General features: G+C 35.5%; 1 protein-coding gene and 1 pseudogene across 1 annotated transcript; both read left to right on the plus strand.

The window, feature by feature from the left end:
• The first annotated feature begins 25,347 nt into the window (after positions 1 to 25,347).
• LOC100728673 (melanoma-associated antigen B10-like) lies at positions 25,348 to 26,364 on the plus strand. The gene has a single exon (XM_003464742.1). It carries the CDS (start codon positions 25,348 to 25,350, stop codon positions 26,362 to 26,364), a length of 1,017 nt encoding a protein of 338 aa, XP_003464790.1.
• An 18,466-nt stretch (positions 26,365 to 44,830) lies between these two features.
• On the plus strand, positions 44,831 to 45,860 carry LOC100729233 (melanoma-associated antigen B10-like; annotated as a pseudogene).
• Positions 45,861 to 72,089: the final 26,229 nt, after the last annotated feature.

Here is a 72,089-nt window from a genome sequence, read left to right on the forward strand (position 1 = left end):
AAAAATATCACACAAAATTTACTGAATGGTATATGGCAAATATAGAACCTCCATCTTAAAAAACTTAAGTAAAAATGCCAGAAGAGAAAAATATTATCAGAAAAGTAACAAGGTCATGAGAAAATAGAGACCCAATATCTTAAAGACCGAAAACTTGAGAAGTGAACACAGCACTCACAGTACTTACCGCTACCTTTTCCCCGAGTAAGGGGGATTGTATCCAGAGCTTCCAACGTGCTGTGTTTGCCAACAACACCCTCAGTCCCATTTTTAATCTTTATTTTGGGACAACATCTTGGTAAATTGCACAAGATGGCCTGAAATTTGTGATTCTCCTGAAATTTGTGATTCTCAGTCTCCCAGAAGGCTAGGTTTACTGCGTCATCACTATGCCAGGTAATTTGACAGTTGCTGTGAGACCAAGCAATGCTTGTGATTGTCTATAGGGACAGGAGATCAAAGTATGAATTCTAGGTCTTGCTAGAATGGAGAATAGTATTGTAAACAAATCTCATTTAAGATAGTTCCTAGGACCTGAATTCAGAGATTAATTGTGCAACACAATGAAATCAACCCTAGCATGGAAAGAAGACAAGTTTTAAATACTTGACCCTTAGAAAATCTCAATTCTCAAAGTTAGATTATGGTAATCACATAATACTAGTGCCTTCACACACCTGGCAGTAGGGGAAAATGATACTCTCTGGAAGACATTAGCACAAATACATAAAATAGGTATTAGATTTCACAATAAAATTTCTTAAAAAGCATGCAAAACTGATCAGTTCGCAATCAAAAAATAAGAGAGCACATGAAGAAATAAAATAACTGAAATAGATACACACTGAAATAGATACAATGAACACATACATACTAGAAATCAGCTATGTTAATCATGACCAAAAGGTAACTACTAAAGAAAATTCAACAAGAAATAGGAAATTATAAAAAGTAATCTTAAAATTTTTAAAAGATCAATTAGAAACTCTAAAATGGAAAAATAAAAAGAATAAAATTAAGAACAGAGAATGACTTTTACATTAGATTTATCACTGTTGTAAATGATTTGAAAGATGGATCAGAAGAAACTACACAAATGAGTCAGAAGGTGAAAATATGCAAAAGTTTATGGGACCGAAAATGCTACAAAAATTTCTAAAATGAATTTATTGGAATGCAGACAAAGAAAAGGGAAATCATATTTTAAAAAGCTAAAAACTTTCCAAACTTAATGAAACACATCAGTTAAACACATTCAATGATTTCCAGCAAGTCTCATGAAAGATAAGTGAAATAAAATCAAGCACAGGCACATCAAAGTATAACTGTGGAAAATCAAAGCAAAAAATAAAAAAAAAAACTTAAAAAGATGCAATATCAATGATGAAACCAAGAAGATGATAGAATTATAACTTTAATGTGCTAAAATAAAATGGTACCAACAGAGCATGACATTCCACAGAAATATCCTTCATCAGTGCACACGAAATAAAGACAAGAGCTGACAGAAAATCATGATATCAATTATCTTCTACTCCATAATAAATACCAGAATTGTTCTTAAAGTTAAATACATAACCTAAATATAAAATCTGAGGTGTAGAAAATAATGAAGTGTGAAAAAACTATAAATGTGGTCAATTTTAAATATAGACTATTTAAAGCGTTTAAATCAATAGCGACTGATATTGTTTAAAACATAAAGAATTAAAGCTCATGTAAATAAGACTATGTAAGCTCAAAACAGAGGTAAATGTAGTTTAAACATACCACATTTCCAAATTTTCTGAGAAGCTAAAATATTCAATAGACAATACCTTATTATTTATAAAATCAAATATATTATCTTATTCTAAAAAGATTTGAATGTTCCAAGTAAATAAAATAAATTCAGATTTGATGTTAAAATCAATGGCATGCTATTTACAAGATAATTAAAAGGGAAGAGGCTACAGAAATGTTTAAAATGGTATGAGAGAAATAATACTATATAAACACTAATCAAAATATAGAAAATATACAAGTTACACATAAAAATAAATTTTAAACCAGAAAAGCATTTTTTGCAGTACTGATGACTGCCTTCTCAATGAAATACATACCCAACATTGTTTTAATTTTTTATTGTGACATAGGGTCTTGCTAAGTCACTAAATTACGCAGCCTGGGATCAAAATTGTGATCCTCCTGACTCAGCCTCCCAGAGCCCTGGCATTACAGGCATTAGTCACCACTACCAGGTTTAAAAAAAAAATAAAGCAGTTTTAAATACATGGATTATTTCTAAATGATCAAAAGCCTAATTTTCTACAAAAACATAACTGTTTTAAATCATTATTCCTCAATTACTTTGGATTATACATACACAGGCAAAAAATGAAAAAAAAAATCTTAATGGCAAGTGTATATATATATATTACAGTGAGACTTTTTTTTTTATCAGTACCAGAGATCAAACTCACAATAGCCTGCTTGCAAGGCAGGTGCTTATGCCGCTGAGCTAAATTCCTAGCCCCTACAGTGAGACATTTAATAAACCTTTCTAAATGGACAGATTAAAAAAATAAAGCACAAAATAAAGATTTCAATAGTGTGAACAAATGTGATATAAAGACAAACTGCAGAAAATTTTGTCCCACAAAGAACATTTTTTTTTAGTGAAAAAAAGGAGCATTTTAAAATAAGCTATTATAGATGTTCCCCATTGTGCTCAGGTCTAGAGGACTGCTGCACTCACCTGGCTTGGCCCACTGCCCTCGGTTAACCTCCACATTTCTTTGTCCAAGTACTGTTATTGATGTTTGGCTCCCACTCTCCCTCCCAGAGTCTTGAACTGCAGTGGACTGGCAGTGCTGGTTTGACAGGGGACTTGGTGTTCACTCACTCAGACAGAGGAACTCATCAAGTTCTGGTCACTATGTACCCCACAATCAGACATACATCAACCACACAGTAGGGCCCAAGGAGACACACTGCTGACAGTTGTGACTATTGGGATTGAATAACCAGATATTGACCCAGAAGATGAAAATAACAAAATGAAAAACCAAAATGCAATCTCAAACATCTAGTCCAATAGGAACAAAACAGGTAACAGTGAAACAGAGGCCTTTAAAAGTCATACACCAGAAATCTATGAAAAAATAGCAAATGAAATAAAGAAACAAATCCATGAGGCTACAGAGGAAATTAAATTAAAAAATATTTATCACACAAAGACAGAAATAATAACCTTAGTAAACGAGTTGCTCAGCATAGCTAGAGAAAAAATAGATTAAAAAAACAGGAGCATGGGAAATTGATTGAAATCTTGAATGAAAAATGTAGAAAACAAACTAAATCTATGAAAAAATTCAAAGAGATAGTCAAGAAACAAAAAATTGTATTGAAAGCTGGAAAAACCATTTAAATGAGGCTGAGGACAGAATTTCAGACACTGAGGACAGTATCATAGATAGCGATCATGAAAGGGGAGAACTCAAAAAAAAAACAACAAAACAGCATGAAATGACAATCCAGCAGCTTCAAGATGATGCCAAGAGAAACAATATAAGACTGATAGTCATCAGTGAAGATGCATGAGTCAATGCAAATGACATAGGTGAATTATTCACAGAGATAAAAGCAGAAAATTTCCCAAACATGGGGAAAAATTTGATATACAAATAAGTGAGGCATACAGAATGCTAAATAGTCACAACCAACATAAATCTACACCTAGACATATAATAATTAAGATCCCAGACATACAGAATAGAAACAGAATACAAAAGCTGTTAGAGGAAAGACACAACTCACCTATCAAGGAAAGCCTATTAGAATCATGACAGACTTTTCAGCATAAACCTTCAAGTCAAGATGAGCTTGGAATGAAGTATTTCAAACCCTAAAAGAAAATAACTTTCAACCCAGACTGATATACCCAGTAAAACTGTCTTTCAACTTTAATGGAGAAACAAGATACTTCCATGACAAGAACAACTGAAGAAATTCATGCCCCCCAAAACAACCCTAGAATGAGTACTGAAAGACATGCTAGATAGAGATACAAATGAGCACAATATCCAGAACAACAACACAAAGGAACCACCTGGATGGACAAGAAATTAAACAAGAGAGAAAAGCAGGAAACCAACAACAGGAACACAACATGGCAAAGTCAAGCCAGTACATATTAGTGATATCCATAAATGTAAATAGGCTCAATTCCCCTATCAAAAGAAACAGGATGACAGAATGGATCAAAAAACAGAATCACACAATATGCTATATATAAGGAACACATCTGACCCAGAAGGAAACTCATAGATTAAAAGTCAAATGATGGAAACACAGTATTCCATGCAACAGGAATCCAGAATAAAGCAGGGTTAGCTATTCTGTTTGCAGACAAATTGAACTTGAAAACTAAAATGATTAAAGAGATGAAGAAAGCCACTGCATACTTGTAAGTGGGAAGCTACAAGAGGAAGAACTAACAATTAAAATATATATGCATCAGATACAGGATCACTCAATTATATAAGACAAATACTAATGGACATGAAAAAACAAATACACAAGAAGACAATTGTAATAGGTGACCTAAACACTCTACTGTCACAAAGTAGATCAACCAGACAAGAAGTCAACAAAGAAATAACAGAACTGAATCATGCCCATGAACAAATGGACTTATTGCATGTTTAAAGAGTGTTTCACCCAACCACATCAGAATATACATTCTTCTCACATGGGACATTCTCCAAAATAGACCACATATTTACTCATAAAACATTCTTAAGTAAATTCAAAGGGAACGCAATTATCACATGCATAATATTTAACCATAGCACACTAAAATTGGAAATTAATAGTAAAAGCAACTTAAAAACCTGCATAAATACATAAAAATTAAATAATACCATCTGAACAAACAGTGGGTTACAGATAAAATTAAAGAAATAAAATAATATCTACAATACAATGAAAATGCAGATACAACATATCACAACACATGGGACACAATGAAAGCAGTCCTAAGAGAGAAATACGTAACAATAAATAGTCACACCAAGAAATGGAATGAGCACAAACAAATATCATAATGCTACATCTCAAGCTTCTAGAAAAGGAAAAACAAGTCAAACCCAAAGCTCACAGAAGAGGGGAAATTGTAAAGATTAGAGCAGAAATTAATACAATTGAAACTAAAAAAACAATATAAAGAATTAATGAATTCAAGAGCTGGCTTTTTGAGAGAATAAGCAACATTGATAAACCTCTAGCCAACCTTATCAAGAAAAAAAAAAAGAAAATACATTTAATCCACACAATAAACACTGAAAAGAGGGAAGATACTATAGATCACATGGATATTCAAAAGATCATGAATACCTAATTTGAAAATCTCTACTCACATAGTGTGGAAAACACAGAGGAAATGGACAGATTTCTAGAAATACAGGAACTAGCAAAGTTCAATCAAGAAGATATAAAAATTTTGAATAACCCAATATCAGCTAGTGAAATAGGAAATATGATTAAAAACTTACCAACAAAGAAAAGCCCAGATTCTGATGTATTCATGGCTGAATGCTATAAGAAATTTAGAGAACAATTAGCACCAATACTCCTTAAACTCTTCAATGAAATTGAAAGAGAAGCAGTCCTCCCTAAATCATTCTTGGAGGCATATATCACTCTGATACCAAAACCAGAGAAAAACTCAAACAAAAAGGACAACTATAGGCCAATCTCACTAATGAACATTGATGCAAAGATTAGCAATAAAATATTGGCAAACAGAATGCAGAAAATCATCAAGAAGATTATACACCACGACCAAGTGGGATTTATTCCAGGAATGCAGGGATGGTTTTTAACATGCACAAATCAGTAAATATACCACATCAACAGAGCCAAAAACAAAAATCACACGATCATCTCAATAGATGCAGAAAAAGCTTTTGATAAAGTTCAACACCCGTTCATGATAAAATCCCTACAAAACTCACAATAGATGATATGTACCCCAATCTCATAAAGGCCATTTAAGACAAACAAACAACCAACATTATGCTAAATGGATAAAAACCGAAAGCTTTCACTCTACAATCAGGAACAAGGATGTCTACTATCACCACTCCTATTCAATATAGTCCTAGAAATATTCGCCAGAGCAATCAGACAAGAGGGAGAAATAAAGGAATAAAAATAGGAAAAGAAGAATTTAAATTAAATCATTATTTGCAGATAACATGATTCTCTACATAGAAGGCTCCAAAAACTCCATTAAAAGACTACTAGTCATAATAAATAAATTCAGGAGTGTAGTAGATACAAAGTCAACACACTCCAAATCCAATAGCATTCCTGTACACAAACAAAAAACTCACTGAGAGAGAAACTATGGAAATATCACCTTTCACAACAGCATCTAAAAAAATGAAATATTAGGAATCAACCAAATAATGGAAAAGACCTATATGCTGAAAATTTTACTACTCTAAAGATGGAGACTGAAGAGGATATTAGAAAATGGAAGTATATTCCTTGCTCTTAGTTAAGCAGAACAAACACTGTGAAAAAAGTCATACTCCTAAAACTATTATATGGATTCAATGCAATCCCAATCAAAATACCATTAACATATTTTATGAATCTAAAGAAAATATTCCTAAAATTCATTTGGAAGCAGAGGATACCTGGAATAGCAAAGTCAATCCTGGATACCAAAGGCAAGACAGGAGACATCTCAATTCCTGACTTGAAACTATACTACAAAGCCACAGTAATAAAATTAACATGGTACTGGCAAAGAAATAGACCTGAGAAACAATGGAACAGATAAGAAGATGTAAGCACTACTACAAACACACTCAGCCACCTGATATTTGAAAAGGGGGCTAAACATGTTCACTGGAGAAAAGATAGCCTCTTTAAGAAAAGGCATTGGAAAAATTGGCTTTCCACATGTTGAAGACTGAAAATAGACCCATGCCTCTCACCATAAACCAAACCAAAGTCAAAATGGATCAAGAATCTAAATGTTAAAACAGAAACACTAAATCTACTAGAGGACAAGGTAGGTAGAAATCTTAGAGACATAGGGGTAGGCAGAGAATTCATGAATAAAACGCAAACCATACCGGTAATACCTCGAAGAATCAACATATGTAATCTCATATTAAGAAAAAGTTTTTGCACGTCAAAAAAAATCACCAACAAAGTGAAAGAAAACCCACAGAATGGGAAATAGTTTTAGCCAACAGTCCCTCAAGCAAAGGACTTATATCCAGAACATATAAAGAATTGAAAAATTTCAAGCCCCTCAAATTCAAAGACTGTCTCCAAAAATGGGCATCAGAGATAAACACAAATATCTCAGATGAATATATAAGAATGACAAATAAATACATGAAGATATGTTCACCATCACTGCTCATTCAAAAAATGCAAATTAAAACAGCATTGAGATTTCATCTCACCCCAGAAAGAATGCCCGCCATCAAGAAATCAACTGGTAACAAATATTGGCAAGGTTGTGGGGGAAAAAGGAACACTGCTCCACTGTTGGTGGGAGTGCAGACTGGTGTAATCACTGTAGAAATCAGTATGGAGATTTCTCAGACTAGGATTGGAAGTTCCATTTAATCCAGCTATTCCCCTCCTGGGTATTTCTCAAAAAATACTGAAAAGTCATGTCACAGTGATATATGTGCACCCATGTTCATAGCAGCACAATTTGTTATAGCTAAATCTTGGAAACAGTCAAACTGCCCATCAACCACAGAATGGATGAAAAGGGTTGGTATTTTTATACAATGGAATACTACTCAGCTACAAAAGAGGATGATCATGAGGCCTTTGTAGGTAAATGGAAACAACTTGAGACTATCCTCATTAGTGAAATAAACAAAACTTACATTAGTAAGTATCACATATTCTCTCTACTGAAAAAAATACTAAAAACTGACAGAGTAATAAGATCCAAAAAGTATAATAGATATTATAAAAGTGAAAGGGAAGGAAAGTGCTCTAAAGGATATAACAGTATGTATAAGTGTGGAAGATAGATGACTATGTTACTATATTTCTGTTAAATCATTGAACAGAATGATTTGCCCTGTCAATGTTTGAGTGCCTAGTCACTTTTTATGTTTTGATTTTGTAACTTTAACAACTAATTTTAAGATGACAATATGTAATGTATCAACTAGTGATTTTATGATGTTAATTTTTTGAATTCTGTATTATTTTTTTCTTTCAATTTTTTCTTTTATTTCTTTCTTTAAATAAAAACTTAGTCTATATTCATTTCCTTACAAAATAATTCTAATAACAATAGTAATTATTCCATATTGAAAAAGATAATAAAATAAAATAAATGATTATATTCTTAGCACAATATAAGTTAAAGAACAATTTCAAATATCTTTAAATTGTTAGTTACAGTGATTAACCATAATATAACTAAATGGAAATGGAAATGATAAATAACAAACTCTCCCTCAATTGGGATATTAATAAATATACTTTAAATAAACCATAGGAGAAAAGGAAAACTATTTCACTAACAGAAATTAGAATACATTTTAAATGAAATAAATACAACATAACATTCACAGAATAATAATCAGTATGTTATACTATATTGGTTCTGGTTTTGGTAAAAGGAAAATAAAAGATAGATGATACGAAACAAAGAGATAGATCTTTTGCAAATGGGAGGGTGAATGAGTGATGAAGGAGGAAATGATGTAAAGAAAGGGGAATTATAAAAACCTAAGGTGCGTTAGTGTACATACACCAGCTCCTCACACTGAGGGCAGTGACTATATGCATCGCAAATATAAAAAATTAAAAATTTAAAAGTAAAAACATATGGTGGCATGACTGCAACACTCTTCTCAGTACTGCCTATTGTGATCATTTTTTGGACAGGGATGATTTTTACTTAAATGTTTTTAGTTTGTGCAAAATCATCAAACTGTACTTCTGACTTTTTCATATTTCTGCTTTTATCTACAAGATACACTCATAATAAGTTTATAAGCACACACATTCGCATTCTAAGCAAGCAACAATCACTAAATCCTCACTGTGTGAATTAGAAAAATTCTGGGAAAATTCATCCTGCCATCCACCTGTTTATGATTTTTACCTGTAAAAAGTATTATAGATTTAAAAATTTAAAAAGGCATGGGAAGAATACTAAATAATATGTATGAGACTGAACAACTTTTATAATTTTAAATACCAAAATCATATAAAATTATAAATGATATATTTAACTACAAAATTTAAATTTAGTATATAAAGCAAATTAAAGAATAAAATATAGATTGGAAAGTATTTAAACAATGTTACCAAAAATTTAAAACAGTGTGAATAAACTCTAATACATCGGTATATGTGATCTCTTGGTAGAAGATTCTAAATGAGCTTTACTTTGATATAAATTCCTTATTTTTTAAAATATGCATCAGAATACAAATATCTGAGTATATAGTTAATATTATATTTAAGTATAATAGTTACATATGTTAATAAATCTCATTTCAATCCTTCTTCTAAAGTACTGTATTCTCATTTTTAGTGCCAGATGACTTCTATTTTACTAACAGGCCTAATGATGGCATTTTAGTTCGCCAATTCCCATCATCCAAACTAGCCGAACTGGGTCATTCTGGTTTCTATATATAACGATGTTCATACTTTGCCTTCTTTTTTTTTTTTTACTAAAAATACCTTTTCTCATAGTGAACATAAAATCAAGTCTATTCTATAAAAACATTCTGAATTGGTAAAACTCAATAATTTTCATCATATACTATTAAAATTATTTAAAAATGATGTTCATTCTTGGAAAATTGTCTTTTCAGTAGATTTTGTGTTGCAAATGAGCCCAACACAGCTGAAAATAGTTAATGTTTCTTAAATATTAGTAACACAGAGGAATAATAGTATTAATATCCTATAGTCTGTTTTAATCTTGTGAACTTTTTGTTTGCTATTGTCATTGACTAAAGTACTGTTATTACTGTGATTGCCATATTTATTCACTCTGTCATTCAAATACTAAGCCTTGGGATCTCATTATCTGTGTTGATATTAACTTAATTCTTTTTAGAATTTTCTTTTAATTGACTTTTATATTATATCTATATTGATTGCCACTGCTATATTCCATGAGCAAATAACAGGTATGTATCCTAAGTATGGTAAATATCCATACCAGCATTTGTATTCTTTTCATTGTAACCCTTGACACATAATTTCCTTTATATTCATTATGTTCAACAGTTGTGAACGAGGAAATCACTGCCACTCTGAAATTCCTTAATCTGGAGTTCTAAATCTCTCAAATTTTTAAAAACTTGTTCTGGAAGTGTGTAAGCAATAAAACCACATATATCATGAGTCTAAGCTAGGAATTAACGCATCAAATGAAGCATGAAAGCTATAGAGAATAAGAATTAGAATGTCTACAATATTTTGCTTACAGAGCTACCTCTGCAACGGTATTTTTTCTTTATTATTAGTTATTAATGTCACCATAACATTCAACTGACATTAGGAAGTTATAAATGGTGGAGTAACATGTCAGTGAACAAAATTCTATCAAGTTATTGACCAAAACATACAAATGTACAAGACTGGATTCTAACCTAGGGATCTTACCTCTCCATTTTGGATTCCACCTTCTCTTCACGCATCTGAAATCTAGTTCTCTACTTGATGATGAATGAAAGGTAGGCCATTCAGGTTTTGTCTTTCACTGGGCTATATACCTAGATGTTTAAAAACAAAAACAAAACAAAATTAATGAGAAAGTTAAATATCAGAATTATTGATCTAATAAATATTTAAGTATAAAGCTTATGCAAAGAATAAGAGGTATGGCCAGAAATATTCTAGACATTCTAAATAAATTTAAGGGACTCAATGATTTCCTGGTGGCATGCCTAACTCATTGTTTCTAAGAGGACCCTATTCAAACATTAATGACATACTATGTACATTTTTAGACATTTATGAATATTTAGAGGAAGAATTGATACGATTTGGACTTTTATGGGAGGTTTTAATACAACTATATTTGGTTTTGAAACACATCTTCAACACATTCTGATAAGTGATATAGTAGGCAGAAGATTTACCTTAGTTTTGTATATGTGATTTGAAGACTATAGATATTGCAAAGATTATAAAAGCAAATAAGGTACAAGTCTTATACACTAGGGATGGAGTGCAAGGGGGTATGTTGATTTGCCTCTTCCACAAATTATCTCTTCTAATTAATTTTTTTCTAAATGCAATGCTTTCAACATATTCATAGTTTTGGGACTAGAAATGAAAACCAGCTGGCCTATCACATTCACACCATTATTTAAATAATATCTTCAATTAGCAAATAAATATTGTGTATGTCCACATCATATCCTATCTTTTGTCATTTCCAAAATTTTAATTATTAATCAATGAGTTGCTAACATATTTCCAAACAACAAGCTGTTTAGAAATGTAAGTACTTAGAGGATAAAAGGACAGATTAACTATTAATGTAATGTGGTTGCAGTAGTTGACACCCTACTTAGCATGACCATTATGTACTACAGCCTACAAAATTATTCTTCATGCTCCCACAGCAGAGCTTAAGTGCCATATGGCCATGCTTGTTTTTCATCAAATAATTTTTACATAAACAGCTGGTGAACTGTTTTTATTGTAACAGTGCACATATTTTTTCAGGCAGTTAGGAAGGATTGATGCAACTAGTCACTGCCTGTTTTTATGTCAATGTTAAGCAGAAATCTGAATTCATATTTTTAAGTGTGAATTTTTTTATTCATGTGCTTATCGTCAGTTTTAAGGAAGTATTTTTTCACTTAGTGAAGTAATTATTGTTATATCTATAAATTTGTAATAAGAAACAAAACTAATCATAAGGAATATTCAATTCAATGTGGAATATACAATGCTTTTTAGACTCATGAAATTTTAGATGCAGAGCTGATGTTTTGGGAATATTTTACAGGCAGTTTTAACAAGACTATATTTGGTTTTGAAATATAGCTTCAACACATTCTGGTAAGTGACATAATAATAATATGAAGATTTTTGGTATTTTTGTGTGCATCTGTAATCTGAATTGTTCTGAAGACTGTTTGCTCCAAAAAGCACACCCTCAACCTCCTAGACAAGGTATCTCATCCAGTGGGTTGAACAATACAAATGCAAGCATTTTCTATGTAATCTAAGGTAATTGTGATCACTCATCAGGATTTTCTTTGGGAGGGGGGTAAGGATATTATTAAAGTACTAGAATGTTAAATTGTAAACTTTTAAATCTTCAGTTTTATAATTGACGCTTCAAAAGTCTTCCTGTAACCAAAAACATTCCTATTAGAACATTACTGAGCATTTATGTATTAGCATATCCCATTCACTCATTTTTCCAGGGATATTAGAGGCTGTAAATGTGTTTCATTAGAGCAGAGAATGATTGCTTATAACTGTGCCACTGAAAAGGTTAGGGCCTCATATAATTAATATGGGTCCACTAGAAATAAAAGACAACTTTAAAAAATAAAAAGCAGGGCTAGGGATATAGCTCAGCCGCATAGAGGAAACTCATCTGGAATAGAATTTACAATGATGGGCAAATTTCTAAGTAACTTCTCACTCAAACATATAATACTTGAAATTAGTTTGCTCTTGTGGACTTTAATTGATGTTGTTTATTTTCTTCTAAATATCATATGCATATGAATCTTAAGAAAATTGGATTAAATGGGACAATCACTTGTGTAAAGGTGTCCTCCCAATTAAATCCATTTATGTTAACTAATCAAAAGTTTAGGTTTAACTAGGTGAAACAGGCATGTGACCTTAATGATTAAATAGAACATGTCTCACTAGTGTGAGTATCTAAGCAAGTAAATAAGATCCAAAATGTACAATGACTATTGTGAGTTGGGAAGAAATTGTCCAAAAGCAAAGATAAACTGATGGGGAAAATGAGAGAGAAAGGAAGCCAAAAGAAAAAAAAAATAGACACGCACACACACGCACACACACACACACACACACACACACACACACACACAAGGTAGTTAAGTTAGTTATACAGTTAGTTTCTCTAATTTCATTGAAAAGTTTGTGTTAACACTGCTTGGGCAATATGCCTATAATTTGTACTCTGAGTAACTACTATGCAGATAAAAGTATGCAAAGTATTAATTATTGTCACTCTATTAGCCTGTTTTGAAACGTTGTTCTTGAATTTTTATTTTTTCTCTTTAAAACTGAAAATAAATAAATAGAACAAAATAGGAGAGAACAGAACAGAACAGAATAGACTGTGTAACTGTTAGGGGACAATTTTCTATTGGTAAGGTGTATTTCTGTACCTTTCACAAGTGAGACACTGGTTACCAATCATTCTTTTCAAAGACATTTGTGACAGAAAAGCCAAAAGATAAATATAACATCTCCAAAGCAGCAGGAAGTCATGCTTACCATTACACAAAATTTAGGCTTCCTAAGCTCGAGGTTCTTCTCTTACAACATAGCCCACCGCATGGGTTGGCATCATTCCACTCTTCACACCAGCCTGTGGGAACTAAGGCTTGTAGAGTCACTGCAGGAAAATGCTAATATTCTGTATACTACTATTGCTATGAGTAATACAAAATTTTTGTCACTTACCCAAGAGCTTTATGCCTTCATAAATCTGACACAGGCTAATTTCGTATCTTGACAGAAAGGTAAAAGCTGAGACCCTACAGTTCTTGTTAGCAATAACTTATCTCTGTTTTTTTTCTTAATCTCAAAAATATAATAGCCTTTAGAAGGTATAAATTTTAATTTTCATTTTAATCTTATTTTGTTTTTATTAGGGTATGTTTGTCTAGTACACTAATTAAGCTCATCTTGGGGAAGTAAGGCATATCACAGCTTAGTAATTTTTAATTTCCATTCCTTCCACTGCCTTCCATCTACCCCATATCCAAATCCCCATCCCATTCCCCCAACATCAACCTACCTGTTTCCTATCATCTATCTTTATTTTTCTCTTTAAATTATTTATATTTTCAGTTCCCCATGTAAGACAAGCTATGTAATATTTATCCTTTTGCATTTATTTCACTAGCATCACAATCTCAATATTCATCCATTTTCCTACAAATAACTCAAACTTATCCTTCTTTATGACTGAATAGTACTCCAATGTGTGTATAGACACTATCTTTATGCATTCACTAGTTAATGGGCCTTTAAGCGAACTCCAAGATTTATCTATTATGATCTGTGCTGTTATAAATATGAAAGGCCAAGTATAGTGTCACATACCTGTAATTCCAGCACTCAGGAGGCTGAGGCAGGAGGATTACTGTGAGTTCAAGGCCAGCCTGAGTTACAAAGTGAGTTCAACGCCAGCCTGAACTGCATAGTAAAACTTTGTCTCAAAAACATAAAATAAAACATTGATAGGAATAGAAGCTTATTTTGTTTTATAATAACACTTAATATTACTAGTTTGAAATTCTTCAAATAAATTAACTACCTCAAAATACAGGATAGGAAGTAAAGTAAGAAATATATATTTGAGCAACTATTTTCAAGATGATAATATGTAATCTACTAACAGGTGATTTCTTACTGTTATTTTTTTTTTGTTTTGTTTTGTTTTGTTTTGTAGTTCTGTATTACGTGTACCCTTACACCGCTTTGTTTTGTTTTGTGTTTTTCTCTTTTTCCTCTTAAATAAAAAAAAAGAAATATACTTTTGATATGTTATTTATCAAAGTTGCTTTACTAAAATTTCATCTATTTGTATAGATACATTTTAATAAAACATCAAGTTCACTGAGGTTAATGATGATAAAAGCAAAATTCATGCTGTTGAAATATTATTTTCTGTTTATTTTAAATGTGTCAGAACTGTCAAAACATATGAATATACATTACACATAATACATAAAAGTACACTTCATTAAATTATGTGAATATAATTTATATGTTAAATTATACATAAATGTAAATATAATTTCTGTTTGATATGTAAACATAAAGTTAAGTAGCAAACTGCATTACTCTAAAATCCTTTACTTATAAGAATTTATGACTACGTATTTTTTTTTCCTGTTTTAGATGTGCAGACTGAATCCAGGGCCTCACATTTGCTGGGCAAGCACTCTGTCACTGAGCTACACTCCTAGCATTCTTCTTTCTTTTATGTTTATATAGGATAAATGATTAGGAAAAGAAAAAATAAATTCTATTCATAATTTGCATAATATAATCTAATATACACATATATAATCAAAACCACATGGGAGAAGCATAAGTATTTACTGAAAAATTGCATGACTTTTGGTCAAAGGTTCCTGACCTGCTTTCTTCTCCAGGATTTTTTAAAAATGTTATGTGCTGCACAATTTCAAACATGTATTCCTTCAGGGAAAAGGACACACACTTTTACATTCCTAAGTGATGCAACAAATAATGTCATAAAATCCTGCGTCCACGTGGGCAGCAGTGTTACTGATTCCAACCTTGTAGTTATCTATGCTAGTGCAATGCTTGCTAGGGTGAAATCAACAGTATTAATTTTCTGAGCCCAGAATTGGTCAGCATACTGACAGTGGTAGGATTAAGGCTCTGAGTAACATAAATTATTTTTATTTTTACCACCAAAGCACAAGACTAGCCTAAATAATAAGTACATGTTTCAGTCAATTATTTTTGCACATTTGCACTTGATGTCTTTACTAGGATTTTGAAAGATAATTTAGAGTATACATTTCATTCTCTGAGAAACTTCTGGAGTTCAATAATTAATACTCACACAGGTCCTAGAAACAGTGTCAGCATCATTCTGTCCAAGTCTGGATCCTAAAACAGAGAAAAGTAAACAATATATGTTGTAGTCAGGGGTTGTACACAGAGAACAATTCAGATTAAGACATGGAGTTTATAATATTTTTATAATGATCACCAGAAGTTAACACAGGAGAATGCAGGAAATCTATCCGCAACACCAACGACATAGATTATTTAGTCAAGAGTCTAAACCCCAGGGCAATGTCCCACATGAGTCCAGATAAAAACCCAGAGCTCAGGACGCCTCCACGAGTACCACTGGAAGTCCAGAGCCCACAAGGAGGACTCACGTCAGTCTCTTTTACGGATTCGTGCCGGGAAGACCCAAGGGTCAGTGATGGAAGCCAGAAAGTCTATGCCAGCAGGATGAAGGAGCTGTGCTAGTGGGATGAGGGTTCTACGCTGGAGCCGAGAAGTCACACTCACAAAAAAGAGCGGGGCTGTCCCGAAAGGCACCACAGCTGTCCTTAGCGACACGGAGGCCCCGAGCTCCTCCGATGACAAGCACAGTCGGGTGCCTGCCAGGAAGCAGTGTGAAGGGTTCATTAGACCAGGCAGCACATGTCTTCCCCTCCGGAGCCAGGAAGCAATGCTTGATGTGAAGACCAAAGCCTCTCCAGGAGAATCAACAGCTCAGACAGCAACTCGTAGGAGAACCAACAATGCCTCCGTAATGCCTCAATCCCTCTCAACACCTCCCTTCTTCTCCACCTATTTATCCTGGCAACCCTCCTCAGGGGGAGCATCTTCTCTCAATGCATGCTGATGTAATCCAGCTGGCCTTAAATTGACCACTAGTTATCGAACCATAACAATATAAAACAGGCTTTGGGATATTTATCGCAATATTATGAGTTAAGTGGTGTTTGAAATCTGTGCTTCCTATTCTACTGTTCCTTTGCTCCGACACAGAAACTCAAGAAAAGGGCAATGGCAACATTTGTACGAATTATCTAGGTAGCATACTTAAAAGTGCTTATAAGTAAAAAGTTACAATGAAAAAGTTGATAGTATGATGACGGAAATATTTATTTTCTCTTTAAAACTAACTCCATATGCCCAAAATCTCAAGTAATCACAAGTGCAGCCATTGTTACTAAGTATGAAAACCAGATTAATAATTAGCTAAGGTTTAAAAAATACTTTATAAAATTATGTGTGAATATAATTTCTATGTTAAATTATATGTAATACAGACCTATAAACATACTTTCTATTTGAGATATAAATGTAAAGTTTGGAGTAGTGAACCACATTACTCTACACTCCTTTGCTAATTACTCATAAGAATATAATACTTCTTTCTATATTTTTTCCAGAGCCATGCATGGAGCTTATACCTATAATTCCAGCATTCTGGGAGGCTGAGGCAGGAGGATCACGAGCTTGTGTTCAGCCTGGGCAATTTAGCACCTTAGTAAGATCCTGTGCCAAAAAGAAAAACAAAATCTAAAAGTAAAATAATGATGGTAGGAGATGTAGCTTGACACAAAGGCCCTGAGTTCAATCTGTAGTACTGGGGAAAAAAATGAGGCACAGACTAAGGATGTGATAAATATTAGGGTCTGAGAATGAGGAATGAAAGAGTGACCATAAAGTCATTGATTATACAAAGATAGCAGAAGTATCAGCACAGGAGTAGAATGCTTGTTGCAGAGATTATTTGTTAAAATAATCTTCAATCTTAATAATTGGTTTGTGATTACAAAATGAAGGTGAATATTAAGCTACAATCTATATGAGAAAATATTACATCAAATGTATTTGTAAAGTGCAGTGAGCAGTACAAGAACCAATTTCAAAGAATAGCCCATTTTGAGTGAAGTCCTGCCTATCTGTGAGATGAATGCTGAAAAGAAACAAAAAAATAAGTAAACAGAAAAACTTAAGCCTTCTTAATAATGCCTAGGCAGAGTACCAGCTTCGGACATTCTGTATTACAGTCTCTTCCTTGGGGTAGGCCTTGTAACTGCTGTATGTAATTGTTTTAACTCACGTAAACATGTTTCTCATGAGTTAATTTATTGCTCTCTTTTGTTTACAACATTTTATTGAACATTTCTTATATTTTTATGGTAATTACACAGTAATGTGCCTCTATCATGGTACTAGTGAGTGTGTTTATTATTAATAATTACATGGTTAAAGTATTTGCATGATTATTTTGTAGTAATTCTGACTTTAAAGTTATACAGAGTTTATTTTAAAAGTTCTGCTAAAAGTGAAATTTTTGATTTGAGCTTTCAAATATAGTTAATTATTGTCAAATATGTTAGGAAGTAATTAAACGTAAATAAATCAAACAAACCCCTAAAATATGTAATAGGAAAACAAGGTGAAAAACTCAGTGACTAGAGCTAAATATGTCCAAATTACTTATATTAGCAAAACAAAACACCTATGAGAGCACAAATCTCCTTTAAATGAGTCCATTTCTCTCCTTATCTTTGCATGCTCCTAAAGTGTATTTTTTTGTCTCTCTAGTGTTTGCACATACATTCCAAAATTCCAAAGCATAAATAATAGAGATATATTCTTTTTGCAAAAGCACTACACTGAAAGTTTTACCATTATCTATGGAAAGCAGCCAAAGTACTACCCAGAGAAATATTAATAGCTTTAAAAATATTTAATAAAATAAACACAAATACTTACCACATGAAAAAAATCATGAAATTAGTAATGAATCCTACATTAAACACAAAAAATAGAATATAAACAGTAAGAATAATCTGAGTAATGATTAATTAGGAGACAGTAGAGCCAACTAACAAAAGTCTTTTTGAAAATATTTATATAAGTTAATTTTATAGGTGTCATCAATTGCAAAACAATGACAGAAAAATTAACGAAAAGTGTTATACAATATTGAATAAAGTATAGAAATAATGAGAGTTTAAGCATTATGAGAGAACACAAAAATAATATTACTGAATGGTGGACAATGAATGATATTTACATAAAGATGGATTTCATGTAATAAATTCAGAAGGAATAGTGGAATTGGATAACTTGCAGTCACTTCAAACAAGGGGTATAAGAACTCTGTCAGTTAAAACATCATCCAAAATGGATGCAGCTTGAGACCATACTCATAAGTGAAATAAATCAAACTCACATGTATAAATACCGAATAGTTTCCCTAGTGTAAGAAATGATAAGAATACATAAAAGTATGTGGTAAACATGATTCCCAATCGTATTGGTTTGAAGCCATATAATGTTTTCACACATTAATTGCAATTGTTTTAACCTGGGTTGTTCGATTTTAGTATCTATGATAGTACGAATAGCTATTTTGAAGAAAACAACACAACATAAAAGCTAGTGCTGATTTAATATCATCTTGTTTTGAAGTCCCATCAAGCTGTGGTACATCTGTTTCCACTGGTTTTAATATGTTGTATCTTACTATATTTCACTATATGCGATACTATAAACAAAATTTTTTATAGGCAAAAAGATAATATAGAAACTGTTGTTAGTTTTCTATTAGCTGGTTCTAAATACCCTGTAATTCTTGCATTCTCTTGAATGGCTTCACACTGTCTTGATATGCTTGATGTTACAGTATACGAACTTGCACTCAAATAATTCAAGGAAACAGGCACTGTGGTGGCTACTATTATGTTAGATTATCTGGTGGTGAAACACAATGACGCTTGAATTGTTCGGTTCTGACCTGTGTTGATTTGTTACAATGTCGTCTCTTATCTCAATCTCCCCCCTCCTTTTTTAAATTAATCTATTTTCCCTCATTTTTTTAATTAAAGGAAAACTAAATTAAAATATAGTGGGGCATATAGTAACTTTCTTGGATTTCCTATTAACCAGATTTGAACCCCAGTATTGCTCTCCCCATCTTGTTCTGATCAGTCTATATTCTATCTTGTTCGATAGTATCAAGTTTGAGGGTAAAGGCAACCACTTTGAAGGCAATAAGATATACTATGATGCCCATTATGGTTTGACTATTATCCTGTTTTTTAAGTCATGTAAGGTATCCAGTGTAGGTTTTATTGATCTTGTTCTGTACTGTTTTGATCAATTCTATTATAACTGATGATATAAGCAATCCAATTTAAAAATAGCAAGAGGCACAATGGTAACCACTTTTGATCACCTGGAATTCTATTTTTGCATCATGTACTATGCCCACCCTTCTGTTCTAACTGACTCTATGTTGCTTAGTCACGTTTGGTTTTATTCTCTTCAAAAAAGTAGTAAGAACCATGGGAGTAATAAAACCTAAAATGTCTAATTGTTATTGTAAAAAAGAGAGGAAAGGAAGGTGGACTGAGGGATATAACCGCAGGTATGTTCGAGTGTGTAGGATGGAAAACCATATTACTGAGCTTTTGTTGGATCATTGAACGGAACTGTCTACAATGTCACTGTATGAATGTCCACTTTATATGCTTTAATTTTGTAATTTGGACAACTGTTTCTGGGAAGATAGTATGTAACCTATTAACTGATGATTTCTTCCTGTGTATTTTTTTCTTGAAATTCTCTATTACTTGTACCCTTTTACTGCTTTATTTTTTCATGTCCTTTCTTTTTTTCTCTTTAAATAAAAAAAAATTACAAATTAAAAAAAATCCAATTTAAAGAAACACAAAGGAGAGACACTAGTTTTCCAATCAGCAAAATTTAGACCATGTGAAACTAGACAGAACATAAGTGATTGTTTAGTTTTTAACAAAAAATATTGTAAGTAAAAGAGGTAATGTATACATGTATTTCATAGGGGAAAAATCTATAAATAAATGGACATTAAAAGCAATGTCAAAAATTAATTTACTTTGGACCTAGGTTCAAGGAAAAAAATTTACACAAATACATCAGTTTGAGTAAAAATGAAAAATAACTGGACATTTGATTTAATTAGGAAATAAATTTTTAAAACAGAAAGAGTAAATCTTGTTTATGGATATATCTTTTGGAAATAGATCTAAAATTTTTAATATGAAGTAACATAATGTGCAGGATTTGTTTCACATCCTTTCGATGGTAGGGATGATGGCAAGTGTGAATATAAATGCAACCAGTTTGGCTATGCAGCCAAATATTGATGATTGCTGATTCTGAGTGTTAAGTATATTATCTGTACTATTGAATATGTTTCAGAACTCCCATAATACAAGAAATATATAAAACCTTTAAATTTGAAATCACAAATGCCAAGAGATCATCATTTAGAAAAATATGAGTTATTCAACTTTGATTAAACAGAAATAGAACACTGTAATTGAACAACACAAAGTTAAACTGTACTCAAAGCTCCAGCCATCCTCAAATATTCAATACCAGACAATTAGGGGGCAGTTCTACCAAATAATCAGCAAAAAAGTAGCAATCATTTATGCAAATACATCCAAAGTGCACAAAAACTACAAACGTTTTCAACTCATTTTCCCAGACTAGATTTTTTCTTTTTTTCATGATAAAACCACCTGAGGACTCCCTGAGAAAAAGAATGCTGAACTCAAGTTCATTTAGGTAGAGGCAAAGATCTTAAATAAGTTCATAATAAATCCAGTTTACCAATGAATACAGGCTGCAACCAAGACATGTAAAGATGTCTCAATATTAGAGGTAAATAGCATAAAATATTAATACATTAATAAATCAGTTTCTTAAAGGTGTTTGATCATATGCTAAGGTGAAGACAAAATTTCGGGGCAAAACCTTTCATGTAAGTGCATTTAATAGCACTCAGCAAGTCAACATTAGAATGGAACTTGTTTCCTAAAACCAATAACATTCAAATTGAAATGTGAAATAAGAACAGTTAGAAGCCTTCCCAGTAAAGTAAAGAACAAGGCACAACAGTACAGTACTAGGAAGGAAAGCCAGAAGATAAAAGTTAGAGCTGATGGAATTGGAATGTTGCATGTCTGTGTAATTCCAATACTTCAGAGTCTGAGATGGGAAGATAGCGGCCAGTTAAGGGTCAGCCTGAGCTACATTGCGAGACCTTGTCTCAGAAAAAAAATAAAAATAAAAAACCAGAAGATAAAAGTTAAAAAAAGAAAACAAAGTTTATAAATATCAAAAATGCCGTACATGGTGGGACACATCTATAATCACAGCACACAGGGGGCTGAGGTATGAAGACCGCTGAGTTTGTGGCCAGGGTGAGCTCCATAGACAATTCAAGGCAAGCCTAAATTACAAAGCGAGTTCTGGGGCCTGGGGATTTAGCTCAGCAGCATAAGCGCCTGCCTTGCAAGCAGGCAGTTGTGAGTTTGATCCTGGTATCCCCGGTACCGATAAAAAAAGGAAAAAGACAAAAAAAAAAAAAAAAAAGCGAGTTCCTGTCTCAAAACAAACAAAAAAAAGGGAGGGGGAAGAAAGAGAGAGAGAGAGAGAGAGAGAGAGAGAGAGAGAGAGAGAGAGAGAGAGAGGGAGGGAGGGAAGTTGTTGAAAATACGGTCATCCTTTTGGAAAGCTCAAAGAAAAGGTCGTGGATTATTCCAATAAATAAGCGACTTCTACATGATGGTTTACAGACCACTAAAATTAAGAGCCTTGCTGCTCAACGCAGTAACACTAGGACATAAATATATTTGTTACTATGACTGAAGATTAAATCTCAAACGAATTTCAATACACAATATAATGCCATTGTACAGAGGAGCAAAAGATCTGTGCATCACAAAATTATGCAACTTTGAATCCCCTCTGCAGAAAATAGATCTTTATATTACTGTTGTAATTATTTACCCACATTGGCTTTATAAATTAATGTGTTTGTCTGTACAATTTCTATACGCACACGCACATACTGTACTTTCGAAAAGTGACTGCCTTAGAACACAAAGTTACAGAAAGTCTAGATTCGGCTGGTGCCATCTACATAGCCACAGTGCATTTTTTTAATGTTTTAGAGCCACTTTGGGCTGCCTACCTTGGGCCGCATCTTCTCCATCTCATCTCACACCTAGACTGGAATAGCAATGTTTTTAAGGGTTCCAACTGAGAGACTGTACGGAACTAATTGCGATATGTTTTTTTGTTCTCCCACGGATCTTCTGATCAGCCAATCAGAAACGGAAACATGGGTCTACCACCGGAAGTGAATTGAAATTTCCGGCCACTCCACACCAAGAGGAGGCACCACAGAGTCATACCCTGCATTTGACCAACCCATTCGCAGTCGTAAAAGTCCGGCTGTGTCTACGCTGCTGACTTAGGCTTCTGGAGTCCATGGGATGTGAGACCTGGTCCTGAGAGAAGTCGCACCTGCTTTAGCAGCAGGAGAAATCAGGCCTTGGCAAAGGTAAGGATATTAAAGTGTGAAGGGACTGCCTCCCCCCCCACCCCCCAGAACGAAGGCCTGCGGCTTCGTGCCCAAAAACCGCCACAGAAGGTTCTAGCAAGGAGTCGCCCGATATGAGGCCCACAGGATTTCCACTCCTGGAAAGTGAAGGGGTGAGAAGCGAATTAAACTAGGTTTTATTGCCTTGGGGGGGGGGGCATCTAGGACAAATAAGGCGTCACGCGAGTTCCGTGAAACTTCCCCTCCCCCGTAATGACGGCCTCCCATGCCACCCCACCCCACCTTCATCCACAAGCATGGACTTTGCAGAGGCCCTGGGAAGTGGTGAGTGGGCGTGGCAAGAAAAAGCTGGCCTCATGCCACCTGCGCCTACGCAAGTGCAGAGGGTACGGCACACGCCTGCCTGCCTACCTTGGCACTGACACGGGTAAGTGAAATGGCTCTGCTTGAGCTGTATGGAAACTGCCTTTTCAGAAGAGCCAAGGACGTGGTATTGCTGTAAACCACCAGTACCCCCTTCCTTAACTTTCGGGTTTGAGTAGAACACATAAGATCACTGCGGCAGTTTATTTCTCCTTTTTTGAGGGAAGGCTTGGGGTTTTTTCTTGTTGTTGTTCTGTTTTTTTGTTTTGTATTTTTAAGAAAGGGTCTTTCTGGGTAGTGCAGGTTGGCCTTGAATTGGCTTACAGAGCCTATGTTGACCTTGAACTCATCGTGATCCTCCCGCCTCAGCTTCCCAAGTGCTGGTTTTGCAGATGTGCACCACCACACACAGCTTCGACTAAGTTTTGACACCTTTAGAGTATCAGTTTATTCACCTCAAATTATATCAGACTTCAACAGAGACACTATTATGGCAGACTGCTCCAAGTGTTATGCTTTGTTTTCTTTTCTTTTTTTAACTATTTATTTGCAAATACATAAGATTGTATTTACTGAGGAGAGTCGGTACATATATATAATACATCATAATTCTCTCCTTTTCTTCTGTCTCTTCCATCTCTCACTACTACTTTCAACTTTTGATCCCCTTTCCATTTGCAAAACCTCTATTTCCATTTATTTCTTCAATTATTTTTCCATCCCCATTCCCTCTTTTCCCCCTTCTCTCCATCTCTTGTTCTACTTCCTATCTGAAAAAGATCTCCCTACCTCTTATCTTTTGTTTTGACTTTTATTTATATTTTGGGTTTCTCATATAAAAGAAAACATGATATTTAAGCCTGTGTGTCTCATTTATTTCACTTAATATTATGGTCTGGTCTCACGGTGCATCCATTTGCTTATAAATGCTTCAAGCTTATCCCTCTTTACCTCAGAGTAGTGCTTTAGAATATCACATGGGTGAAGCTCTTGACCTGATTGGTACAGACCCTATATCTACACAGGGGAAGGAAGGTACCTAACATTAGCAGCCAAGGCAAGGAGTCCTGATAAGGAACCTGAACAATGAGAATAGAGCCCTATCAGTGTTATTCCTAAGGGAAGTTTCTGGGGAAGGTATGTTGGAGACCTCCCTAAGTTTCCTCTTCAGTAGCCTCAGGGATGTTAAGGCCTGGTTTTAAAAATCTCAGATCAGTAGAGGAAAGAAGATCAGGCCGTACAAAAAGGAAAGATGAGAACCCTGCCAAGTGTATTTACTCCAGAATAGAGAGATCTCACAGAGTTTTACCACTGCTTTCATCTCAAGTCATATGACAGCTGATATAGTTAAATGGCATTGCCCCTCGGTTCCTCACCCAAGGAGTCAGGGAGAAGTCATTAGAAAGAGGGAGTCAACATCAATACGCTTAGCCATAGAGATAATCAGTCCCACTAGAAGCCAACGTAATGATCCTGAATATAACTTGAGAAAAGTAGCCTCTACCCCAGAATACAAGAGGATCTACAGGGTATGAACCTTCTAGACACTGTCAGGTCCAACAAGACACAGATAGAGATGAAGGACTTAAGTCACACTGCAGTTGCATCTAAGGGGCCTCAGGGAAAAGGCTTATCAGAGAAAAAGAACCTAATGAATTCCTTGATGAATGCCTTCAGGGAAACCTACCTAGGTGGCCTCAGATAAAACCCAAGTAGTATCTCTCTGGTAAAAAGGATCACATGATTTCATCCTCTTTCCTCCAGGTCACTGAATCACCTGTCTTTGTCTTCTACTCTCTGACTTTTATTTCTGTCCATCGTTCATCATGCCTCGTGGTCAGAAGAGTAAGCATCGTGCCCGTGAAAAGCGCCGCCAGGCTCGAGAAGAACCTGTGAATGCATTGGGCACTCAAGCTAAAAAGGAGACACCTTCTACTAGTCTTCATTCCCTAGATAATCCTGAGGAGTTACATGCTACTGGAGAAATCAGTAGTCAAGAGTTTGAGACAGCAATGGCTGCTGGTGCTATCGCAGCTTCATACCCAAGTTCTAATGAAGACCCCACCAGCCAAGTAGAGGAAATGTTAAAAGACTTACAGCTGACCACTAAGGACTACCAAGAGGACTCTGTGGATGAAAGGGTTGCTATCTTGGTGCACTATCTGCTGTACAAGTATCAAATAAAGGAGCCTGTCACAAAGGTGGAAATCCTGAAAAATGTAAGTCAGATAAGTAAGAATCAATTTGTTGAGGTCTTGAAGAAAGCCTCTGAACACTTGGAATTGATCTTTGGCCTTGATGTGAAAGAAGTAGATCCCTACAAGAATATCTATGTCCTCGTCAACAAGCTGGATTTAGACCAGGTTGCAGAAGTGGATGATCATGGAAGTGTACCCACGACTGGCCTGCTGATGACTATCCTAGGTGTGATCTTCACAAAAGGCAACCGTGCCACTGAGGAACAAATCTGGGAAGTGCTAAATATGATGGGAATATACGCAGGGAGCCTGCACTTCTTCTTTGGGGATGCTAAAAAGCTCATCACCAAAGATTTAGTGAAAGAAAAGTACCTGCAATACCAGCAGGTTCCCAACAGTAATCCTCCACGCTATGAATTCACATGGGGTCCAAGAGCTCATGCTGAAACCAGCAAAATGGAGGTCCTTGAGTTTTTGGCCAAGATCCATAATTGCCCTCCTAGTGTCTTCACAGCTTGCTATGCAGAGGCACTGAAAGATCAGGAGGAAAGAGCCCAAGCCAGAGCTGCATCTAGGGCTCGTTTAGCTGCTGTGGCCAATTTACGTTCACGAGTCAGTTCCAGCAGCTTTCCTAGTCCCAAGTGAAGTCTAAGAAAGATACTTCACTATGTTTTCAAACAGAAAAGCTAGTGTTTTTGTTAGTAGAGATTGGCATGAGGCTAGGTAGTGACATAGAGTATAGCATGTGTTTCTGTTGTGTGTGATAACTTTAGTAACTTAGATACTTAAATGTTCCTTTTAGTAGGTAGCTTATATAGCTTCATAATTCAGTTTGTGAGTGACATAAACCATATATATTTCAATATTTTGGTGTTTAAGAATGAAGGTTTTATTCTGTACAGTAAAGTAAGAAATGTTTCATTGTATTTAATAACTTAAGATAACACAGTATTGGTTTAGGCATTTCCTTGAAAAAGACCCAGGAGAAAAATAAGCTAAATCAGAGAAAAAAAAATAGAGGTGATAAATGATTGTATTTCTTTATCACTTTTACTTTGTTCTGTAAAATTAAGAGATACATGCTCAAATATTTCATGTTGTTTGATAATACAGAAGAAATGATAAATAAAGTTGAACTTTTACACACTGTCTCATTTATTTCTCAAATGTTACCCAGACATCTGTTTGTGGCAGCTCTGGGCTAATATTGGGTATTTCAGGGTAAACAAGATTTTACCCTTGCACACTGAGTTTTAAACTAAGAAAAACTGTTGTTTGAGGAAGATGGTGAGATATATTTTAAAACATAAATAACAAAAGACAGGAGGATTCAGGTAAGAATACTCAGGTATAGCCCTGAGACAAGTGCATTCAGGCCTTCGGAAACACCAGTCTTTCAGTGTATGCCAACTAAGTTCAGCTGAATAGTTGGTCAGATGAAGATAAGGGAATGAGGTAACAGGCCAGATCCTTAAATTTATGTGTGCAGAGTTAAAAGACTAATATCTGGAAAGGAAACTGCTTTTAGCTGTTTCTTCGGTGTTGTAGATAAGTCAGAGTCTTCATCCTTCCTAATGGAAGGGATCCTGCATTCATACTCTGTCAGTGCCCTTTTCCCAATACAGTTAAGCACAGGCATGAGCTAATATACACATCAGTTCCAGAGAGTTTCTGAGAAATAAGGGTGATGTCACCTGATATGAGTGTGCTCAGAAGCAAGTTTTCTGGCAGATTTGCTTTGGCCTGGAAAATACAGAGCCTACTACATTAAAAGCGTCTTCTCAGGATGTGTTGAGCATTATTTGGCAAGCCTTAAGTGAATGATAGGTTTGAATGGGAGTGAAATAAATGAAAGTGGGGTTAGTTAGAATAGAAGTGGAGTTGGAAAGGATAGAAAGAGTTCATTCTTGATAGAAATTCTAAGAGCCTTAATTAAGTTGCATCCAACTGGAGGAAAGTCCCTGAAGTCCAAAGTAAATTACAACCTTTTAAAGTTATATAGTGACTTAGTTTTGCTTGCTATATGTGTTTGGCTGATTTTTGTGCTTTGTCTGAATGGTGCATATTCTCTGACATCTCCTTTAAAAAAATGACGGTAATAACTGCCAATTATTAATGATGCATGTCTTAGTCAATTTTGCTTAACACAATACCTCACACCCACAACTTTTAGGAAGACAGGTTTGTTTTGGCTCACAATTTTAGACCATGGGCCTATTGTTCCAAAGCCAAAAGGGGGTGACAGAGAGGCACAGTGGAGGAAAGGATACTCAACACATGGTAGCCAGGAAACAGAAATAAGGGAGGAGATGGGGACAGGAATACACCCGTCCTGGCCATACTTTCAGTTACCTGCTACTTCTGACTGGGCCCAGTTTCTTAAGGAAACCATTAGCTATTGAACTAAGCAATACATGAATTCTTTGATTGATATAGTCCCTGTGATCTAATCATCTTCCACCTACAAGAATTTGGGGAAACATTGTAGATTTAAACCCTAGCAATACAGTAAGTATCACAGAAGTCCAATTAGGCAAGGTTTTTGAAATCACTACACAAGGATCTTGGGCCTTACATAACTTTGTTAACCTTTCTGGCTGCACATGACTCCCAAGTGTCAGAACCCTGGGCAGAATTTGAGTTTTAGTAGAGCCCACATTTTCCCACTCATTTCTCTTCTTCTTCTTTTTTTTTTTTTTTTTTTTTTTTTTTTTTTTTTTTTGTCTTTTTGAGACAGGGTCTCCCTATGCAGTTCAGGGTGGCCCTGAGCTCACTTTGTAGCCCAGGCTGGTCTCGAACTCAATGATCCTCCTGCCTCAGCCTCCCTAGTGCTGGGATTACAGGCATGAGCTACCACACCCAGCTCCACTCATTTCTCTTCTCACAGCTACTTAATATTTCTAGACAATGAGGAAAAGAAACATGGGCTCTATGTACTAACCCCAGGTCTAATAAATGAGAATCCAACATCATTTGGGGACTACCTGTGGGCCTCATTTCCCTAGGGTCCATGTGTCCCTGACCCCAGTGTTGCTTAAGAATTAACTCTGCCCAGGAGTTGGGATCAGGCTTAAAACTTTCCAAAATACGTTGCTGTCCCACTGAGCCCTCATACCTAAGTCTGCATCATGACCTGCTGCCTAGCTCTCCCCTGCTTCCCTCCTTAAAGGCTATACCTGCACCTTTTAGAACACAAAGCTCTGACAGCTTCACAGCTTCATGCAAATGCCCCCTATCTATGACATCACTCAGCATGGAACCTCTCTGTTCACAGCCTCTCTCTCATAATTCTTCACTCTGGCCATGATGCTTAAGTATCTGCTCATCTGCTCTGGGCATTACCAGTAAAGCTTTTTGTTTTTCCAAATTGGCTTGTGAGATAAGTAAAATTTGACACAATCTGCTGTGTCTTGAAAGATAATTCAATTTATGCTTTAAGAAGCATTTGAAATTAGAAAGAAAGAAGCATGTTCGGTGACTTATTCGAAACTGGTGATGAATCTATACACTGTTGAGTGAACCTTACTAATAGGCAAAGAATCTAAGCCTCCGCACTATGTGACAGATAAAGCTCTAAGAAATCACAATTAGAAACCTTGTCTAGTATGTGGATTTGAAAAAAAATCTTATGTTCTTTCAAGAAGGCATAATAGTTTTCTATGCTGACATAACAAACTACTATATATTAAAGAACTTAAAATACCACACATTTATTTTGCTACACTTCCATAGGTAAGATGTATGGCCTGGCTCTGCTGACTTCCTTGCTCAATTACACAAGCTCATATTAAACTTTGAAAGCATGGATTCCTATTAGGAGACACAGGAAAGAATCTTATTCCCAGTCTTACTCAGATTAATCTTGGAATCCAGCTCTATGAAGAGTGTAGTTCTTGGACTAAAGTGAGTTTTCTTGCTGGTTGGCAGCCAGAGCTGCCATAGTTTCTTGAGGCCTCTCTACGGTCTTGCATGTGACTACTACTTTTTGAGCAGCAAAAAAATAGCAAGTTGAACATATCCTCATGCTTGCACTCTTTCCAACTTGCCCCTCTGATGCATTTCTTTTCTCCCGTTAGATGGAGAGATTTATTTATAGGGAGCCATCAGGTCCATGCTGGAAATCCACAATAATGTATGTATTTATAAATTGATAATTTAATTGTATTTGTAAAGTGTTTTGGGCATGTAACAGAGCTTTCGTTTACCTTAGGGATAAGTGTATGTGAATCTTTGTACAGAAAATATTCAATCCACCACAAATGTAGAAAACATCTCCCTGAAATGTATGCTTGTTTAAATAGGAAATTGAAAATCAATTCTCCACCATTTTCCTCACTTTTCTCTGCTCCAGGGGGAAATTATGGCTTTTTCATTGTACTTCAGAGCACCTATACAACTACTTAGGTATGTTCATCAGGTACCGTTCAGCAGAAACTTACAAGTTAGGATTTGGAACTGGTACCAAAAGAAAGAAAATAAATTCTCAATCTTTTGAGATTATAGAGGTTATTGAAAAGGTTAGTGTGAAAAGAAGATATTGAATAGAAAGTTACCTTGCTGAGATTTACAGGATAGTTTTTGGGGGTAAAAAAGATGTGATCCTTGATTTGTACAAAGCTGTCATATATAGGCAACAGAAAATTTTGTTGAATAGCAGAGACATTTGATATATCCAGAAATTCCTTCAAGAATAAAAAGGTTTTCAAAAACAAATTATAAGAGTAAGTTTTTATTGAGTGCTTACAATACTATATTAATTGGAGAGACTGCAATCGTTCCACTCTGTGTCTTGATTTCCTCATTTATATGGAAAATGTATTGTCAGTACACTTATAGGTAGAAAAGGTAATGTGAGTGCCCTTCACATTAAAATATGATTAGAACATGATTATTCCCTTCACATCAAGTTATACAAAACCCAACCTATCACTCCCAGGCTTTCTGCTCAATTTAGAAGTTAGAGGGAAAGCCTGGTTTGAAATGTGGAGCCCCCTGTGGAAAGTGGCCTGAACCCCTAGGTCATCTTATGAAAAAGAACCCAGAACAATTCACAGTGATTTTAGATTTATAAGAAATAAGATTTTGGTATGCTACAATATTGATTTCAGACTTTTCCCACTACTTCTCCATTCTATATTTGTGTATTATAGAGCTGATATTTAAGTTAATATTATTTAAATAGTTTAATAACAAATAAAACAGACATTCTTGTTGCACAAAACTACTAAAATTACAGGTAAATCACAATTCTGATTCTTCCAAAATTTACTTTCCTGAAAGGTAATCCCATGTAAGAACTTACATATAGGATTTTAAAATATATTTGAAACATTTTTTTCCATAGGTGAGCTAAAAATATTCACTGACAATTTTTAACATAAATTGATAACTGTTACACATAGTTATGCCTCTTTCCTTTGCCACTGACTAAAATGGACTCTTTCTGTGGCAGCATATATACCTACACCCCACTCTTAACTATTCCCCAGAATTCTAAAGTATGTATGTGCCATATTTAAATGAACAAATCTCCTGAGGTACACAAATTGTTTCCTATGTTTGCTCAGATTAATACAACTGGTGACAACATTATAGAACATTGATTCTTGAACAAATGTTCATGTTTTATTATACACAAAATGCATAAAAGTACAAATTGTATTAAAGTGGAAGGAGTGTTAGGATTGTAAATTTTTATGAATATTGCTAACATCATTCGCATCCAACAATGCTTTACCAATTTATATTCTCACATATTAATGTATGTGAGTAAATTTACCTCTCAGAGGCATTTTATTTTATTGACCTTATAAAATTTGGTCAAATTTGAAAATATATTGTCTCTTATTTTAATTTATTTTTTTTTTGCTTTCTAATAAGTTTGAGCAGAAAGTGAATATAATCCCTGAACTGTATAAAGTGAAATTTGAGCAATAGCATCTTAAACAAAGATGCATGTATGAGGTAGTATTGTGATATGTCAATGAAATATTTCATTTTACTTTTAGAAAGAAAAACATTTGGCTCCAGATCAAATGCCAGAAAATGAGCAGAGTTAGATTAGATGTCAAATGAGCAGAGTTCATGTCTTTCAATAACCAAAGAATGGATACCAGGACAAAGGAGATTACTAGTAGGCAAGTTTATTGAGAGAAAGCTACTAGGAGACAGAAGTCCCAAAAGGCTTTTTGGATGTTTTTATATATGAAAATGACCACAACTCAGACCACAAGCTGAGGCCGACCTATCAGGTTACAAACATAGTATCTTAGCTAATATTGATCCAATAGGAAGGGATGCCTGGGACATCACTAACTTTAGCTTATTTATAACTTCTAAAGTAGAGGGATTAAAAGCAAGTATGGAAGAGATAGTGTCTGGGGTTAGGGTGTTCTTGTCACCCACCTAAGCATCTGACACATTTATCTAGTCTCACAGGATCAGGTGGTGCTGATTATACTACATTCTCAAGCTGCTGTCTAACTCTAGGGAGGCCTGCAGGCCTGGCTCTCATCCAATACATCTGCAGCCACGATTCTGATTCATCTCATTTTTTTGCACTGACTTCCTTGAGGGTCTTGTCCCTCTCTGACTGACTGTTAATTTCTAGCTAACTTAGCTCTCTATAAAAGAAAGGACCAGAGGAGAGAAAAATGGGGAAATGACAATGCCTCTGGGAATCACTGTTACTACCATGAAGTTGTAGGGTGATGTAAGTAGGCTGATCAATTGGATAAAAGGACCAGAAGCATGTAAGACAGCTTCCCTTAGAATCTTCCGTATTTACTTGTCTGGCAGAATGTAGACAGCTCCTCTGCATCAACCAATGCTGATATTAGTGGATTCTGGCAGAGCTGCATCTCTTCATGCATCTATGACATCTCTTCAATATCTTTATTAAAATTAATACCACTTTTTACTGTAAGGAGAGGGCATCGAATCAAGTAGCAGGTGGTTCAGTGCATTTTTGCCAGTGTACCAGGCCTGAGAACTATTTGGATAAGAACAGACACTATGTCATTGATATATGTGATTCTTCCACCATAATGATTGAGTCTCTACAAGTGGGTAGGACTGGTGATTAAGGACACTTAAAACAGGGAAAGCAGTACCAATGAATAGTGGAAGTGAGCAACGTAAGGCAGGAGAAATTGAAGAGGTGTTTTCTTGAGATTAAGTACTTCATTGACTCTGAAACTAAAGGGCTTAGTACGCATATGACTTGCAAAGTGATTCTGATATTATCTCCAGGTCAGATTGCTATCTCATGTCACTGACTGCTTTGGAGGGCAGGGTGGATTTTCTTTGGGGGCTTGTCTTCACTGCAAACATATCCAAGTGGATGCATATGCTTTGTAGTTGCTACAGTTCTTTGTTAAATTGACGAAGTGACAGATATATATGAAATCCAGTCTCTATTGCTATTATAACCCTGCATTACTTGCACTAAAAAAATTAAATGCTTCTGTACTAGTCCTTTCCAAAGTTATTGCATGGCCTGTAGTAAAATTTATCTGACCTGTAATTGTGAGGTGAGAGCACGGAACCAGCTGTGGTCCCAGGCTCACAGAGGGTGGTGTTTCCGATACTAACCCCTTCTCCTTTCAAGGGCATTCCCCATGGCTCACTTGTTGAGACAATTACAAATCCCCAAAGTTCTGAAAGGAACCTATTCACCATTGCTAAAGCTCCAGTTATGTCACACACAAGATCTCCTGAAAGTATAACAACAATGTGGAGGAAAGAACAGGGTATATATAAGACTAAGAAGCAGCTAAGGACTTCCCCAGATGTCCTCTAATCAAGACTTGGTGCATTATTTACTGTACATGTATTGAATGAAGGAGCCCATTACTAAGACAGAAATGGTGAAAATATAGCACAAACTCACAAAAACCACTTCTCTAAGATGGAAAGGAAAGCCTCTGAGCACCTGGAGCTGGTCTTTGGCCTTAACTTGAAGGATCTTAAGAGGGACATGTATGTCATGGTCAACAAACTCGAAGTAAGCTCTAAGGAGAGGCTAAGTGATGACAAAATTGTGTCTGACCGGCCTGCTGATAATTATCCTGGGTGTGGTTTTCACAAAGAACAACTGTGCCAGGGCAGAGACAATCTGGAAAATACCAAATATTATGGAAATATTTACTGGGAGCCAGCACTTCTTCTTTGTGAATGATAGAAAGCTCAACACAAGGGTTTAGTGAAAGACAGGTACTTGGAGTACTAACAAGTATTTAACCATGATCATCCACGCTATGAATTCTTGTGAGGCCCAGGAGTCCATGCTGAAACCAGCAAGACGAAAGTCCTTGGGTTTTGGGCCAAAATATTCATAGTACTGTTTCTAGTGCCTTCACTCCCATGTATGAGGAGACAATGAAAGATGAGGCAGAAAGAATCAACTAGAGTTGCATCCGGGGCTCACATTAGTACCCTGGTCAATGCATGCTCCAGGGTCATATCTAGAAGCTCCACCCATTCATATTAAACTCTATGGCAGATTCTTCTGTTTGAAGCTAAAAAGGAAAGTACATGTTCTAATGGTGAAAAGTCAAGTTGAGCTGCAGAAAATATAGTATGTACTTGTGTTCGTGTTCATATGGTAATTTTAAGTATTTGTTCCTTTATTATAATGTTAAAGTAGATTCAGAATCTAAGTTTGCAAGCCACATTATTCTTATTTTTTTCTGTATGATATTTAACAGTTAGTGATTTACTAATTTCAAATCAAATTTGGAAACCCTACATCTTATTTAGTGATTTCAAACAAGATACCATGACAGTAAATTAGGCATTTCCATAGAAATGGAAAAGAATTTAGGCTTATACAAATTAAGATTAAGAAAAAGAGGAAAAAGTAAAAGATGACTATTATAATATTCCCTATTTACTTTGAAACTTTTGTCCTATAAAAATAAAAGATACAAGTTTGCTCAAAAATATATGAAAAATTACATCATGGTAAATCAGAACTCTTGCACAGTAAGCAAGAACTATCTCTGTGCATTGTGCAGTCTAGTGGCAGAAGTCATAGAAGGAATATTGTGAGATATACTCCAAGGCTTAAAGGACAAGGCAAAGGAAAGAGTATATTTCATAAGAGGCTGTTGTATAAATTATTCAAATACAGAGAGTTGGGTGCTTTGGAAAACTGCAAATCGTTCAGTGTGAATCAGTATTAAATTAAGCTGATAGGTGGATCAGATGTTTGTGTGAGAGATGTGCAAGGCCATGGTCCCAGAAGATGTGATCAAAGTTGAAAGTCTAAAACCTATAATGGAAAAAGTACCTACAGTATTTCCTTAGGCTAATGGACAAACCTAAAATAGAGAGAAATCTCCACTCAGCACAGTAACAGAGGGTATCCTGTGCTCCCCCAGTCTAGTGCAACTGAACACACTGAACAAATAGGATGTCAAATGCACGTTATCTCCAGAGAATTTCTGTGAAATTAGGGTAAGACTCTTTTAACATGGGACGCTCATAAGTCAACATACTTGATGCCCTGGCCTAGAAAAAACAGAGTTTGTATTAGTTCATTTTCTGAGCAAGCTCATCTGGCCTTAGTGGTGCATGTCCGTAATTCCGGCATTCAGGAGGCTGAGGCAAGAGGACTGCCATGAGTTAGAGGCTGGCCTGAGCTAAACAGTTGGTTCAAAATCTGCCTGAATTACCATGGCAGGACCTTGTCTCCAAAAGCAAAACAAAACAAAAAATGAGTATGCTGACAATAAAGAATTTCAGGAGTTTGCAATGTATTAGTTTATTTTATGCTGCTGTGATAGAAGACCAGAGACCACATAATTTGTAGAGAAAATAAATGTATTTTTCACAGTTCTACAGCCTGGAAGTCCAAGATCAAAGTGCCAGCATCTAGCAATGATCTTCTTGCTGTGTTGTTCCACAGCAGAAGCTGACAAAGGGTAAGAAGAGGAATCTCAACGCATTCTTTTATTTAAAACAAACTTTGCAGAATGGTAATGTACTCTTGTAAGCCCAGTTTCTTGATAACCCCAGAGGCTGAGGCAAGAAGATCAAAAGCTTGCGGCCAGACTGGGAAACTCAGTGAGATATCTGTTTCAAAATAAAAATTTAAAAGGTTTAGTTCAGCATTCCTTGAGTTCAATCCTTAATACCGGAAAACACGCTGAGAACAGTGTCTTGTTCACAGAATAGTGGGATCAATCCGTTCATAAATGCAGAGCTGTAGCAGTCCAGACATTTCTCATTAGGCTCCATTTTCCTAAAGTGTTGCTCTGGGGGTTTCAATTTCCAACACGTTTTTCTAGAGGACACATTCAAACCATCGCAAAGTCTATTCTATTAATAGAGTATTTAATTTAGGTTGCCATGAATGTAATGTAAAAAACTCAAAGCTGAAGAGCAGATAAGTTGATAGTAGTGAATGAGGGCATCTTTGCCACATTATTTATAAGCTTTGAGTTGCGTTCGACTTGAGAAGTTTCTTCCAAGTACATAGAATAATGTACTAATATAAATATTTTTTTTTCCCAAACAGTAAGTGATTTTTACTTGCTTAGAAGTATTTTCATGATTTGATGTGCCATGATCTAGAGGATTACATATTCTCTTGACATCTCCAGGATAAGAAAGAAACTAAGTTAAGAGATGAGGTTGGTGTGTTTGCCAGCAAAAAAAATATAACTGGTAAGTGTCAAAGACTCGATACACACTAGCACTGTCAGGTGCCTTACATAATCAACATTCCAATAGTCAGACTTTACAAGGTGTGTATGAGCCAGGAAGTGAGATAAGTACATGAACTTCACATCATAGACATAAAAACCCTGGGGATTGTAGACCTTTACGATTTTCTTGACTTCATACAGATAATAACAAATGGGAATAAGGGTTCTGATCTGAGTTTCTTTACAGTTCACACTTTTCTTCTCCTCCTGGTCTGAGGTAGATATTGGATATCCTTTTATCAATGTTTCAGCATCAGGCAATTAAAATGAAGACCCTGCAGCAAAAATAAATAAACAAACAAACAAACAAAAAACACGCACAAAAAAAAAAGACTTTATAAAGCAAAGTGAGAGAATTAAAGACAATTTGAGACTATCTGTGGAGTTCACTTGCCTGGAGTCCTCCTGACCCTAGCTCTAGGTTCCTTGCAAGCTGATCCTGTCTTCATGTTGGTACTTACGTCAGCCCCAGCTTTTTTCCACATTGCAATGTCCATCTAAAACTTCCCAGTATCCTCTCATGTCCAAACTGAACCTGAGCCACTTACTGGTTCTTCACAGGCTCCTCATTTTGAATCTGTACCTACTCCCTGGGCTGGGATGAACAGCCCAGGGTCCCTTGCCTTCTCCCTAAATAAAGAATTCCAACTTCGAAGATGTTCTGTCCTTCACTGTGCACCCCTTTGGACAACAGTCTTTTTGATGGAATATAGGGTATTTTTTATACCGCTGGATATTCCACTCTGCTCTCAAAGTGGTTTCAAAGCTGCTAATGGGCAAAGTCTGGTTTCATACAGAATCTACTGCTATTCTTTCCTGCAGTGAAGATACAATGCCCAAGTAGAGAGGAAGCACTAGAAAGCAGATGACATTAGAAAACATGACACTTTTCAATCAGTTCTTTAAAAAAAACAACTTGTTACTCAATCCATACTCTTAATGAGTGAATACAAGTGATCAACAACAGGACCTTTTTTCCTAAGTGTTTGGGTGAGAAAGAACCAAGGAAATACCTGTAACAGAAGCCTTTTTCCTAAGTATTTAGATGAGGAAGGAAATATTTGTTTCAACCATTTCCAGAGGCTGAATTCTTACAAACTCCATGGTCTTTCTAAGAGGCCGTAGTAGTTTTTCTATGGCTGTAATAACAACGCTATTCAAGGATTGACAACAGCACACAGTTTTATCTGTGTATCTGCTTTAGATATATTTCTGAAAATGTGAAGGGTGGGATGGGTCTGCAGATTCTGTATGCAGGTTATCACAAGGCTGCTGTCAAGCTTTCAGCTGGCAATCCTGTCATTGAGGTGGTTTGACAGGAGTCTCTTTCTCAACTCTTTTTAAGGTGTAGCAGAATTTAGTTTTTTGCAGAAATAAGATTGAGGCCCTGTTTCCTTGCCATCATATGGAGCTGCCATAGTTTCATGATCCCAGTCCTTGAATATGACCTACATGTTTGAAATTATTCTTACACTTGAAATTTCTCTGACTTCCCTCTCTTTTGTATCTCTCTTTGCCTCCAGCCAGAGAAAGTTGTCTTGTCATTAAATTAGCCCTAGTACGATAATTCAGAATATCATTATTTTTAAATTCAGTCTCATAATTTTTATGTATCTTCAAGGACCCTTTGGCCATGTTACATCACATATTCATGTTTCAGGGATAAGGATATCAAAATCTTTGTGGAAGAATCATTTAGCCTACCATGGATGTGAGAAATGTCTTTTTGGGTGATTTATTAAGTCTGAAAAAATAATGCACTATCATCTCCTGCCTGAGAGGAAAATTGATGCTTTTTATTGTGCTTAAGGACTGCTGTACAAGTATGTTCAGCTATGTTCATCAAATGTTGTGTAACAGAGAGATATACAAGTTACGATTTAGGCCTGTACTTTAATGACGAATAAAATTTTCCACTATTATTTCAAAGACCAATGGAAAAGGAAGCTATTTAGTGTATAGGGGCCATCCTTCCTTACAGAATTTTACATGGTCCTTTACAGAATTGATATAATCCCATATTTGAAAACACTTGCCACATAATACATTATTCACTAGAAAAAAAATGACTAATTACAAGGGAATTTTGACCAAGAAAAATTTCCAGAAATAAGTAGGTTTCTGTCATAACAGATTTTCACTTCTATTAAAGTAACTCTTTAATAGTTACTTCTTCTCATAGTTACCACTATTGAACAGGTCAGAGAAGAGACTGCTAGTGTCCATTCACATCTGATCGTATTGTCCTTCTTTGGCAAATGAAGCGTCTGTAATACAGCAATTGTAGCTAGAAAGGCTCTTGTGACTTCATTTCCCACTGAAATATCAACTGATGCAGTGCCGGTCATTTCCAGGAGTAGGAATTTGAGAGTCAGTAAGACGCTTCCTAGCTTTCTGTTCCATTCAGTAGTAAAATTACAGATCCTGCACTGAAATGTGGAGACATGTGATGGATGTGGCCTGAATCCGTTGGTCACTTGACAGTGAAGAGCTTTACCTATTCATATTAGATGCTATGTGCGAATTTTAAAAAAAGTTTTATCACATTAAAACTTTCAGCTTCTTCCTTACATCCACCAGTAATGACTTTATCTAAATATTGCACTATTATTTTTGTTTTTTAAATATATTAATTATGAAGAAAATAATGTGTATTTTCTCTCCTTATTTCTTTCTCCAATTTTCACTTTCTCTTTTCCTTTTAACCTGTCTCCTCTCTCTCTCTCTCTCTCTCTCTCTCTCTCTCTCTCTGTTTCTCTCTCTCTCTCTCTCTCTCTCTCTCTCTCTCTCTCTCTCTCTGTCCGTCTGTCTCTGTCTGTCTCTCTCTGTCTCTGTATCTGTATCACTCTATTTCTTTCTTTTTATTCACTTTCTAACAGGATCTTGATAAAATGCCAAGGTTCAGGATTTGTAATCCTCCTGTCTCAGCCTCCCAAGTTCTGGAGTCACAGGAGTATGTCACAGTGTCCAGCAGTGCTGAAGTGTGTATGCAATTTTTTGGTGGACCCCATATATTTAATAATGTATCATTTTTCTCTACCCTTGTTACTAAATAAAATGAATGCTGGATTTTTTTCACGACAGTATACCGAGGCACTCCACTTTTTAAAACTATTATCAAGTATTCTAAAGGTAACTAATGTGCTAACTAAGTTAACTATTTTCCTCCTGATGGATGCACAAACTGTCATTTGCAAAGTTTAATTAATAAATGAAATATGTATCACTAAAATGAGTTATTGGACAAATGTGGTTATTTATTCTAGGAAATATATTTTTACAAAGCTCAAGTTGGATTAAAGTGGGAAGACTATGAATACTATACATTTTTTATATTAACAAAATTCCTTTCCAAATGGCTTTTAATTCTATTTTTAATTGATCAATTTTAAACTAAGGACAAAACTGTTCATAAAATTATTTGTCTTATTCTTATTTCAATTTCAATTTTCCTGTTTTCAAAGTAGGATGAATATAATCCCTAAGTTATAAAAAGCAGGATATCTATAGAACTGTTTTGGGCACTAGGAGCGCTCTAGGCACACACTTTAGAACTCTGATATGTCAAAATGTTTCTCTTTACTTTGAGATAAAGAGTTTGGTCAGAATTATTGGATGCTTGGAAATGGGCTCACACAGGAAAACCTCAGTTAGTGAAGAAGACTAGAGAGTAGAAAAATCCCCAGAATCCATCAGAGATATCACAAGCTAAACCCAGTCCAGAGAGTTTAGGGCAGATGCTAAGAATCTATATCCAGGATTCAGCAGAGTAAAGAAAGGACAAAGAAGAAGGGAAATTGACAGTGCCTCAGACAACCTGCCTTGAATAAGCTTGGAAATCTATGAATCGTTATTCCCAGCATGAAGCTGTAGGGTGATGTGAACAGGGAGATCAGCTGAATGAAAGAACCAGAAGCAGGAGAGACACGTAGCTTCTCTTAGAGTCCCCCCTACCCACTTGTCAGGCAGAATGTTGTAGATAGCTCCTCTGCATCACTCACTGATGACATTAGTGGACTGTGGCAGAGCTCCATCTCTTCATGCCTTTTTTACGTCTCTTCAGTATCTTATTAAAATTGCCACCACCTTTTACCATGAGGACAGAGCACTGAATCAGGCTGCAGGTGGCTCGGTGTGTCTCTCTCAGTGTATCGCTTATAACTGATAAGGAAGAGTATTATTTCCTCAGTGTATATAGTTCTTCCACCATAGTGGTTGAGGCTGTACAAGTGGGTAGAACTCGTGATTAAGGACAATTAAAAGAGGTCAAATGGTATTGATGAGTAGTGGAAAGGACCAGGCATCTGTAAGGAGGACCAGGAGTGGAAATTTCTAAAGGCTCCTTATCTCACTAAGTCTATAAAGCTTTGAAAGCAGATTCATCTTGAAAAAATGATCCTGTTATCCCTAGCTCAGACTGCCTCACATTATCCCTTACTTCTTTGTGTACCAGAGGGCACAGCTTATCTTTGGCCATGGTAAGTTGACTTCTGTATCCAGATACTAAATAAAGTACAGGGCTGGTCTATTTTGAAACATTTATTGGGTGGATGTGGAATCATTGGAAATGATGTTACAGTCACCGAGGATATCCAAGTATGTGTGAGACACAAAACTACAGCTTTATTAATGTAACAATCTCTTAGATTGAATTAAAATAAGGGGGAAAAGATTGTGTAAGAATGTGAATGTCATCATGTATTCTGTACTAAGCACAATATAACTAAAATTGTGGAGAATGGTAGGCCCATGTGTCAGACTTGGAACAGCAGAAAGTAGTCTCAGGTTTTAACAAAAACAAAGTTGTTGTGGGGGGAAGGGGACATAGCTCAGTGATAGGTTGCTTGCCTGAATTGTGCAAGGCCTTGAGTTTAAGCCCACTCTCACAAAAATTTTAAAAATTAAAAATAAATGTGAGGAGTCTGAGTGATGACTTAGGTATCCACCTACTGCATAATAGATGGATTTATACAGAGTCTCATCCCTGCCAATGATCTTGGGAATCTTTAGGAAGAAATGACTGGAAATAGTTTGTTTTGAATTCTATCTCTGTCATTTGGAGAAGTGAACATTTGATCTGAAGTTGTGAGTATCAGGTCAGTAGTGAGAAGAGTCCCGTGCTTTGTTTGGGGTCAAGGTAAGCTTTCTTGAGTGAGTTGAGGAGATCCACTCAGAGGAAGACAGTGATTCCCATAGAACCCTTCACATGTTGTCAGTCATAGTGTACCCTTCGCAGGGATTGTCTCTGAATCCTCTCCACAACCAGGAACTGCTGAAATAAAGACACTGGTCTCAGGTATTAGATAAGACGCTGTTAAGTGGAGTACCAGGCGCAAATAAAAGTAAAGATTAGAACTCTTGTAATTTTTGAAGACTCTTCTATGACTCCCTAAGATAGAGGAGAAGTTCAGACTCGACCCTGCTCTCAAGCTGAGCCCTTCACATCCCCAACTCGCCTGACTTCCCCATGACCAACCCTATCACCATGCATAGATATGCGGCTTAGAAACCACTTGATTTCACCCTTGTAAACTGAAAACAATGTAGGGAAGACCTAAAAGTACAGGTAATTAACTCAGGAAACCAGAAGGAGAAATTCCTGCACATATTCTAAGACCCTAATTGAATTCTCAGAGAATCACTTACCCCAAAATAGAGTCAGCGCCACAGAGTCCCACCTCACTGCTCCATTCTTGGTGAGACCAAGCAAGTTTGCATGAAATGGTGAACCCTGTTTTCTGCACCGGGATCACAGGCAAGTAAAGAGATTTGTCGGAGAGGCATGCTGTCAAGTCAGCTAAGTGAAGAGTTCCATATCCTATCAGAAATTAAGAGGGCTGGAGATTTAGTTCAACAGCACAGTGCCTGCCTGACAAGTAAGAGGTCCCGAGTTAGATTCCTGGTGCCAGAAAAAAAAAAGGAAATTAAGATAAAACCCCGAATTAGATCTGTAGGCACTGCCACACCAGGTTGAAAGGGATCCACCAGAAAATTCCACCTCTATTGTTAATTCTGATACAATCAAGATCAGAATCCTCTCCAAGTAATTTCTAAATTCCTTTTGAGGAGACTGAAGCTAGTAATCCAATATATTCAACCATGGTGTTGGGCTCAGACCAACAGACTCTAACTGGAATAATGGTGGAAATCTAGGGTGAAGTCTGAGGTAACAACCCACCCAGAGCACAAGAGGCCTCACAGAATCATCCCCTTGGCTGTCTGTCCCTGGACACCCATAGTGGGTTGAAAAGATGTTTCACTGACTTATCCCTTTGTTATCTGAAGCAGTTGTTGGCTGTATTACAAGGTGACACATCAGGGAATAATGCCTCATCGTTTGATGAAGGAACTGCCATTGGCTTTGCAGGTATTTGAAGATAAAGATCAACTTAGATGTGAATAGATGATCAACCCCAGACTGGAAGGATTCCCAGAGAGTTCCACCATACTTGTCTCTTTTAATAGAATCTAGACAGCAATTATCTGGTGTAATGGTGATATCCAAGTAGTTTCTTGTCTTATTATTCTTATTTTTAAATAATATGTGTTTATCATACATGATGATTACATTTGTTGTGCAGAATTGGAGCACTTACATAATATATATGAATTATTTTAACTTCACCTTCTGTATACATCTCTCCTCCCTCCATCTCTTGCTCTCATTCCCATTAAAAAAGATCTAACTCTCTGGTGTCTATCATCTATCTTTTATTTTGATCTTTATATTAATTTTGCTTTGTTTCTCATGTAAGAGAAATCATATAATATTTAAAATTGTTTCTAACTTATTTCATGTAATACTAGGGTACCAAAGTGCATCTATTTTCCTACAAATGACTCATTTATCATTCTTTGCAGCAGAGTAGTACTTCATTGTCTCTAGTTATCACATTGTCTTATCATTCATCTGTTCATGTGCATATAGGATGCTTCCAAAATTTAGTTATGATTTCATGTGCTACTGTAAACATATATATATGTATCGCTGTAAAATGTTGTCTTTTTTCTCTCCAGGAATATATTTAGAAGGAGAATATCAAGGTCAAATGAAATTTCTATTTTCAGTTTTTTGAAGAATTTCCATACTGTTTTCCATACTGGTTGTGCTGGTTTACACTTGCATCAATACTGTAGAAGAGTTCCTTTTCCCCTGCAGCCTCACTAGCATGCATTTTTATTTGAGTGGTTTCTAAATTCTTTCTGAGGAGACTGAGCAGAGAGAAGCCATTCATCTAAGGTACTGACTTCAGGTCAGCAAAGGGAGAGATTTTGGTATCTAACAGAAGCAAAGGCAGAGAATTTGAGTGAAGTCGAGGGTAATAACCATTCTCACAAAGCAAAAACCTCACAGAATCATACCTGTATTTACATCCGAGGGTGGACTGATGTAAAGAACTCTGACTTCTGCTTCTGCTGCCTCAGAAAAATGGGTAAGTTAGAATGGATATAATATGGTATCAAGTCAGCAGCGCAAAAATCCCCTGGTTCTTCTAGCAGTTAAAGGGAGGTTCCAAGTGAGGCTTCGGGGAACCATCTACCCCTAACCAAGGGGGCCTTACATGGAGGGGAAGTAATGTCTTTGACCTGAGAAGAGTAGCCCTGTGCTATAGAGAAACCAGTGAGTAGCTCTTCTGGAAGTCAGTCTGCACACCCTGAATGAGCACTGAGAAGACTACTTATCCCACAGCATTATGGGTAAAAAGAGTCTTACTCATCAGCTTCAGACCAGAAGGAGCCAGGAGCAGACAGATTGTGCTATGGATTACAAACCTTTCTCATCAGAGTGCTTAAGGTTTAAGGATCTTGATCAGAAGTAATTGGTTTAAAGTCAGAAGAGGGAAGAATCTCAGTCCCTACAAAACGTGAAAATAAGGACAGGATGTGAGGACAAGGACACTACTGCAAGGCAGAGTTGCACAGAACCTGTGCTTTCATCACTTAGGCAAGTGTGATGAGATGAGGCTTTCCTCAAGTTGATCTTTTGGCATCTCAGAGTATCCCTAGGTCTTGTCAGTAGTGGTATGATTGCCTTTAACATGAACTGAAAGAAAGACCTGACCCCAAATCCCAATATGGAGCTGATGATCTAAGGCCCAGTAAGTCTCAGATTAGCAACCAGTAAGTCTGGCGATTAGCAATCTAAGGAATGCATTAGTTGTTTCCACAAGGTCCCAGAGCATGGGCAGATCAGGAAATGGCTATATTGTTTATGTGTATCTAAACACCACCCTCAAGGAAAACTGTAGAGGCAGCCTTCAATAAACCAACGAGCTGTCTTCCCTTGGAAGTGTTCCAGCCATCTCATTCACTCTCCTCTAGATCACAGAGTCACTTATCCCTTTTCTTACTGCCCCTGTCTGAAGCCATCATAGCACAGGGTCAGAAGACTGAATGCCATGCCCATGAGAAATGCCATCAGGTCGATGAACAGCCAGCAAATCAGGGGGGTGTTTAGGCTATTTCGAGAGTGGAAGGAGTTTTTATCTTCCTCTTTTTTTACTCCTCACTTCAAAGGAAATCATCAAAGGACAACTGCAGCTGGCAAAATACTTTGCACAGCCCCATCCACTGCCACTTCTGCTGCAGCCATTTCATACAGATCTAATTTAAGTATCACCAACCAAGTCAAGGAAGGGTCAAGACACTTGCAAGCCCCACTTGCCACTGGGCACTTACCCAGAAGCCTTCTAGATGAGCAGGTGGTTATATTTGTGCAGAACCTATTCAACAAATATCAAGTGAGAGAACCCATTACAAAGGAGGAAATGTTGGGAAATGTAATACAACTACACAAGATCTACTTTCATGGGATATTAAAGAAAGCTTCTGAGAACTTGCAACTGATCTTTGGCCTTGACATAAAGGAAATGGATCCCAAAAGGCACATGTATGTCCTTGTCAACAAACTGGAATTACGTTTGTGATACAGGACTGGGTGATGACCAAAGTGTGCCCATGACTGGCCTGCTGATGACCATCCTAGGTGTGATATTGACTAAGGGCAACTGTGTCACTGAGGAGCAAGTCTGGCAAACTGAATGTGAGGACAATTCAATCGGAGGGAGCACTTCCTTTTTGGGGAGTCTAAGAAGCTCATCACCAAAGACTTAGTGAAGGAAAAGTAAATCCTGGCAAGTACCCAATAGTGACCCTCAGTTCTATGAATTTCTTTGAAACCACAGAGCTCAAATTGAAACCAGTAACCTGAAATTCCTAGAGTTTTTTATCGAAGGTAAGTGATAGCATCCCTAGTGCCTTCTGATCCTGGTATTAAAAGATGAGGAAGAAATGGTCCATGCTGGAGTTGCAGCCAAGGATGGCATTAGGACCAGTGTCAGTGTTCTAGAGGCATGGGCAGATGTTAGTGCCACCCATAGAAAATCCTGTGTGATTCATCATCTTGTAATTGAAAACTCTACATTCTAAATAGTGGAAGGTCAAGGTAGATCCAGTGATAATACAATGTGTAACATTATTTTCCTATTCTGTTCTGTTTGCCTCAATAACTTGAAAAATGTTATTATTCATTTTATCAGAAGGTCAAAATACCCTCATAATAAAAGTTTATGGATAACTTTACTCGAAACAAATTAAGAAGTGTTCCATCATATTTAATGATTTAAAGCCAGAAAACATGACAGCAATTTAGGCATTTTCTTGAAAATATGAAACAACTGAGCATTGTAATAATTATATCAAAATATGGAACAAAAATTAAAAGACTATAAACTGTTGGTCTCACTTGTCACTGTAAATCTGTTGTTTTGTACCTTTCACAGACATATAGATATAGACATAGATATAGATATAAATAATAAGTATCTTAAATCATACATTTAATCTCTTTCCCAGGGCTCTGTTTGTTCTCAGGAAATAATTAAGCATTTATTTTTGGAAGGCTTACATTGATACCTGATCTAAGATGAACAATACCATCCTTGCCCATGGAACTTTAAAGTATTAACCCACTATGAATAGAAGACAGTAAGTGACTTAGTTAAGGTGGCTATAACAAATTATCATAGCCTGAGTGGCTAAAGCAACTACTATTGATTTCTCAATGTTCTGGAGTCTGGAAGTCCCAGATCAGGATGCAAGGTTGGTTCCCTATTTTTCATTGTATCCTCACATGGTAAGAAAGGCTCTGAACTCTTCATACCTGGACGGATAAATATGTTCCACAGTTGTGGAGGCTGGAAAGTCCAAAATCAGAATACTGCCATATTCAGTATCTGGTAAGGGCTGGATCTCCTGGTTCATAGACCAGCAGAAGGTATGAGAACCACTTCAGGGCTTCTTTCATAAGATTACTAATCTCATTTGTAAGAACTCCACCTTCCTGACCTAATTTCCTCCCAAAGGCCCTGCTTCCAAATACTATTCCACTGGGGATTTAAAGTTCAACATAAACATTTCAAAAAAAAAAAAAAAACATATGGCAAAGTGAAACTCCCTAACTTGAAGGACAATTCAGACGAATTGTCTGAATATAAGATGTGAGCAGTAAAGTATAGATACCACTGGCAAGGGGGTTAGGACCTTGGAAATCTACAAGTCTTTTGGTGTGATGGTGATACTGACGAGCCTGTGGGAATAGTAGACAGAGACCAAAATCTATATGGTTTATCTCAATGTTGAGAGACTCAAGGACAGAATGGAAAACATCTTTTAGGAGTCACTTTTATATTATAGGTAAACTAGAGGTAAATCTCCACCTAGGGCAAGACTAGATTCTGTCCTGTAGACTAGTCTCAGTGCAGTACAGAAGATGATATAGGTACATCTATCGTCACAAGGGAGTATCTAAGAAATAATGATGCTACTCATGAGATGGAATGCTCAGAATTCATTATAATGACAATTTTTACAGTGGGCTGAGAGAGGCACAGCTCATCCACTAAGTGCACCTTTAAATTAGGTTACCTCATATATATAATTGTAATTCAGCAAATTCTAAAGTAAAATTAGATTTTTGTGGAAATGAAACAATTGCAAATGCAGGTGATTTGTATGGAAGGACAGACAGATGGGAGAAATTGAGGTATATCTTGTGTTATGGTTTATGTCTAGACATCCCCCAAAACCTCATGTGCTCATAAATGGGGCTTTTCGGAGGTGACTGAATCATGGGTATGTGATTGTGGATTAAGGCTGTACAATAACTGTCCATTGAGTGGTGTAGCATAGTTTAAGATGTGATTGAATGGATTTACTAAAGACAGAACACTCACTTTGGTGTGTGTGGCATCCAAACAATAGACTTTTACCCTGAATGAAATAAAAGGGAAAGGGAGTCTAACTGCTGGATGCTTCCTGTCTGTCACAGCATGAACTGTTTCTTCTCTGCTATGTCTCTCTGCCTTGGAGCCAGCCAACTATGGACAGAAATCTGCACAGACTGAGTTTTTTAAGTAAATCTTGTTTCCTTTAAATTGTGGCTGTTAGATATTTTATCCCAGCAATGAGAAAGTAACAAATACATCTTGATAGAACGTCTAGGAACTTTGAGTTCCAACAAACTTTTAAGTTTTACCCATACAGACAACAAATATCTTCAAGAAGTTACATATTTTGGCTGATTTTATGTGCTATGTCCAAATGGGTTTCAAATTCTCTGATATTTCCTGGATAATAATATACCAAATAGCAAAAAAAAAAAATCAGTGTAGTGATTTGTAGTTTTACTGGTCAAAATTATAATATGAGCTGAAATTTATCAAACCCATTATATGACAGGGATTGGGCCAGTTTCCTATTATAAATTAAATACATTCCAACCTTCCCACTTTACAAGAACAATATGAGCCAGGAGCAGCTGATCATTTATCAGATCCAATTCAGATATGAAAAATACGAGGCTCCTAGAAATTTTCAGATCTCCCAAGTTCATGTAGTTTGTAATAGTGCTGGAACTCAAATTTTTGTCTAAGTTCCTCTGGAGTCTTTATTTTTCCCACTCCTACTTGCCTATGCCAAAGTCCAGTCTCTTCACCTAGTTTTTCTTATTTCAGAATGTCTCCGAGGAAATGCAAAAAAGGAACCTGAGGCCAGTGAGATAAACCCATATATAATGAATAAAGGAAAAAATGAGAATCATCATTTGGGGATTACATATAGGTCTCAATTACCTAGTGTCCACCAGCCCCTAGCCCCAGTGTTCTTCAGGTCTTGATTTAAGAACAGGCCAGGACTTCCCAAGTTATACTGCTCGTCCCTTGAGTCTGCTCCAGTAGGCCTCAATGCCCAAATCTTCATCATGACCTCCTGCCCAGCTCTTCCCTTTCTTCCATGAAGGTTGTGTCTACATCTTGTCAGAAATAAGGCTCAACATATCCTTCCTTTCTCCTAACTTAAAGCACTCCAGTTCCCTGCATATGTCCCCATCACATCTCTCACCTTGGAACCACTCTGATGACAATAGTTATTTTCACATAACTCTGTTTGGTAGTGATACTTACGTGTCTTCTCAGCTGCTGTTGGTGTTTCCACCCAGTTTTTTATCAAAGGACTTTTTGAATAGAGTAAAATTTGGCATAAATTCTATAGGTCTGAAAATGTAATTCTGAAGTTATTTTAGAAGACAAATGAGATTAGTAAGGAAACTGTAGTAAAAAGAGACTTCTTTGTTACTGGCCCATAAATTCACACACTGATGAATGTGCTTAACTTAGTGTTCAAGAGTCAAACTCTCTTTTAGAGGTAGTAAATGAAAAAGGACCAAGGATGTCACTGTGTAGCAGCTACAGAAACTGGATACTATCAAATATTGTAATTCTTCTGGGGGTTTTGGTACATTTTGATGGCAACAATAATAAATTACTACAAAGTTATTATGGCTCTTGCACTGAGCTACATGCCCAGGTCTTTTTAAATTTTAGAACAAAATCTTATTAAGTAGCTAAATTGGTCAAGTTGGATTCAAACTTGGCATCCTGGACTGGGAATATAACTCAGCAGCACAGCACCTATCTGGCAAGCACGTGGTCCTGAGTTTGATTTCCAGTAACAAAAAATGCCATCCTCATGCCTGAGGCATTCTGGGATTTCAGGAGTATGCCACCATTCTCAGAGATTCTAGGCTATCATTCAACACCTTGGGAAAATTTTCCTTCAAAAATCAAGAAAGTGGTTGGTGAGTTTCAGCCATTGGAAACTGTAAAACTAATGTCCCGTATTGTGACTACATTCAGTTGGAGTGATTATAATTCCTCTCTCCAGTCCTTGCATATGGTTCCACTTACCTTGAGTGACTGTCACTTTGTTGCCCACTGAGACACAGTACCTGATACTCAAAACTTAAAGGTGAGGATGTTTCTTTTAGCTCACAGTTACAGTCTCTGGTCAGCTGAGTCCCATTCAGAAATGACATGGTCGAAGTGTCTAGTTGGAAGACAGTTGCTCAAGTCATGGAAATCATAAAACAGAAAGAGAAGGGAGAAGCCAGGGAGGGAGACATTCCCTAGTGACAGCCTCCTCTAATCAGACTTCACCTCCTAACAATATATTTAGCCACTGAATTCACCAGTAGATTGATCTAACCAAGAGTACAGCATCCCACTCCAATTATCCATGTACCCTCCATAAGCTCCACCTCTAAGCATATGAGAGTTTTAGAGGATATTCCTGATCCATACCAGAACACTGAGTCACTAATTCCAAGTTTAATCTTCATACTTAAAGTAATTAAAAATTCTGCCTCTGCTGCATCTCTCTTCTGCCTCTAGCCAAAGAAAACTTTCTGCTTGCAATGGCTCATGTCATGAGATTGAACCCATCTCAATAATATGGTGTAATCTTCTCCCTTTTAATATTCGTTTCCTACCCTTAATAGACTTGAAAAGTGCCTTTAGGCATATAGCATAACATACTCACTGATTTGGGAGATAAATGCATGGACATATTTTTGTAGCAATTATTTAGTCTGTTACCAGTGTAGAAAATGTTTCTAGTGTGTTAGCTTTTATGAAAAACGTAAAAATAGTCCCCATGCTTCACATGACTCTTTTCTGTACCTACCCCAGAGTAAAATTCTGGTTTACACTGTGTGAAGACACATGTGCAAGTGTTCAAGGGTATTCATCAAGAAGGAGGCAGCAGGCACTCACATGTGATGATTTTGATCATGCAATGAAGAGACAAACTCTCAGTGTATTGAAACTATTGTAAATATAAGTACAGAAAAGAGCTCTTGAGGAAAGAAGTGTAAATTCTGACTGGAGATAGTCATAAAGGGCTCTTTAGAAATTTGGTGTGATCACATATTTGAAAACATCTATTACAAAGTAATGAGTAAAAAAAATTGGCAAGTTGCAACTTCATTTTGACTTTTCGGAAACCTCTCTGCAAATGAAGAGCGGCTTTTGTCACATGAATTATAAAAGTTGCATGTATCGATTACCTACTAAGTAACTGTTTATGGAGAGTCTTCAGGTGCTCATTCACACTGTGTCTGGCTTTCCTTCCAGGGCATGTAGGAAAATTACATTCCCATTCACTTGTAGATAGGAACATTCAGTTGAATGGTCTTTCTAGCGAAATACGAGCAGAAGCAATGCTTTTCATTATCAGGCCAAGATATTTGAGATTCAACATGTCGTTTATAGCTTTTCAGTCTATTGAGTAGAAAATGCAGATCCTAGACTGAGCTATGGAGCTACATGATGGAAGGAGGTGATCCTTAGGTCACCTGACAGTGACAACCCTCACTTACCCAAATCAGGTATTATGTGCACAAGAAATAAATTTTTGTTGTGTTGAACCTTTCAGATTTCAAGCTTCTCCTGTTAAATTCACTAGCAGTTACTTTATCTGAATAGTATACAGTTACTCTTTCTCTTGTGTGTGTCTGGTTAAAAGTTTGCAAATTAGCAAAATCATTACAACTGTAATCCCAGCACTGTGAGAGACTGAAGCAGGAAGATCACGTGTGAACCCAGTCTTGGTAACTCAGCAATTTAGCAAAAACCTGTCTAAAAATAACAAAATACAAAAATAAAAAAGGATCAGGAACACAGCTCAGTGCCAAAAAATTTAATCTCTGGTGCAAAGAAATAAAGTAGTAGTGGATGTAGTCCAGTAGCGAAAATCTGACAATATGGATATATCACAATTATCCTTGATGACTCTATTGCTATAAAATTCTTCCCTCTCCATAAGTAACTGCAATTTAAATTACTATACATATTATTTTAAAATAAAGTCATGGCTTTTCTTTACATAGAAATACTGGGAAAACAAAACATTCTGGTTTTAAACTATGTAGATAATTATGTACAAATTGTTCTGCCTCATCCTAGTTGCTTAAAGAAATGAATACAGGATATTTCTGTGAAAACAAATAGTGATCTATCGCATTGTTTTTTAACTACTGTGTAGAATTCTAAAGGGTATATATGCCAAATTGATTTAACTACTCTCATTTTGATGGATATATAAGTTGTTTTTCAATTATTGCTATGACAAGTAAAATCTTTTTTTTTTTTTTTTTTGTCTTTTTCCTTTTTATCAGTACCGGGAATCGAACTCACTACTGCCTGCTTTCAAGGCAGGCACTTATGCCGCTGAGCTAAACCCCCAGCCCCTGACTAGTAAAATCTATATCAACATCACTGAGTATGACTGTTTTGGCAAATGTGGATTCATTTCATAGAAAAACTGAAAAATGTGGTTAGAGTGGAAAAGGGTGATTTTTATAAATATTTTATTTTTCTGAATATTGCTGAAATTTTGTTCCAATAGTACTGAATCAGTTTATGTTCTCCCATATTACTGCATGTGTATATCCTAAACTACAAGGAATTTAACTTAATCCATTTTAAATTTCTTAGTCTTTTGGGTGAATATATAGTCTCATTGCTATTTCACCATGTATTTCTATGCTTTTTAATTATGACAATAAAAATTTAACTTAGTTTCTCTTGTATACAAGTAGAATTCTTGAAGTACCAGGATATATCTGAGGCATGCTTTAAATTTCTGGTATGTCAATGAAACTATTCCCTTTATTTTGAGAAACAGACATCTGTTCATAGTGACTCAGTTCCAGACAAATATTAGAGAAAATATCCTCAAAAATCCAGAGGACAGTATATTTACAGAAGCTATCAAAAACTATCAGAGAGATCAAAAACTAATCCAGGTCCAGAAGGCCCAGGAAAGATGGAAGTCAGGTTTCTAAAATCAGAGTTCGTTGTATATTTAAAAAGAGCTCAGGAGGGGAGAAGATGTGAAATCTTGGAGGTTCCTCGAAACTTAGACAAGTAGTTTAAGACATCTCTAAATCATTACCAGCCTGTAGTTATGAGTGATCTGAGTAGGCAATTGTATCACCTAAAAGGATGATAGGCATGTCTGATTCACCACTCTATCTTAAGATCTCCATTACTCACTGTCAAACAGGATGTAGCTAGTTCTCCTGTGTCACTGGATGGTGTTTTTGATTAATAGTCTCTTGACTATTCTGGGTGGTTGAATCCACTGCCCATGAAATGGTTCTGTGAACTGACATGATTTCTGGCAGAGAAAGGCATTTCCTCTCCTGTACACAGTGCCCTTACACCACTGAAGCTGGTGTTATGTATGGGGAAGATCTTGAGTGATGACAGTTGCAATAAGCCAGAAAGTGCTAATGAGTAATATAAGATAACCTGTAGCTTCAAGCAGTAGAAAATTGGAGGGGAGTGGAGAATTAAATTCCCTGAGGCTAAGTACCTCAGTGACTCTGCAAATAAAAGGTTTGATTGTAGATCTCTTACAAAAAAAGTTCTAGCAGCTCTGTCCACCTTACACTGTCTCATTTGCAGTCTTAGGGCAGAAGACCTATTGCTCTCATTTTGAGGTTTATATTACCATCAGATACAGTGTCAGCTAAGAAGTTGGTCCCAGGTATACATGTTTTTCAGGAAGCAGTGTGTTGATAAGTTTGCTAGAAGTGATGATGATATGTGGAGTCCAAAGCTCTATCTTTATTATTGCAATAATAATGGTTGCTTGCTTGACTTTAAAAAAAATAAAAATCTATACCAGCTATTCTCAACATTTTCAAAGGATCTGTAACAACGTTTACTACTTTTTACCAACAGATGTAGGCGCTGGACTAGAGTGACACAGAATATCAGCCACAGATCATCAAATATAACAGCTTCAAGTCCTAATGTTAGGACTCTGAAGAAGATGTGAAGAAATCAGCCAGATCAAAACAGACTGGCTCACCTGGAGCTTTGAGCTTGCTGTCAACTCTGGGAGTTCCGGGCACAGTTGTCTGATGCAAAAATCCCTTCACTCTTTTGAGGCTGGGGTGAGGGTATAACACTGTTGAAGAAGATAGGGGTTTGGCCTTGGTTTAAGACTCAAGGAGTCAATTCAGAAGAGGAGGGATTTTCCTAGCACTGTATAGGAGTCAAATTTAGAAACTTAAGTGAAGCACTCTGGGAGAACCACATGTTCCAGGTCAGCCTGGGCAATTTAATTCTCAGCAAGACCCTGTTTCTCCCCAAAGTGATGGGGATACAGGTCAGTGCAAAAGCCCTGGATTTACTCCCGATACCACAACAAACAAACAAAATCCAAAACTCACCATTAAATTAAGATCAAGTGTCATTTCCATCTCCAAACTAGAGGAGGGTTCAGTATAGCCCAATCCCTGCTTTCATCCCTGAGAGGTCCAAAGTCTGAATACAAGATGTAGTTTCCTTTTACTTCCCTTTCTGAAACCTCAAGGTTTGTGTGGAGACTTTTATATGAGGAAGTGCCAAAGTCAGCACAGGAGTCAGTGCCTTGTCAAGACAAGGTAAGGACTCATGGTGAAATATGAGCGCACTGCTTGCCATGGGTTGGAGGAACTAGCCCAAGGTTCAGCTGCTGATTTCAATTCTGGTAAAACACTGAGGTGAATCACTTGATTTAGCACTTTTTGAGTTTCCTCATTGAGCACTCAGGAAGCTGGAATTTTCGACCATGATGTTGGCCTCAGGTCAATAGATTTCCATAGTCATCCAGGCCCTGTCACAAGACAACCAACTGACTTTGAGAGTATGAAATCTAAAAGACACTCTGTATTAGAACAGTGTTATTCTCCCATTGTCAAACTTACTGTCAATGTTGGAGGCTCTTTATTCTATCTTCCTATCCCTCTATCTCTCATCCTATAATCTGTCTATCTACCTATGATTCATTCTTCTATCCATTATCTATCTATCTATCTATCTATCTATCTATCTATCTATCTATCTACCTATATATATATCATATATTTATCATCATCTATCTAATCTATCTTTATGGTACTGAGGTTTGAACCTGAGAATTTCACACTAAACCCATCTTTTTTTTGAGATAAGGTCTTGATAAGTAGCCAGGACAGGGCTCAAATTTGTGATGTTTTCTTCTCAGTCTTCCAGAGTGCTGCTGAGACCAATTGACAGAGTAACAATAGGCACATAAGAGCAAAAGACTGAGTAAATTGAGTTAATTTTTGGGAAATTGGAACACAAGGGACAAAGGGAAAGGGCCTAAATAAACCAGAGAAAACCTTGGGAAATTGGAGCACAAGTGACAAAGGCCTAATTGGAATGTTAAGTACAAAAGACTACTAAAAACTGCTTTTCTGATGACAAAAGCCTAGGAACAATGGCAACTGCATAGCTTCATTTTCAGGCCTCTGCCAAAGGCTGCATATAAGCTCCTAGATTTAGGCAGTTCTGAAATGTCCTCCTTGGAAAACTTCTTGGCTAACCAAGAACTTTTCTTTTTTGTTTGTTTGTTTGTTTTTCCAAAAAATCACATGCAGTTTGCCCCCATTGTTTGCAGGCCACATTCTCTGCAGTCTGCTCCTTCAATGACCCAGAGGGTGGGATAACTGGATTACACAGTGATTTCAGGGGTGCACCACCATGTCCAGCTTGTGTGTTTTTTTTTAAATTTAATTATGGTTTTTGTTAAAAATTGTCTATAAATAATTATCTATAATTTTATCAGCCGGTTATGGTAACAGATGCACATAGTCCTAGCCTGAAGCAAGAGGAACACTTGAGCTCACGGGTTCCGCACCTGCAAAGTTAAGACAATGAACTCTTGTTTCAAACAATAACAACAAGGCCTCTATTTGAAAATATACCTAAATTTTTCTTTATTTACTGGAAAGTCACAAAGGTAGTACAGAAGTTCCTCTTATGCTCAGTATGCACTTTTCCTTATTGTTTATTGTACATTAATATACATTTGTCATGACTAATGAACCAGTATTAATGCATTAGTATTAACTAAAATTCATCCTTCATATTTCTTTCATTTCCTCCTTAATGTCTTTTTTTCTGTCCCAGGATATCCTTTAAGTTTCTCTGCTGCACTTTAGTCTGCATTTCTTATAAGCTTTTCTAGATTGTGACAGACTTTAGCTTTTGTGCTTGCTTTTGAATATCTTTAGAGTTTTAGGAAATAGTACTTAGGTATTTTGTATACTGCCCTTCAATTTTGATGTATTTTAAGATTTGTCTGGTGATTACATGGTAATATGGGCTCTTGACAAGAGGACATTTGAGAAAAAGTAATTTTTATCATATTATTTTAAAAGTGCATACTATCAGAATGATTTATGACTGGTGATGGCCCCCCTTATCACTTAGTAGTGGTGGTATTTGTCTACTGTTTAGTTACTCTTTTTATTTAAAGAAAGACTAAACAAAAAAGGTTAAGTAGAAACAGTACATATGTTCAGAGAAAAAAATAAACAGTAAGAAATCTCTAGTTGATGTCGTTTTACAAATAGTTGTACAAAAATGGAACATATGGGAATTCAAACAGAGAGACTGCGAAAAGTTCTGTTCAAGTGTCCAACAAAAACTTAGTAACATGGTTGTCAATCCTATACACTTAAACATACATGCAGTTATCCATATTTTCATTTATGTTTAGATTAAACAAACTAAACCAGGTTAAGATCATTCTGAACAAAGAATAATAGTATTGCTGGATTTCACATCATGACACTCCGTGATCAGCACTGGGTACTGTAGTGTCTTCTTTTCAAAATTAAATTTAAAGAAAGACTAAACAAAACAGAAAATGTATAGAAATAATACATAATTTCAAAGAAAAAAATAAACAATAATAAATCACTAGTTGATGATTACAGATTGTCTTCTTACAAATAGTTATTCAAGATACTAAAGTGGAGCATGTAAAGTGGGGATTCAAACAGTGAGATTGCAACCACTTCTGTTCAACTATCCAACAAAAACTTAGAAATATGGTTATCAATCCTATACACTTAAACATATATATTTTCAATTATGTTGACATTGAATAAACACAAGCAGGCTAATATCACTCTGAACAAAGAATAATGCTATTGCTGGGTTTCACATTATGACAATGCAGGATCAGCACTGGGTATTTTAGTGTCTCTTTTTCTTCAAAGTATCTGTTCTTTTCATCATGTCTTATAAGATTAGTTCTCATAAACTGTTTATAGATTCTACACATGCATGAGTCTTAACATGTATTGCTTTTTTTAAATTTTGAAAGTAGTAAAAATGCAACAGCACAAGACAGAACAAAGCCAATCGAGACAATGCAGTGAAATTGGTACAGGATTTCACAGTAGGATACTGGGATACTAGTAATAAGTATTATGGTATATTTCTTTAATTTAACAATGGTTGTCCAGTCAATCAGGTACTGTAAAATCAAACCAAAAATAGAACATTATAAAACCAACTGAGAATACTGAATAGAGCAAAAGAAACAACAAAACAGTGAAAACAACCTATGCCTTCGAACAGAAGATAGAAGGAAATCCCCCATATTTGCTATACTGCATATGGTCATCCTCCCAAGAGATGTTGAAACATCTATCCCCAGTAGCTATGGTGGAAGGAGGCAAGCGTGAGAAGGGTGCTTGATTTTCAGCCCACGTGGTAGTAGGCTCACAGGTAATGGTTCTCCTCCAGGCCCAACCTGCAGGTGCTTACCAAGAGGGCGGGTGAATAAGCTGCCTGAGTCCCTTCATGGCCGGTTTTCTGGAGCTCTGTTCTGTCAGTTACTCTTTTTCACTCTTTCTTTATAATATTCTGGAAGGAAGTCTATCCACCCACTCAAAAACTGAGGAGTTTTGATTCATTTTCTTGAGGACAGGTATTTATAATAATTATTTTAAATTCTTCTGTTCAAAAGATTTATCTATTCTCCTTAATTTATTCATTCACTCACTCATTTATATCAATATTAACTCATACATATTTATTGCATACTTTGATTTATATTATTAGATTTTTTTGTTCAACTGGCACTATAGTCTTGTTGCTTCTAAGCTTCATTAGCGATAAAACTTGGAAAACATCTACATACTAAACATGTATGTACATGTATATTTAATTATTTTAGATTTTCCACAAGTATCTATATTTAGCTAGTCATGAGTCTTACTGATATATTAAACTGTAACCTACAGTCATATGATTCATTCTAGCCTTGCCCCTTTGCTTACCTTCATGATGCAATTAACCTCCAATGTACAACATCTTATGTTTAGTCAGTGTCAATATATTGATTTCAAATTATTAGTCCATAAATTTATGAAAAACAAGGTTAGTAAGAGTAACATGTCTATATATTTATTTCTCTAGTCTTCCAATCTTTATTCATTTCCAAAGCTGCTAAAGCAATCACTTCTCTTACCCCATTCTCTTCAGTGACATTGTTTCATGCATTTGCAATGCATCTGTTTCTTTCCTTATCCTACAAAAGCCTCAAGGTTTTCCTTCATTATAGCTGAGTAGTTCTCTACTGCACATAAGTATCTTGTCTTTCCAACCTATCGGCAGGTGCTGGTCGAGTTGTCCTATTTCTCTCTGGTTCCCTGTGACATAGAGCATTATTTTCTCATATTTGATTATTTTTGGTCCATAAACCCTTTTTCAGGATAATTATATTCCCTATACTGAGCATCTCTGTGGACTCTACCTCCTGATCTGCTCTGCCTGTGCTTCTTTTTTTTTAGTGTATCAAGTCCATCTATGTTAGAGATTATAGCCAACCTTCTCTGCCTCATTTCTGCTATGCTAGTTTTATGCCATTGGTTGTCTACTTTTCTCTTTTGTTAAACTCTCTGCCCTATTCATTGAGGCCTCTCTGCCACTGTTTCTGAAATCCTGGTATTTTTTCTTCTCTTTCTAGAATGTCCTTCAGTATTCTCTGTAGGTTTGGATTGGAGGTCATGAATTATCCCAGTCCTCTTTATCATGGAAGCATCTTGTTTCTCCATTAATTTCTAGAGACAGTTTTTCAGGGTACATCAATCTGGGATTGAGGTTATTTTCTTGCAGGGCTTGGAATACTTCGCTCCAAGTTCTTCTTGATTTGATGGTCTTGGTCGAGAAGTTTGCTGTGATTTTGATGGGTTTCCCTTTATAGGTGATCTGTTTCTTTTCTCTGATGGCTTTTATATTTCTTCTTATATTGAATTTCTGAGATCTTGATTATTATATGTCTGCGTGTAGCTCTGTTTTGGTTGTGGCTGGCTGGAGTTCCATATGCCTCATTTATTAGGATATCATTTCCTTTTCCTATGCTTGGGAAGTTTTCCTTAATTATGTCTGTGAATAGCCTTTGTATTCCCTTTGTTTTTATCCCTGCTTATTCATTCACATTCTTTATTATTAAGTTATAGATCCTCTTATCATTTAACCTTTGTATTGTTACTGCCTATTTCCTTGTTATTTTTAAGAGATCTTTCCTTCCAGGATCACACATTGCAAATCTGTCTTCAAGTTTTGATAGTCTATCCTTAGTTTCTTTGAAGCAGTTTTGTCAGCTTTCAATAGAGTTTTTAATTTCCTGGTCATCTCTTTGAATCTGCTTCATGTATTATAGGTTTTCTTTATATTTACTGTCAAACATTTCGCTCCTTTTTCGTGTGTTCCTCCATTCTTTCGTCTGTGTCTTCTTGAGAGGTGCTTAGTATTTCTTTTATTAATCTTCTTATATCTTGCTTCACTTGAATTAATATTACAGCTTAGAGCTCATCTCTTTATGTCCACTGATGCCATGTCTGATATTGCATGTTTTCTTCCCTCAATCTCCTCTGTATTTACCCCTCCTGGATCAATACTTGTAAGGTTGGGGGCTGGGGATTTTTCTTATTTCTTGCTCTTATTATGTTTTTAATTTCTTCCATGCCGATGTATAGTGGAGGTCCCAGCCTCTTTTCTTGTTGGTTATGGTTCTTCTGAAACACACTGGCTAGGGATTTTTGCCCTCTCCAGTTTGCTGTTGGTCATTGTTGTGCAAGCAGGGGAGGCATATACTAGTCCCTCCCCCTGGGCCAGTCAACCTGAGGGGACCTTCATCACGTTAGCTTGTGGCACACATGTGGAATAAGTTGAGATGACTAATTGAGTCCTGGGCAGGGGCCTGACCCAAGCCAAGTAGATCCCACCAATCTGCTCTGGGTAGGGAGCAACCCCCTGAAGTCACTGCTGTTCCTTGTTCATGCTTGTCCTGCCCAATTCCAACATATCATCCAGTTGGTTGCCTCTTTCCCATGGGAGGGTCTTATTCCAAGCACTCACCATGAGTAAGTGCAAGTCCCTCACCAGCTCTGTTCTCTGTTGGGCTTGTCAACCCTCAACTTCAGTGTGACTGTGGCTCCAGCGGGCTCTGGTGACAGGAGTTCGGGCAGCTCTGATGAGTCACAGGGGTGTGAGTTTGGTAGGCTTCCCAAGTTTGGGTACCTCCAGCAAGTCACGTTGGTGCAAATTTGGGAGGTTCCAGTGAGAGCACTGTGGCTGCTAATCTTAGCTGCTCCAATGGTAGCACCAGGACTGTGTGTTTGAACAGCTCTTTTCCCTTTAGTTTCTTCCTGGGTCAAGAGGATCCATCTCCCCCTATCTGGACCTCTCTAGGATGTTTAATTCTGGCATCTGAGTTTTATTTCTCAGGGAGGCTCTGTATCCTGCTGCTTACCCACCTGCCATCCTTAGCTCCTCGTTTTGACTGATTTTATTTGAATCTGTTATGCTTATTAGTATCAAGTCTGAGAGTATAGGCAATCATTCTGAAGACAATAAGATTCACTATGATACCCATCTGGTTTGACTATTACCCTCTTTTGAAGTGCTATAATGTCTCCAATGTCTTGTTTTTATTGATTTTTTTCTGCACTGCTATGTTCAATTTTATTGTACCTGATGCTATGGGCAATTCTATTGAAGATAACAAGAGATATCATGGTAACTATTGTAGATCACCTTGTATTATGGTTTTAAATTATGTACTATGTCCAACCCTTTGTTTTGAATAACTCCACTTTTTTCATTTGGTTTTATTCTTTTCAAAACAAAAAAAATCTTATATCAATGTGTTGCTTTTTGTCCATACAAATGCAGTACATATTTTGATAGTATTTCTTTTTTGTGCCAATGTAAATATTTTTGATTTCTAATTTCTAATGCTAAATTTTATTGCTGGTATATTATAAAGGAATCAGAATTGCTTATTTGTTTTTTTTTCAATTTTTTTATTTAAAGAGAAAAAACAAAACAAAACAGTGAAAGGGTACAAGTAATACAGAATTTCAAGAAAAAAATATACAGTAAGAAATCACTAGTTAATAGATTACATATTGTCATCTTAGAAATAGTTGTTCAAATTACAAAATTAAAACATACAAAGTAGACATTCAAGCAGTGAGATTGCAAACAGTTCTGTTCAATGATCCAACAAAAACTTAGTAATATGGTTTTCTATCTTACACACTTAGATATTCATGCAGTTATATCCTTTAGATCACTTTCTTTTCCTCTCCTTTCTACAATAACAATTATACATTTTGGGTTTTATGACTCCCACAGCTCTTATTACTTTTTCTGAAGAGAAAAAAAAAACCCTAATGTGACAAAGCAAAACAGTCAGTTAGAACAGAAGGATGAACATAGTACATGATGTAAAAACAGAATACCAGGTGATCAACAATGGTTACCATTACACGTCTTGCTATCTTAAAAAGAGGTGTCTATATCATCAGGTATAATGGAATTGAACAAAACAGTACAGAACAAAACCAATAAAACCTAAACATTGGAGACCTTACAGGACTTCAAATGAAGATAATCGTCAAACCATAATAGACATCATAGTAAATCTTATTGCCTTTAAAGTGGTTGCCTATACCCTCAAACTTGATACTATCAAACAAAACAGAATAGAGTAAAATCAGTCAAAACAAGATGTGGAGAGCAATACAGGGATTCAAATCAGGTTAATAGGAAAACAAAAATGTTACTATAATATACCCTGCTATTTTTAAATTTATTTTTCCCTTATAAAATAATAAGAAAAAAATAAATTAATTTTTAAAAAGGAAAACAAAGGGGAGATTGAGATAAAAGAGTACATAACAGAAAACACAGGTCAGAACAGAACAATTTAAGCATCATAGTATTTCACCACCAGATAACCTGACATAATAGTGGTTACTATAGTGTCTCTTTCCTTGAAATATTTGAGTATAACTTCATATATTATAGTATCAAACATATCAAGATAGTGTGAAACCATTAAAGATAATGAAAGTATTACAGGGTATTTAGAACCAGCCAATAGAAAATAAACAACGGTTTCTATATTATCTCTTTGCTTATAACAATGGTTTCTGTATTACCTCTTTGCTTATAAAATTTTTATTTATCTAATCATATATATTAAAATATAATAAGATACAACATGTTAAAACCAATGGAAACTGATGAACAACAGCTTGATGGTACTTAAAATAAGATGATATTAAATCAGCACTAGCTATTACGATGTATTGTTTTCTTCAAAATAGCTATTCGTACTATCACAGACAATAAAATTGAACAACCCAGATTAAAACCATTCCAAATAATGAGTGAAAACATTATATGGCTTCAAACCGATATAATTGGGAATCATGATTACCGCATACTTTTATGTGTTCTTATCATTTCTTACACTAGGGAAACTATTCGGTACTTATACATGTGAGTTTGATTTATTTCACTTATGAGTATAGTCTCAAGCTGTGTCCATTTATTTACAAATATTTCAATGTGATCATTCTTTATAGCTGAGTAGTACTCCATTGTATAAAGAATACCACAACTTTTTGTCCATTCCTCAGTTGATGGACACTTAGGTTGTTTCCAAGATCTGGCTATTACAAATTGTGCTGCTATAAACATGGGTGCACATATATCACTGTGGTATGATGCTTTCAGTTCTTCAGAGAATATGCCTAGAAGTGGAATAGCTGAGTCAAATGGGACTTCCAATCCTTGATTTCTGAGAAATCTCCAGATTGACCTCCACAATGGTTGCACCAGTCTACACTCCCACCAACAGTGCAGGAGAGTTCCTTTTTCCCCATAACCTCTCCAGCATTTGTTGTTGGTGGTTTTCTTGATCTTGGCCATTTGTTCAGCAGTGAGATGGAATCTCAGTGTGGTTTTAATTTGCATTTCTCTAATGACTAATGATGATGAACATTTTTTTCATGTGTTTATTTGCCATTTGTATTTCTTCATCTGAGAATTGTGTATTCATCTCAGATGCCCAATTTTGGATTGGATCTTTGAATTTTGGGACTCTGATTTTTTTTTTTAATTCTTTATATGTTTTAGACAGAAGTCCTTTGTCTGAGGGGAAATTCATTAACATTTTTTTCCCAGTTTGTGGGTTTTCTTTTCACTATGCTGGAGATTTATTTTGATGTGCAGAAACTTTCTAATAAGAGGTGATCCCAGTTATTGATTCTGGGAAGTATTTCCCACTTAGTTTGAGTCCTGTTCATGAATTCTCTACCTACTCCTATGTCTTCCATGTTTTTACCCAATTTGTCTTCCAATAGATTTAGTGTTTCTGTTTTAATATTCAGATTTTTGGTCCATTTAGATTTTATTTTAGTATACGGTGATAGGCGTGGGTCTAGTTTTAGTTTTCAGCATATGGAGAGCCAATTTTTCCAACACCATTTATTAAAGTGACTGTCGTTCTTCTTATGAACATGTAACAGCCAGTATTGTACTAAATGGCCAAATATAGAAGGCTTAACTTTAAAATCAGGCACAAGACAAGGATGTCCTTTGTCACCACTCCTATTTATTATAGTACTGGAAATACTAGCCAGAGCAATTAGACAAGAGAGAGAAATGAAAGGCGTAAAGATAGGAAAAGAAGAAGTTAAATTATCATTATTTGCAAATGAAATGATACTCTACATAGAAGACCCCCAAAACTGCATTGAAAGACTCTTAGATATAATAAATAAATTCAGCACTGTGGCTGGATACAAAATCAATACTCAAAAATCAATAGCATTCCTCTCCACTAACAAGAAAATCACAGAGAGAGAAATAAGAGAAGCCATACCCTTCACACTAGCAACCAAAAAATGAAATATTTAGGAATTACTCTCACGAAAGAAGTGAATGACCTATATAGAGAAAATTATAATACACTGAAAAAAGAAATTGAAGATGATCTCAGAAAATGGAAAGACATCCCTTGCTCATGGATAGGAAGAATAAATATTGGAAAATGGCCATTCTCCCAAAACTGTTGTACAGATTCAATGCAATCTTAATAAAAATACCATCAACATACCTCATAGATCTCAAGAAATCACTCCTAAAATTCATCTGGAGCGAGAAGAGGCCTAGAATAGCAAAGACATTTCTAAGCAGCAAAGGCAAGGCAGGAGGCATCACAATCCCTGACTTGAAGTTATACTACAAAGCAACTGTAGTAAAATCAACATGGTACTGGAACCAAAACAGAGCGGAAGATCAGTGGAATAGATTAAAAGATACAATCACAACTACAAACACACTCAACCACCTTATCTTTGATAAAGAATTGCTTATTTGTTTCAGGATTTTTTTTAATTCTTTGGGATTTTCTGTATAGAAAATTATTTCCCCTTCAAAAAAATACAATCTCCATCCTTTTTTCTGTATGAATGTGTTTATTTGTTTTTTTTTTCTTGTACTACATAGGGCTCTTCCTTGCACAAGATAGGACTCTTAAGGGTCCTTGTGTCAAAGTCTTGGGCTCCAAGGATACACTATTGGAAGGTGATAAACCTTTAGGTGATAGGTCTTAGTGGAAAGTCTTAGGTCATTAGTAGCATTCCCTCAAGGGGGATTTTGGAACTGGCCCTTTTGCTTTGTTGTCTGATTTACTTCTAGCCATAATGTGAGCAGTTTTGCTCTAGCATACAACCTGACAGTGATGTGCTTTCTCGCTACAGACCAAAATCCACAAGGTGAATTGGTCATGGATTTAAACTACTAAAAATATGAGTTAAAATATCTCTTTTTTCTATATAAACTAGTTATCTCTGATATTTTAGTATAGTAATAGAAAACTGAATAACTTATCTCCTAGTGTCTTTTTATATTGTCAACTGATTTTAAATTTTCAAATTGTTTTGCATCTATTAATATTCACATTCATTTTATATTCAGTCTTTTACTGAGACAATCTTACATTTCTGGAGTGAATTACTCTTAGTCATGGCTGAATATTTTCTTTATGTATTGCCACTTACTATTTGATAATATTTTAAAGCATATTTGTGTCTATACTAATAAATGATACTATTTTATAGTTATTTTGTATTAGAATAATGGTATTCTCATAATAGAGTAGTTGAGAATTTTTCCCACTTTTTCTATTTTCTGGAAAATATTTTGAATTATTGATATATTTTCCATTCTTAAGTATTTGGTACTATTCACTTGGCACTCCATCTAGGCATACTGGTATTTTCTATAAAAGATGATTTTAAGCTACAAAATAAATACCTTTAAAAATATTGGCACATTCAAGTTACCAATTTTTTTCAACTTTTTTTGTCACATGTGATTGAACTCACAACCTCTCACTTGCCTGGCAAGCGCTTGTGCCACTGAGCTAAATGCCCAGTCCATCAATTTCATCTAAGTTAATTTCAGTAGTTTGTTTTTCAAGAAAAACTCACAACCTCTCACTTGCCTGGCAAGCGCTTGTGCCACTGAGCTAAATGCCCAGTCCATCAATTTCATCTCAGTTAATTTCAGCAGTTTGTTTTTCAAGAAATTGATCCATTTCATCTAAATTATCAAATTTGTGAACTTGAAGTTCAAGACCTGTGTTTTGTCCTTAACATTGACAGGCTATGTCTGTGCCTCTTTTTTCCCTGATTATACTACCTAGAAACTTACTGATTTCATTGATATTTTATTGTTTTCCTTTTTTCTGCTTTAAATATTTTTTTTTTTTGTTTCTCTCCCTGTACTATTTTCATTTCTTATGCTTTTGGGGGAATTTCAGTTGCTCTTATTCCTCCAGTCCCATAAAGTAGAAGTTTAAATGGTTTAATTTAGATCTTTCATTTTTATTGTATGCATTTTTGGGGGGGTACCGAGGATCGAACTCATGATCATGCACTTGCCGGATAGGTGCTTACACCACTGAGCTAAATCCCTGCCCTCTAGTATGGCTTTGAGCATCTGAATTTCTTGCTAAAAATTACCATAGCAGCAATTTCCAAGTTTTTGTTTTATTTGTATCTTTTTCACTTAGTTCAATCTTGTTTTTTGAGACTTCTTTGAAATATGAGTCTAGAAATCTCTTGTCTAATGCACAAGTATTTGGAAACATTTCAGGTTTTATTTATTTTTGATATTCTTTTGTGATCCAAGAACACAATTTGTATGATTCCTGTTCTTTCAGATTTGTTAAGTTTTGTCTCATGGCCTAGAATATCATCTGTTTAATAAATATTATAGGTGAGCTTAAGAAGAATGTGTATTCTGCTTGTTTTGGATGTAGTTGTCTATCATATAATTAAGTCAAGATGATTGTTAAATATCATTCATGCTATCTCTATACTTGCTTAACTTATGTCTGTTTTGTCTGCAAATTATTTGCAGTGTAACATAAGTATACTATAATACTGTATTTATCTTTTCAGTTATAACAACATTTATGTGTTTTGATGCTTATTTATCATATGTAAACATAACAACTAGAGTTGCAGCCAGGGCACTCATTAGTACTCTGATCAATGTATGTTCCAGGGCCATATATGGAAGCCCCACCCATTCATAGTAAACTCTATGGCAGATTTGTCTCTTTGAAGCCAAAAAGGAGTGTAGATATTCTAATTCAGAATTGATACATATTCTTGGCGAACTGACCCCTTTATTACTCCTTTATGATCCTGTAATTTTTCTTGTTCTGCAATACGCTTTTCAGAAATTTCTAAAATGACTTTTCTTTTACTTCGTTAGTGTTGCCACTTGTTCCTTTTTATATTATTCTACTCCAAAATATTTTATTGAATTCCAAAGTAGCATTCCTAAATGAGAAATCCTAAGCTAAAATCAGGTTGCACATACTTGTGCTATGAGACAAACCGGTGGTAAGTTCTACTTATATAAATCTGGAATAGTTACCAGTTTATACCATACCTCACATGAAGATTTTTCTAGTTAATAGGACCGTATGTTAATAATAGCAAGACAGAGGCATTAAAATGAGACCCTGAAGTGCCATAAATGAGTTTGTGCTAGGCTGTAATGAGTCTGCTATTGTTGTTGTTTGCTATCCATGTAAGCAACAGGCCTTATTTACTTATGTCAGAAAGATGAAAGATCCTTATGCAACTAGGCATGACTTCAACTGAAGACTAATTTCTAGCTGCCAGTCTGATTTTTCCTAAAAGGTTAATTTTATTATACAAACAAGTATCATCTAGCTGGCTGAATCCTGTGTTTGTAACAGGGATATGTGCAATGTGCTTTGTGTTCGCGAAGCTTCATGGCTGGTTCAGTCCTTTCCTGTGTATTATGAAACAGAATAACGAACCCCACCAGACACTTGAAGTGTATGTTCTAACAAGATAATTTATCACAACACCTCAGGTCTCCTTCACTTTCTGCACTGAACTTTGCTTGAAGAGTAGAAGTTATCAGACAACTTCCTTAAAGGATAAAGAATTGTAGACTCTAAATACTATTAGAAGGCATCTGTTATTACCTCCAAATGGCTGATCTTATATTGCATGTACTAAAGTAAGTGTTAGGTCTTGGACAAGAGTATATGACTGAGTGTCTAGAGTTGAGTAAAACTATACAAAATACATACACAAGACTAAATGTGGAAAATTAATGTGAGGATTTAGCAGTTGATTCAACACTGTTTTAATTCACATATAGTACAGATCTACTTTGATTAAAGTAAGTTGATTATATGCTTGGAATACATAAATGGATTTTCTTTGCTTTATAAAACTAATATATTTTATTTTTAGAGCAGAAAAGTTGAGCCCAAAACATTGCAGTCTCATGAATCTCTTCCCATCAGAGTACTACATTTTCTACAACTGGTGAATTGGTATTTATACATTATTATTAACTGTAATCTATAGTTTAAATAAGACTTAATTCTTTTAAATTTTTATTGTCATGTTTATGGGATATGGTGTGGTCATTCAGTACATGTATGCAATATGTAATGAGCAAACCACAATGATTACTGTTTCTGTATCCTTAAACAATACACTTTGTGTTATGAACTTTCAATCTCTTCTCTTCTAGTTCTATATAAAGTGCATTATTGGTAGATATCATCACCCTAACATACTATAAAACATTTCTTGTATTTTTATATCTGTTAGCCAATCTGTCTCTTTCTTTCCTCCACTCCCTCCTCCACACTGTACTTCCTAAACTATAATGACCACTATTCTCTATTTCGATGAAATCAGCACTTTTAGCTTCCACATATGAGGAAGATCATACAGTATTCTTATGCATGTGATTTCACTTAACATAATATCTACAAGTTACAACCATGTTGTCATAGATAACAGGTTTTTTATTTTCCTACACCTGAATACTATTCCATTGTGTATGCTATATTGTTTTCACCTCTTCATTTGCAAAGGATTACTTCACTTGATTCCATATCTTGAATATTATGAATAATACTATGTCAAATATGGAAATTTTGGCATTTATTTATATATTGATTTCTTTCATTTGGATATGTATCCAGTAATGAGACTGTTAGATCATATAGTAGTTTTACTTTTAGTTTTTTTCAGAAAACTTCATACCTTTATTTTTCTTAAACTATTTATACTGAAGATTGTAAATTTTAAGTTTTTTTTTAACTTTTTTTTTTTTATTGGTACCAGGGATCAAACTCACTACCGCCTGCTTGCAAGGCAGGTGCTTATGCCGCTGAGCTAAATCCCCAGGCCCAATTTTAAACTTTGGTATGAAACTCATATGTGTTACCTAGGAAAATTCAAGGAACAGAATTGGTAGAGAAACATTTTTATTATACTTCATTGTTATGGGCATTCCAAAAGTGGAACAATAAGCTTTAAAGAATTAATGACTGTACTAATTTGCATCCTCACCAACATTGTATGAGTTCACTTATATCCATACCATCAACATATTTTTTTATTTTTTATTATAACCACTTTAAATAGAGGACCTTACTATTTGAATTGTACATTCTCTGGGTTTTAAGAAATGCACGAGTTACACAGCCACAATTACAGTATCATCCAGAATGGCTCCACTGCCCTAAAAATGCCTTGTCTGTCTCTTTTCTTTTAACTAAACTGAAACTTCATAATGCAAAGTTACTTATTGTAAACAGCATATAGTTGTGCAATCAATGTTTGTCTTTTAGTTAGTATTTTGGAACATTCACATTTTATGATTATTGCTGTATTTGCCTTAAAATTTATTTTAACTGTTTTCTATTTGCTACACTTATGTCTTTCTATTCCTCTGTGTTTCATTTTAGATTCAAATTGTATATGATTCTGTATTATCATTTCTGACATTCATGTTTTTCAAAAACAACTTGTAAGTGATTTTTCTGATTTCTGTAATATGAATTTCTGAATGATTTAAATTCATCTTCAAACAACAGTTTACTCACTTCACATGTACTCATTTCGCATATCACTTACATGTACATGTACTCACTTCGCATATCACTTACAACAGAGTATTTCAAATTTTCTCTCCCATTGTTCAGTTATTTCTCTTGTTAATATCACTTATTTATATGTTCCAGCCAATATATTTTAGTGCTAGTGCCATAAAGAAAAAACTTAGAATAAAAAGAAAATTTAAGTATTTTATGCCTTTCCATGCTTTCTTTGATACTTGTATGCTTATTCGTGTTCCTATGACATATTCCTATGTTGCATTTATTCTGAATGATTATTTTGTCATTTCTTGCAGAACATGTCTGCTGGCATTGAATAGTTTTAGTTTTGTCTGCTTGAGATAGTCTTATTTCTCCCCCTTTGAGAGATAGTTGTATTAGATCTAAGATTCTTGGTTAACTTTTATTTTCCTTTCCATTAAATGTTTAATTGCTTCTTACTTGCAGTTATTCTGACTAGAAGTTTGACTTAGTTTTGATTTTTCTTCTTTTGCAAGAAATGCATTTTTGATCTCTGGTTTACTTCAAGATTTTAATTTTTGTCTTTTTTTCTTCGGTTTGACTATGATGTTCTTTATGTGTGGCTTGTTAAAATTGGTTCTTATTGGTACATGTTTGTAGTATATAATGATTAGATTCATTGTTGAAAGGTGATATATGTACATGAAATATCTTAATTCTTTGTGTATCCCTACCTTCCTTCCATCTCTCTCCACTCTTAGATAGATAGATACATACATACGTACGTACATAGATAATCATGTTCATAGTACATAATGATCACTTTCCTCATAGGTACTTGGTGTATATACACAACATATTACAAGTCCATTTTTTATCTCATTTGCCTCCCTTCCAAATCCCTTCCCTCTATCACTTGGTTCACTTCCCATACACTAAAGATCTATCTAGCTATTTTCTATGTTTTATTTTATTCTATATTTATATTTTGTGATTCTCTTATAAGAGAAACCATATGATATTTAAACTTGTATGTCTGATTTATTTCAATTAACATTACAGGTTTGATGTGCTTCCATTTTCCTATGAATGATTTGTTTATCATTTTTTATGATACAGTAACACCCCTTTGTGTATAAATAGCACATGTTCTTTATCCATTCATTTGTTGGTGGCCATATGCACTGCTTCCAAGATTCAGCTACTGTGCATTGTGCTGCTATGAATATTGATGAGCATGTATTACAGTAATATGTCTTTAACTCTTTTGGGAAGGAAAATAACTAGAAGGGAAAGTGATGGCCTGAATGGAAATTCTAGTTCTAATTTTTAAGGAATCTCCATATTGATTTCCACAGTGACTGTACTAAGTTACATTCCCATCAACAACTTTTACCTATAGATTTGTAAACATTTTTTCATTATTTGATTTCTTGAAGACAGCCATGCTTTCAGGAGTTTTTAAGTGGAATTTCAATGTTTCATTTCAGTACTGCCAAGTGATGTTGAACTGTTCACATGTATTTATTGACCATTTATGTTTCTTCTCAGAGGCACCTATTCATTTCAGTTACCTGTTTTTATTGATTCTTTTAATTTGGGAAATTTAATTACTTTCAGCTCTTTGTGTATTCTAGATATTTTTCCCTTATTTGAGGAGCATATGGCAAAATTTTTTTTCCCATTCTGTCGGTTGTCTCTTCACTCTGTTGATTGTTTCCTTTGTTGTGAAGAAGCTTTTATAACTTAATATCATCCCATGTATTGACTCTTGTTAATTTTCATGCAAATGAAGTCCTGTTCAGAAAGTACTTTATGCCTATTTCTTCAAAAGCGTTATGTATTTTGTCTTCCAACAGATTGTTTTACCTTTAATATTTTCATCTTTGATCCAGTTTAACTGTGGTTTAGGGCATATCAAGAGATAGTGGTTTAGATTCAGTCTTCTGCATGTGAATAGCCACGTTTCCTACCACCATTGATTGTTTAAAGAGACTATCTATCTTTCAGTGTGAGTTTTTATTTCTTTGTCAAAATTCAGGTAGCTGTGTGAGACTGGAGTTGTTTCTGCCAAATCTTCTCTATTCTGCTGATTTGAAAGTTTTTTTTTCCTAATACAAAACTACTTTTATTATCATAGCTATGTAGTATAACTTGAATCCAGAATTGTGATGCCTCCTGCCATGCTGTTGTGGTCCAGGATTGCTTTAGCTATTCTGGTCTCTGCTGGTTCCATATGAAATTTAGGATTATTTTCTCTAGTTCTGAATTCTGTCAGTATTTTTATTAGAAGTGAATTAAATCTGTATATTAATTTTGGAAGTATGGTTGTTTTGACTATATTTGTACTGTCTATCCAGGAGAAGGAAGGGAATATCTTTCCATTTTCTGGTATCTTTTTGATCTGTATTTTCAGAGTACTATAATTTTCATTTTAGAGTTTTTGCACTTAGGTTAATACAATTTAACTTTTCTTTTTGCTATTGTGAAAAGTATTGTTTTCCTAACTTCTTTGTTATTGAGTTTATTATTGGTTTGCTAGAATGCTATTGATTTTTGTGTGTTTGCTATCCTGCTAGGTAATTACATTATTAATCCTAATAAATCTTTTGGTGAGATTTTTTATGTCTTCTATGTATAGTTTCTCATAATGATAATTTAATTCATCCTTTCCTTTAGATGCACATTTCTTTCATTATTTTCTGTTGTCTAATT

This window comes from Cavia porcellus, unplaced genomic scaffold (assembly GCF_034190915.1).
Source record: "Cavia porcellus strain 051 isolate PalLab524CR breed Dunkin Hartley unplaced genomic scaffold, mCavPor4.1 scaffold_33, whole genome shotgun sequence".
Taxonomy (NCBI): Eukaryota; Metazoa; Chordata; class Mammalia; order Rodentia; family Caviidae; genus Cavia; species Cavia porcellus.

Bases quoted from the DNA above. Each gene is read 5' to 3' on its own strand.
- LOC100728673 (XM_003464742.1), top strand. From the start codon at position 25,348: ATGCCTCGTGGTCAGAAGAGTAAGCATCGTGCCCGTGAAAAGCGCCGC.